The sequence below is a fragment of the Triticum aestivum genome, chromosome 4A (assembly GCF_018294505.1).
Source record: "Triticum aestivum cultivar Chinese Spring chromosome 4A, IWGSC CS RefSeq v2.1, whole genome shotgun sequence".
Taxonomy (NCBI): Eukaryota; Viridiplantae; Streptophyta; class Magnoliopsida; order Poales; family Poaceae; genus Triticum; species Triticum aestivum.
This window is the reverse complement of record NC_057803.1, coordinates 321,080,052-321,152,140: the sequence shown is the minus strand read 5'-3', so window position 1 is coordinate 321,152,140 and position 72,089 is coordinate 321,080,052. Positions and strand designations below refer to the sequence as shown.

The window sequence follows — 72,089 nt, the reverse complement described above, 5'->3', positions numbered from 1 at the left end:
AACTACCGTCGACGTGTACGACTACTTTGTGAATGTGTACCCGACGACCCCGGAGACCTTTGTTGCGCCAAGTACCCCCTCGTTGACCTGAACATCTACAGCAAAACGTGTACCACTACCGTCGACGACCAATAGTACCACTACTTCTACTACCGACTACTTCCTCTACTTCCCTCGATGAACTCGAACCGCCCCAAAAATGCACGATTCGAAGGTAAGACAACGTCGTGGACCGTATGCATGTGTGTTGTATGAGATGCTCGTGTTTGCACCGTGTCCGAGAGGTCCTTGCATGTTCCTCCTTGTTTGCCATGCTGTCGAACTGTGGGTACCCGGTATCCAGAATCACCCCACCATCCTTGCATGACACGCTCCTGTCACATTTCCTTTTGCACCGGTATCTCCATGAGCTACCGGAACCGGTATGTTGCCGTGGCTTCATTTTCGGATTCGTTGCCGTGGCACCCCTTTTGTTTCCACCACGATGACAAATGCTTCATAACATGCTCTTATCAACATTTTCATAAATATTGCATACAACTTGCAAATGTCATCCGCATCATGATAACAACATTAAGAATGTTTAAATTGTTGTTTGCTTCAATTGCTACATGGCATGTGGGGATTTACCGAAATGGTTATTTGTTGTTTCCGGCCTCACTTAAAATTGCCTAAAATGTGTAGTTTACTTTTTCCTCACCTCTTGCCAAGTTTAATAACATTTAATATTGTTGGGTACCTAACCGGGAGTGAACTAAATAATCGAATGTGGTGTTTCTTCAATATGCAGCTCGTTGCATATTGAGCTCCACTTAATTTGTAGTGTTGTTTGTTGCACTTTGCCATGCCATGAATCATTAAACCGAACATGCATCATACTTGGTTGTGCATCATGCCATGTTTATGCTTGTGTGTTTACAATGTTGCTTGCTTCTTTCTGGTTTGCTTCTCTCGTTAGCTTCGGTTTCGTTCCGGAGTTGTGAGGATTCATTCAACTACGTTGGGTCGTCTACTTCTTGGACTCGTTCTTCTTCCTTGCGGGATCTCAGGCAAGATGGCCATACCCTCGAAATCACTTCTATCTTTGCTTGCTAGTTTTCCGTTCTATCGCTATGTCGTGCTACCTACCACTTGTTTATCATGCCTCCCATATAGCCATGTCCAGCCTCTAACCCACATTCCTAGCAAACCGTTGTTTGACTAAGTTACCGCTTTTGATCAGCCCCTCTTATAGCGTTGCTAGTTGCAGGTGAAGTTGAAATTTGTTCCATGTTGGGATATCACAAAATCTCTTATTTTAATTAATGCAACTATATACTTGGTAAATGGTGGAAGGCTCGGCCTTATGCCTGGTGTTTTGTTCCACTCTTGCCGCCCTAGTTTCCATCATATCGGTGTTATGTTCCTTGATTTTGCATTCCTTACGCGGTTGGGGTTATGGGACCCCCTTGACAGTTCGCTTTGAATAAAACTCCTCCAGCAAGGCCCAACCTTGGTTTTAACATTTGCCACCTAAGCCTTTTTCCCTTGGGTTCTGCAGACTCAAGGGTCATCTTCATTTTAACCCCCCCCCCACCCCGGGCCAGTGCTCCTTTGAGTGTTGGTCCAAACTAGAGCCCTTTGCAGCGCCACCTCGGGGAAACTTGAGGGCTGGTTTTAGTTGTATGGATTGCTCATCTGGTGTGCCCTGAGAACGAGATATGTGCAGCTCCTATCGGCATTTGTCAGCATGTTCAGGCGGCTTTGCTGGTCTTCTTTTACCATTGTCGAAATGTCTTGTAACCGAGATTCTGAGACTGGTCGGGTCTTTCCGGGAGAAGGAATATCCTTCGTTGACCGTGGGAGCTTGTGATGGGCTAAGTTGGGACACCCCTGCAGGGTATAAGCTTTCGAGAGTCGTTGCCGTGGTTATGTGGCAGATGGGAATTTGTTAATATCCAGTTGTAGAGAACTTGGCACTTGACTTAATTAAAATGCATCAATGGCGTGTGTTGTCGTGATGGTCTCTTTTCGGCGGAGTACAGGAAGTGAACACGGTTTGGGTTATGTATGAACGTAAGTAGTTTCAGGATGACTTCTTGATCACTTCTAGCTTCTCGACCATTGCATTGCTTCTCTTCTCGCTCTTATTTGCGTATGTTAGCCACCATATTTGCTTAGCTCTTGCTACAACTCCACCTCATTACCACATCCTACCCATAAGCTTAAATAGTCTTGATCTCGCGGGTGTGAGATTGCTGAGTCCTCGTGACTCACAGATACTTCCAAACAGTTGCAGGTGCTGATGATACCAGTGCAGGTGATGCTACCGAACTCAAGTGGTAGTTCGATGAGGACCTTGGTCGTTGCTATGTTTCGTTTCCTATTGATCAGTAGTGGAGCCTAGTTGGGACGACTGGGGATCTAGCATTTGGAGTTGTCTTCTTTCATTTTGGTTCCATAGCCGGACCTTGATTGTACTCTGGATGATGTATGTTTAACTTCTTATTTGTGTGATGTGGCAGTTGTAAGACAACTCGTTATCCCTCTCTTATTTAGTACATGGGATTGTGTGAAGATTACCCCTCTTGCAACAAAACCACCATGCGGTTATGCCTCTAAGTCGTGCCTCGACACGTGGGAGATATAGCCGCATCGTGGGAGTTACAAGTTGGTATCAGAGCCATCCCCGACTTAGGAGCCCCCTGCTTGATCGAATCGCAGACATTGTTGAGTCTGGAACAAAAATGTTTTGAGTCTTAGGATTATATATATCAGAGAGTAGGATTCTTTTTACTCCTCAGTCCCTTCGTCGCTCTGGTGAGGTCTCCTGACGTAGATGTTTTGACTTTCCTCTCCTCAAATTTCATGAAAATATTTTTTAGGATCACGCGGGTATCTTGGAATCGTTCTGATATTGCTGTGATGAGAACATTGTTCTTGGTGCCTCTTGACATTTAGGGCTCGTGGCAGTGTCCCGGGGAGTTGAGCTTCGAGGTGTTGTCGTCACAATTTTATCATTTCAGTTCTGGAATACCTGAGTTCCCCGACATCAAAAATCTCTTTTATACAGTTGTTGGTGACATAACCTCGACGCCACCCAGTATTGGGGCGGGAGTTCAGGAGTATTGCCATAACTCGTATAATGGATGCTTTTTGAAGGTTGGGATACATGATTTCCGAAGGTTTCTTGGTTATGTGTTGAAGGATGGATACAGCTGGATGTTGGGATTGTTAGTTTGGGTGAGATATTATGCTTCCCCTGTATCCCAAACACCTGATTGCATAACCAGAAAGTTTCGGGAGTTTTTAGGTGGGAATTCAAGTATCACGTAGGATATCTTTCCAACAGACACATGATACGATATGGGATCTATCATATGTTTGTTTCCGGCTTATTCTGCAAGCCAATCCTTTGTTTTGTTTTGTTTTGTGGTATTCGAGTTGTTTCAGTGTCAAATGTGGATTCCATGCCTTTTTAAATAGTGTTCTCATATTTCTATGGGAGTGCTAATCCTTTTTGATCGTCGAGTTTGTCTTTTCAATCCTTTTCAAACGGTGTTTTCATTTTCAAGTTATTCCATCCACTTCATCCTTGTAAGATCAACTCTCATGTTCTCAACGTTGTCGTCTCCCAATCCCCATTTATTTTTCTTTCCTGCCCTCCGGCCCTTTTTGTTCACGGAGTCTGAAGTCGCTAATCGAGTATCCTTTTATTCGTGCCGAGTGGTCATGCCAATTCTTTTTCAACCGTCATGCTTCTGTTCAAGTGGATCCGATCATTTTCAACATCCGCAAGATCAACTCTAAGTTTTCTCAACGGTGTTTGTTTCATCCGTCCCAAGTTGCCTTTGTTTTTCCCGCCCTCCCACCCTTTTCCTTCAAGGAATCATATATCTTAATCAAGTATCCATTTTATTCATGTGAACTTTCTTCATTCCTTTCTTCAATGTTCTTAACCTTTGATTTCTCATGGAGATGCTCATGAGCTTCAAGTTCAACATTAGACATTCTCTTTTTTTTTCTTCGGTGGATTCAATGCAATATTTTGGTGTTGATCATATCCCTTTCCTTGTTTCAAATGTTTTCTCACGCCGGTGCACCTCTTAATCATTCACCTCTCACTATTCATTTGTTCTAGAGTACTAAAGATACCTCAGGAGATTCGTGTTATCATTCCTAATCCGTTCAAGATATCTCGAGGTTGTTATCTCTTTTGAGCCATTTAATTCAATCGGTCCAATCTTTCTTTTAAATCGTTCAACGGTGTATCTTTTGAGTGGGCCTTAACCCATAGGTCTTTTCCCAGGATCTTACCCGACTCTTCTAATTTTCCGGAGTTATTTTTGAATTCCTTACAAAGTATGACGTAACTATGAATTGTCATCAGTCATATGTCTTTCTCTAAGATCTCTCAAATTCTTTTCGTCATTGGTTCAACCTTTCCATTCTTCATTCCAGAGTGCCTCAACAATTCATGATGGTGTTTGTCGTCGCCATTATCGGACTTGAAGACTGAAGAAGAGTTTCTCTTCAATCATATCTATTCTCTTGAAGATGCATAGTTCAAGCTTGTTGCCACCCTCTCATAATTGTTTTTGATTGTGAGAATTCTTTTCACCCTTCCGGAGCATTTTAGGAGTTGTTTTCATTTGTTTCTTGATCATCCAAAGGCCATCATTTCAGAAGACTTATTCATTCTCAGCTTTCAACTCTCGTTCTTGAATTCTTCCGGTGCATCACTCAAGTATTCGCTAGTCAGTTCTTGATCTATTCATTCTCATGTATGTAAATTCTCTCAAGTATCTTCCTTCATTTTCCAATTCTTCCTCCTCATGTGTGCTCTTTACTTCATGTGTTTCAAGTTCTTACGGTGGTTCGTTCGAGACTCCTCTTCCTATGTCTCATATTTAATTTATTCACTTCAATCCTACTGGTGGTTCATTGAAGACCTTCCCAAGTTTGTGCTATATCTCTCTTAATCCTTTCTACGAGAATAAGTAGTATGCCAAATCCGTTGCTTGTCATCAATTTAAATTGGTGAAGGATGCGCATAACGTAATTCTTATTATTGTTCATCCAAGTGATCTAGTTTCTTCGTTCCAGAGTTGTTCATCATGTCACATTTCTCGGTTCGAGATGCTTCATCTTTTCTTTTCTGGAGTTCCAAGTTTTCCGCTTTATCTTGTCAGGAAGCTCCATCTAAATCGTTGCAAGGCTTCTTTTTATTCTTTTCAAGCTTCCTTTCTTTGCGACCATCTTTTTATCTTACCGGAGTTCTCCATGGCGGTTCTACTTGGTGGTTCGTCAAGGATTCTTTTCATTCTTCAATTGTTATTCAAGATTTTCTCTCGAAGTTACGATCCGCCAAGCTATACTCTACGATAAACATGGTGTTCAACACATGCTTTATTTTGAGGAGTTCAAGTATTCTTCATCGTGCATTCCAAAGTGTGATTCTTTCTACCTTATCTTTTGAGGTGGTGCTATATCATTTCTTGAAAATTTCCATTCTTGTTTCGCGATTCACATGTTGTCAAGAATGAGGTATTTTAAATCCATCAATCTCTTAATTGGAGTTATCTTGGGTTGTATTTCACCTAAAGTCTTCCCTAAGGAATGTTTCTAGTGTGGTGCATATCAATAATCCATGTTTCCTCCTATTCTCGCGGTGAAGAAACTATTTCCATCTCTTCGTTCCTCTCAGCTAATCAATCTTTTGTAGTGGCTGGTTATAACCCCATAATTTTGAGAGGTTTCCCATAAGCCCACAACAATCTTACTCTTTTCGTATGGATCTTCCAACAACTCCGTTCAATCCTTCTTTTTAAGGATGCTATCTTAAATTCATTTCAGGTAGAACGTGTTGTTTTCTTCTCTGTTCTTTTGATTCCATTCTTACATTCATTCCAGAGGCATTGTGATGTTACTCTCTTCGACCCATCATCTTGTTTTATAATATCATGTTCTTTTCTTTGCTTATCCATTTAGTAGGAATGTTGTGTCCTCTGATTAAGTTCTTTTCAACTTATCAAGTTTTCCTTCTCTTTTCCACCGGAGTGCTCTCAATTTCGTTCAACTCTGTTGTGTTCTTTCTTTCAAGTTTTCATCCTCTCAAGGTTCATTGGTTTCACTCATTTGTCAAATAAGAAACTTTGTCTTACCTGTCCCTCTTCCGTTCCTCCCCGGTGCCATCCTTAGATCTTGGGTCGAGATCTCTTGTAAGTGGAGGAGAGTTGTGACGCCCCAAGACCGACACTCCAGATGCCTTCCATGGATTCCGAGATTCGTTGTGTGTTTTGTTTGGTTCATTGCATTCATCTTTGCATCAGGTGCATGGCATCATGTCATCATGCAACCTTTTTTAATAACTCAACTAAATAAATCGTATGGATCTTCGGTCCATTTAAATCGAGGGACATTCACAATGGTAATTTCTCTTTAGAACATACACTCCCAATTTTATTAGGGAGCTATATAAAATATTCCATTTGTTTGGAATTAACCGGAACACGCTTGCAAAATAAATCCCAATGCCTTTGTTATCACAATTCTTGGTCTCTAACTTTGCCATACATCCTTTCATCTCTTTCGGGAGCTCCATAAAAAATCTCAACATTTTTGGACCTTCCTTTTACCAAGTCATCGTCCAAACCTATTTGAATTAAATTCAAATTAGTTTGAATTTAATTCCTGCAATCTTGCCACTTCTAATTTTCTGTGAACATGCATATTTTTATGAGGCCGGGAAAATTAACCGCTTGCCCAAATTCTTCTTCCAACCTTCTCTTTTCTCCTTTTCCTTTCCTCTAGTTCTCTGTTTTTGAAAAGAGAAGGGAGGGAAGAGAGAAGGCCAGCGGATATCCGGCCCAATAGGCCATCCGCAGCTAGGCCTCCCTAGGCCCAACACCCCCCTAAGGCCCACCTAACCCTCTAACCCTAGACCGCACCCAGCACCCTAACCTCTCCGGATCCAATCTCTTCCCCCGCGTCCATCCTCCAGCGCCGCCAGCGCTCGACCCCGCTCCCCTTCTCGATTCCCCTCGCCCTCCTCCCGATAGAGCCCGCGCCCGATGCCCCTTCACGCGAGCCTCCTCTATGCTGCCATATCGCCATGACGCACCCACGCCACCGGGCTCCTCCTCTCAGACCCTGACCTTGGCCTTCAGCCATGGCGCCGCGCCGACGACCACCAGCAGGATGCCGGCCTGCATGTGCGACCACACCGGCCTCTCCTTCCTCCTGCCCGCATCCCTTTACTGCCCAGATCCTGCCTCGACCTCACCGCTGGCAGCAGTAGCTGTTGCACCCTCACGCCGTGCCCTGCTGCCGCTGCCTTCGCCCGCGCCGGTGACCTCCACCACATCTTTGCCCGTTTCCTCCTTGCGCACGCCCCTGCCATCCTCAACCTCCTCCCAGCGCCGACCTCCCATGCTCTTCCTCCTACTGGCCATCGAGTGCCACCATGCCTCCCCTGCAGCTACTCCGGCGAGCTCCAGCAGCTCCGCCATGTTCCTTTGCCGCCGCCTGACCTCGTCTTCCTTCTGCCTTGCTGCTGCCTTCGAGCACCATCGATGCATCTATGTGTGAAACCTGCCAAGTCCCGCACAGACCTAGATTCGCCAAGTTCGACTACCGATGACCGCCTCTGGATTCGCCAAGTACATCGCCGGCAAGACCAAGGACGCCCGAATGAGTGCTCCCGACCGAGACATTTGTGCTGCTACGTTTTGGACATGCCAAGTCCCTCAGAAACATCGGATGCGTCAAGACCGCCCCGGTTGTTGCCAAGTACCACGACGCCTAGAGCCCTCGAATCCGTCAAGTTCCTCTATGAGATGTGCAACTACCGTCGACCCCGAAGACCTCGGATTCATCAAGTTCCCATGACGACTTAAGTGTACCCCGTCGAATCGCTAAGTTCGGTTACCTTCACAACCATGTACAACTACTTCCACGACGATACAAGAACAAATACCATCGCTGAAGGCCGTTGAGTGAACAACTACCGTCGACGTGTACGACTGCTTTGTGAACGTGTACCCGACGACCCTGGAGACCTTTCTTGCGCCAAGTACCCCCTCGCTGACCCAAACATCTACAGGAAAACGTGTACCACTACCGTCAAGGACCGATAGTACCACTACTTCTACAACCTTCGCGAAACGACTACTTCCTCTACTTCCCTCGACGAACGCGAACCGCCCCGGAAATGCACGCTTCCAAGGTATAACCCTGAGACGACACCATGGACCGTATGCATGTGTGTTGTACGAGATGCTCATGTTTGCACCGTGTCCGAGATGTCCTTGCGTTCCTCCTTGTTTGCCACGCTGTCAATCCGTGGGAACCCGGTATCCGGGATCACCCCACCGTCCTTGCATGACATGCTCTCGTCACATTTCCTTTTGCACTGGTATCTCCATGAGCTACCAGAACCGATATGTTGCCGTGGCATCATTCTCGGATTTGTTGTCGTGGCACCCCTTTCGTTTCTGCCACGATGACAAATGCTTCATAACATGCTCTTATCAAAATTTTCATAAATATTGCATAAAATTTCCAAATGTCATCCGCATCATGATAACAACATCAAGAATGTTTAAATTGTTGTTTGCTTCAATTGCTAAATGACATGTGTGGATTTCCTGGAATGGTTATTTGTTGTTTCCGGCCTCACTTAAAATTTCCTAAAATGTGTAGTTTACTTTTGCCTCACCTCTTGCCATGTTTAATAACATTTAATATTGTTGGGTACATAACCGGGAGTGAACTGAATAATCGAATGTGGTGTTTCCTCAATATGCAGCTCGTTGCATATTGAGCTCCACTTAATTTGTAGTGTTGTTTGTTGCACTTGGCCATGCCATGAATCATTAAACCGTACATGCATCATCCTTGGTTGTGCATCATGCCATGTTTATGCTCGTGTGTTTACCATGTTGCTTGCTTCTTTCCGGTTTGCTTCTCTCGTTAGCTTCGGTTTTGTTCTGGAGTTGTGAGAATTCGTTCGACTATGTTGGGTCGTCTACTTCTTGGACTCGTTCTTCTTCCTTGCGGGATCTCAGGCAAGATGACCATACCCTCGAAATCACTTCTATCTTTGCTTCCTAGTTGTCCATTCTATCGCTATGTCGCGCTACCTACCACTTGTTTATCATGCCTCCCATATTGCCATGTCAAGCCTCTAACCCACATTCCTAGCAAACTGTTTTTTGGCTAAGTTACCGCGTTTGCTCAGCCCCTCTAATAGCGTTACTAGTTGCTGGTGAAGTTGAAATTTGTTCCATGTTGGGACATGGATATGTTGGGATATCACAATATCTCTTATTTTAATTAATGCAACTATATACTTGGTAAAGGGTGTAAGGCTCGTCCTTATGCCTGGTGTTTTGTTCCACTCTTTCTGCCCTAGTTTCCGTCATACCGGTGTTATGTTCCTTGATATTGTGTTCCTTACGCGATTGGGGTTACGGGACCCCCTCGACAGTTCTCTTTGAATAAAACTCCTCCAGCAAGGCCTGACCTTGGTTTTAACATTTGCCACCTAAGCCTTTTTCCCTTGGGTTCTGTAGACTCAAGGGTCATCTTTATTTTAGCCCCCCCCCCGGGGGGGGGGTGCTCCTCTGAGTGTTGGTCCAAACTAGTGCCCTTTGCAGCGCCACCTCTGGGAAACTTGTGGGCTGGTTTTAGTTGTACAGATTGCTCATCCGGTGTACCCTGAGAACGAGATATGTGCAGCTCCTATCGGGATTTGTCGGCAGATTCGGGCGGCTTTGCTGGTCTTGTTTTACCATTGTCGAAATGTCTTGTAACCGGGATTCTGGGACTGATCGGGTCTTTCCGAGAGAAGGAATATCCTTCGTTGACCGTGAGAGCTTGTGATGGGCTAGGTTGGGACACCCCTGCAGGGTATAAACTTTCGAGAGTCGTGCCCGCGGTTATGTGGCAAATGGGAATTTGTTAATATCTGGTTGTAGAGTACTTGACACTTGACTTAATTAAAATGCATCAACCGCGTGTGTAGCCGTGATGGTCTCTTTTTGGCGGAGTCCGGGAAGTGAACACGGTTTGGGTTATGTATGAACGTAAGTTGTTTCAGGATCACTTCTTGATCACTTTTAGCTTCTAGACCGTTGTGTTGCTTCTCTTCTCGCTCTTATTTGCGTATGTTAGCCACCATATTTTCTTAGCGCTTGCTGCAGCTCCACCTCATTGCCACATCCTACCCATAAGCTTAAATAGTCTTGATCTCGCGGGTGTGAGATTGCTGAGTCCTCGTGACTCACGAATACTTCCAAACAGTTGCAGGTGCCGATGATACTAGTGCAGGTGATGCTGCCGAACTCAAGTGGGAGTTTGATGAGGACCTTGGTCATTGCTATGTTTTGTTTCCTGTTGATCGGTAGTGGAGATCAGTTGGGACGATCGGGGATCTAGCATTTGGGGTTCTCTTCTTTTATTTTGGTTCCACAGCTGGACCTTGATTATACTCTGGATGATGTATGTTTAACTTGTTATTTGTGTGAAGTGGGGATTGTAAGCTAACTCTTTATCCCTCTCTTATTCAGTACATGGGATTGTGTGAAGATTACCCCTCTTGCGACAAAACCTCCATGCGGTTATGCGTCTAAGTTGTGCCTCGACACGTGGGAGATATAGCCGCATCATGGGAGTTACACATACGCACGAGGTAAATTGGGCTCATGCACATGGGGTAAGTTGGTCCCGTGTGCATGGGGGTCCCATGCACACGGTACACGCCCGTGCGCATGGGGTGCTACAGCCCTAACTCCCTGTGTAGCCCGTGGACACAGGGTCTTGGGCGATCGTCCGCACGGGGTCGCCTGGGACCTTATGTCTAGATTCTTGTGGACTCCTTCTTCCTCCTTGACGACTAGGGGCACTTCTCCTTGGACTTTGTGATGCTCCTTAGCTGCTTGGAACTGTTCCTCTTCGTACGTAAGTACACACAAACATTTTGATGAGGTAGCACCCAAGTCTTGTTTGTGTTCATAGGCATGTCAAGTAGGAAAGAGTTCACCTTGGTTTCTATTGCGTGTGCTCTAGCGCTTGGCATGGGTCCACGAGGTGCTTGATGTGTTGGTGTAGAATCAATGGGTGTGATGGAAGGATGCTCCACATCAGTACTTCCTGGGCCCATCAGGTGTCTTCTGGTCCAGAAAAAATCTCCAAAAAGTTTCGCTGCCTTTGGACTCCGTTTGGTATTGATTTTCTAGGAAGTAAAAAAACAAGCAAAAAACAACAACTAACATTGGGAACTATGTCAATAGGTTAGTCCCAAAAAATGATATAAACTTGCTATAAAATGATTGTAGAACATCCAAGAATGATTATATAAAAGCATGGAACAATAAAAAATTATAGATACGTTGGAGATGTATCAAGGCATCATGTCCGAAACAAGTAGAATGACTCCTGTCTGCATCTACTACTATTATTCCACACATTGATGACCCACAAGTATAGGGGATCTATCGTAGTCCTTTCAACAAGTAAGAGTGTCGAACCCAACGAGGAGCAGAAGGAAATGATAAGCGGTTTCCAGCAAGGTATTCTCTACAAGTACTGAAATAAGTGGCAACAGATAGTTTTGTGATAGGATAATTTGTAACGAGCAACAAGTAACAAAAGTAAATAAAGTGCAGCAAGATGGCCCAATACTTTTTGTAGCAAAGGACAAGCCTGGACAAACTCTTATATAGAGAAAAGTGCTCCCGAGGACACATGGGAATATCGTCAAGCTAGTTTTCATCACGTTCGTATGATTCGCGTTCGGTACTTTGATAATTCGGTATGTGGGTGGACCGGTGCTTGGGTACTGTCCTTACATGGACAAGCAACCCACTTATGATTAACCTCTATTGCAAGCATCCGCAACTACAACAAAAGTATTAAGGTAGACCTAACCATAGCATGAAACATATGGATCCAAATCAGCCCCTTACGAAGCAACGCATAAACTAGGGTTTAAGCTTCTGTCACTCTAGCAGCCCATCATCTACTTATTACTTCCCAATGCCTTCCTCTAGGCCCAAATAATGGTGAAGTGTCATGTAGTCGACGTTCACATAACACCACTAGAGGAGAGACAACATACATCTCATCAAAATATTGAACTAATACCAAATTCACATGACTACTAATAGCAAGACTTCTCCCATGTCCTCAGGAACAAACGAAACTACTCACAAAGCATATTCATGTTCATAATCAGAGGGGTATTAATATGCATATAGGATCTGAACATATGATCTTCCACGAAATAAACCAACTAGCATCAACTACAAGGAATAATTAACACTACTAGCAACCTACTAGCACCAATCCCGGACTTGAAGACAAGAATTGGGTACAAGAGATGAACTAGGGTTTTGAGAGGAGATGGTGTTGATGAAGATGTTGATGGAGATTGCTCTCTCCCGATGAGAGGAGCATTGGTGATGACGATGGCGATGATTTCCCCCTCCCGGAGGGAAGTTTCCCCGGCAGAACAGCTCCGCCAGAGCCCTAGATTGGTTCCGCCAAGGTTCCGCCTCGTGGTGGCGGAGTTTCGTTCGAGAAGATGGCTTATGGTTTTTTTTCTCATCGAAAGACTTCATATAGCAGAAGATGGCCACCGAAGGGCCACCAGGGGGCCCATGAGGTAGGGGGCGCACCCAGGGGGTAGGGCAAGCCCCCCACCCGCGTGGGCAGGGTGTGGCCCCGCGGTGAACTTCTTCCGCTGAGTATTTTTTATATATTCTGAAAACGTCTTCCTTGAAGTTTCAGGACTTTTGGAGCTGTGCAGAATAGGTCTCTAATATTTGCTCCTTTTCTAGCCCAGAATCCCAGCTGCCGGCATTCTCCCTCTTTATGCAAACCTTGTAAAATAAGAGAGAATAGACATAAGTATTGTGACATAATTGTGTAATAACATCCCATAATGCAAATAATATCAATATAAAAGCATGATGCAAAATGGACGTATCAACTCCCCCAAGCTTAGACCTCTCTTGTCCTCAAGTGAAAGCCGAAATCGAAAAATATGTCCACATGTTTAGAGATAGAGGTGTCAATAAAAATAAAATACAGATATGAGGGCATCATGATCATTCTTAGACCAGCAACTTACTTAATTCTTGTCATATGATTTCTTATGCTAGAGTAATAATTCAATCACAATTTCAAGTATGAATCGTAAACTACATTGAAAACTAACAAACTATAATCTCAGTCATTGGAGCAATTGCAATTTATCATAACATAGGAAAGAGTCAATATATAAGAGCTTTTCAACAAGTCCACATACTCAACTATCATATAGTCTTTCATAATTGCTGACACTCACGCAATACTTATGGGTATGGAGTTTCAGTCGGACACAGAGAAAGATAGGGGCTTATAGTTTTGCCTCCCAACGTTTTACCTCGAGGGTAATGTCAACAATAATAGTTCATGAAAACTCACATCCAATTAGACATATATACCAGGATCTTTCCAACATACTGTGCTTGCCAAAGGATAAAGTGTAAAAAGGAAGGGTGAAGATCACCATGACTCTTATGCAATGTAGGAGATAGAAGTAAAAGATAGGCCCTTCGCAGAGGGAAGCAGAGGTTGTCATGTGCTTTTATAGTTGGATGCACAAAATCTTAATGTGAAAGAATGTCACTTTATATTGCCACTTGTGATATGGACCTTTATTATGCAGTCTATCGCTTTTATTTCATCCATATCACACGATCGTATAAAGCTTATTTTCACCCACACTAATAAGTCATACATATTTAGAGAGCAATTTTTATTGCTTGCACCGATGACAACTTACTTGGAGGATCTTACTCAATCCATAGGTAGGTATGGTGGACTGTCATGGCAAAACTGGTTTAAGGGTATTTGGAAGCACAAGTAGTATCTCTACTTGGTGCGATGAATTTGGCTAGCATGAGGGGGAAAGGCAAGCTCAACCATGTTGGATGATCCATGACAATATAATTTATCTCAGATGTAAGAAAACATAACCCATTACGTTGTCTTCCTTGTCCAACGTCAACTCTTTAGCATGTCATATTTTAATGAGTGCTCAAAATCATAAAAGATGTCCAAGATAGTATATTTATATGTGAAGACCTCTCTTTTTTTATTACTTCCTATTAATTGCAACAATGACCAAAACTATGCTTGTCAACTCTCAACAACTTTTATTCATCATGCTTTTTCTATGTGGGCTCATTACTCTCGATAAGATTCACATGATCTCTTTGTTTCTTTTTATTTATTTCTCTTTTCTTTTATTCCCTTAGGATCATGGCAAAATAATCAAGCCCTTGACTCAACACTAATCTTTATTATATAGCTCACGGACTCGATTACATAGAGGAATTATAAAGCAAAACTCACAACTAGATCATACTAAGAACTTTTATTCTAATAGATCAAGATATTACCAAAAGGATCGAATTAAGAAAAACGGTAAAGATAAAAGTGATGGTGATACGATATCGGGGCACTCCCCCAAGCTTGGCAGTTGCCAAGGGGAGTGCCCATACCCATGTTATTATGTCTCCTTTGTTGGTGAAGAAGGTGGAGTTGTTGATGATGGGTAGTCGCACATCGAGCGTAGGAGGTCTTCTAACTTGCGGATAATGCCTTTGAGTGCGATGATATGCTCCTTCAACAAAATATTTTCACATGTGAGATACTTATTTTGTATACAAGCTAACTCGATCATCGTGAAAGCTTCGATCTCAGTTGGGGTAAGGAGATTGTGATCAAGTTGAAGGATGTCTTCTATTGCCGGAACTTGGTCCTCCGTGGCCTTCTTGATCCCTTCATCTTTGTTGGTCTCCATGGGTTCCTCTCTTCAACTCTATCTTCATTAGCCAAGCATTGTTGCCCTCATTGTTGGAGGAGGAGGAAGACGACATGATGCTTAGCTTCGACAACCCTGGCAGAAAACAGCTCGAAACACAAACAGAGGATAATTGCATGATACGGGAGTCAAAACCCCCGGGAGATTATATAATGAATTTTTACCGACCAAAATATGTGTCGTGTACGAAAACGGAGTCCGGAGAGCGCACGAGGTGCCCACGAGGTAGGGGGTGCGCCCAGGGGGGTAGGGCGCGCCCTCCACCCTCGTGGAGCCCTTGTGTCCTTCCCGGACTGCTTCTTATTTTTCTATTTTTCTAAATATTCCAAAATGGAGAAATATTGCCTTAAAACTGCTTTGGAGTCGGTTTACTTACCGTACCACATGCATATTCCTTTTCGGAGTCTGAAACGTTCCGGAAAGTGTCCCTTATGTATTCCTCTGGGGTTACGGTTTCAATAACATTGGCTTCAATATTTATGGGATTACCTGAGATATAATGTTTGATTCTTTGACCGTTCACCACCTTCGGATTTGTGCCTTCAAAGTTATTGATTTTTATGGCACCAGAACGATAGACCTCCTCGATAACGTAAGGACCTTCCCATTTAGAGAGAAGTTTTCCTGCAAAAAATCTTAAACGAGAGTTGTATAGCAATACATAATCACCTACATTAAACTCACTCTTTTGTATCCTTTTATCATGCCATCTTTTAACTTTTTCTTTAAACAACCTGGCATTTTCGTAGGCTTGGGTTCTCCATTCATCGAGTGAGCTAATATCAAATAACCTCTTCTCACCGGCAAGTTTAAAATCATAGTTGAGCTATTTAATAGCCCAATATGCCTTGTGTTCTAGTTCAAGAGGTAAGTGACATGCTTTTCCATAAACCATTTATACGGAGACATACCCATAGGATTTTATATGCAGTTCTATAGGCGCATAATGCATCATCAAGTTTCTTGGACCAATTCTTTCTAGATCTATTAACAGTCTTTTGCAAAATTAATTTTAGCTCTCTATTACTCAATTATACTTGACCACTAGACTGAGGGTGATAAGGGGATGCAATTCTATGATTAACATCATACTTAGCAAGCATTTTACGGAAAGCACCATGAATAAAATGTGAACCACCATCAGTCATTTAATATCTCTCCAAATCTTGGAAAAATAACTTCTTTAAGCATTTTAACAGAAGTGTTATGATCAGCACTACTAGTTGGAATAGCTTCTACCCACTTAGTAACGTAATCAACAGCAACTAAAATATGTGTATATCCATTAGAGGAAGGAAAAGGTCCCATATAGTCAAAGCCCCAAACATCAAATGGTTCAATAACAAGTGAATAATTCATAGGCATTTCTTGACATCTACTAATATTACCAATTCTTTGACATTCATCACAAGATAAGACAAACTTACGGGCATCCTTGAAGAGAGTAGGCCAATAAATACCATATTGCAATACCTTATGTGCAGTCCTATCTCCAACATGGTGTCCTCCATAAGCTTCGGAGTGACACTTGTATAGGATCTGTTCCTGTTCATGCTCAGGTACACAACATCTAATAACACCATCTACTCCTTCTTTATAAAGATGTGGGTCATCCCAAAAGTAATACCTCAAATCATAGAAGAACTTTTTCTTTTGCTGGTATGTGAAACTAGGTGGTATACACTTAGCAACAATGTAATTAGCATAATCAGCATACCATGGAGCATTATGAGAAGCATTTATGACATTTAATTGCCCATCAAGAAAGCTATCATCAATAGGTAGTGGGTCATCAAGCACATTTTCTAACCTAGACAAGTTGTCTGAAACGGGGTTCTCAGCTCCCTTTCTATCAACAATATGTAAGTCAAATTCTTGTAGCAAGAGAACCCATCTAATAAGTCTAGGTTTAGCATCTTTCTTTTCCATGAGGTATTTAATAGCAGCATGATCAGCGTGAATAGTTACTATAGAATCAACAATATAAGGTCTGAACTTATCACAAGCAAATACAACTGCTAAGAATTCTTTTTCAGTAGTAGCATAATTTCTTTGAGCATTGTCTAGGGTTTGTCATATATTCCATATATCACATTAGATAGATATCATATTCATGGAATACGATTCACTTTCAAGATGCCTTGATGGTGAAATGGTAGACACGCGAGACTCAAAATCTCATGCTGAAGAGCGTGGAGGTTCGAGTCCTCTTCAGGGCATAATATGGAGAATGCTCATTCAATGAGCATTCCCCATAGAAGTATTCCGGAAATTTGGGCCTGACGTTGTACTCTATCTTCTGAGGTCCTTAACCATCTCCCTGAGAAAAGTAGACAGTAAAAGCCAAAATAGACTAAATATATATAGCTTGAACGATCCTAAAAATCCCTCGAAGGAGATAATAAAGAACCCAAAGCAGATGGTATCCTACTGCAAGGGTGGTCTTAAGAATCCAAAAGAAGTTGCTCAGAAGAGATAGATGTATCCCAACCTCTATTGCTCTCGCGTAAAGACTTTTTTTACGCGACAGGAAAAGGTGCTACGAATTCCCCTTCTTGTTTGTGAATCTCTGTTTGTATCCTTTGAGCGCACACCCATTAAGTAGCGATCAAATCAAGGAAATCGATCAAACAATCCCCGTGCCAGCCCAAATCATGATCTTCACCAACTTGGATTTGGTTCTCTCGCGAAAATCGCGAGTTGCAGAGATGAGAACCATGAAAAGCAAGATCCCGAATAAGAAAACAGAAATCGAGTAAGAGGAAACCACAAGAGTGAAGACTAGTAGAGTCTCGTCTTTTCTCATTCTTTGCTCCTACTTCACTCAATGATTCCTTCGAATTTGTCGACCAAAAATTCTATATGTCTATTATATCTATGATATTTCTATATATATATAGAATATGATATCTAATATGACATCCGATTTGTCAAAGGGATTGGATTGGTGACTTACCCATTCAGTGACTTTGGCACTGGACGTTCCTAAAACGGGTACTATCGAATCGGGTGAATTAGAGAATAGACAGAGGTCCGTTGGCATTTCAGCCTTTCTTCTCCTTTAAGGGCCTATCCGAAAGATAATCCAGTACCTCTTAGTCCTAAATATCAGAATAGAACGAACGAACCGGCCTCCGCGGATATCTTTGCTTCGGAACAAAACCCTGCAATCAAATAGATTGTCCCAAGAGCGCCATATTCTAGGAACCCAAGTTATAATATTGAAAATTCGTTCCTCTAGCAGTTCCGGTTTGAGCATTTCGTTCCCTTTTCAAACTCCACTTATTTTCATATAGCAATCCCTGATCAAAGAGAGAACAATATCCATTTCAAAACATTTCTAACATATTCCTTAGTTCGGACCGATGAAGTAATGTCACTTGACTATTATTAACCTGACTACAATCTTTTTCTGTCGATAAGGATTGCACCAGAGCACCTTCTACTTCTAATAGGCCATGAACTATAGATAGAGAAGAATCATTCTGAGCGAGTACATAAGAAGCGATCCACTTTTTTCATCGGTTCCAGGGGAAGACCAAAGATCTTGCATGGCAGGTCCGCCAGAAAAACTCAAAAGAGAAAGAAGTTGTGACACCCCCGATTTGATTGTACACTAATCATGCACGCAAATGTGTACGATCAAGATTAGGGACTCACGGGAAGATATCACAACACAACTCTAGACACAAATTAAAATAATACAAGCTTTATATTACAAGAAGGGGCCTCGAGGGCTCAAATACATCAGCTCGAAAACAAACGAGTCAGCGGAAGCAACAATATCTGAGTACAGACATAAGTTAAACAAGTTTGCCTTAAGAAGGCTAGCAGAAAAGTAGCAACGATCTAAAAGGCAAGGCCTCCTACCTGGGATCCTCCTAAACTACTCCTGGTCGTCGTCAGCGGCCTGCACGTAGTAGTAGGCACCTCCAGTGTAGTAGGAGTCGTCGTCAGCGGTGGCGTATGGCTCCTGGGCTCCATCGTCTAGTCGCAGCAATCGGGTATAGGAAGGGGGGAAAGGGGGAGCAAAGCAACCATGAGTACTCATCCAAAGTACTCGCAAGCAAGGAGCTACACTCCATATGTATGCATTGGTATCAAATGAAATAAGGGTATCATATGTGGACTGAACTGCAGAATGCCGGAATAAGAGGGGGATAGCTAGTCCTATCGAAGACTACCCTTCTGACCACCTCCATCTTGCAGCATGTACAAGAAAGTAGAAGGTGAGTTCACCAAGTATCATCGCATAGCATAATCCTACCCGGCGATCCTCTCCTCATCCCCTGTTAGAGAGCGATCACCGGATTTGTATCTGGCACTTGGAAGGGTGTGTTTTATTTAGTAACCGGTTCTAGTTGTCATAAGGTCAAGGTACAACTCTGGGTCGTCCTTTTACCGAGGGACACGGCTATTCGAATAGATAAACTTCCCTGCAGGGGTGCACCACATTTCCCAACACGCTCGATCCCCTTTGGCCAGACACACTTTCCTGGGTCATGCCCGGCCTCGAATGATCAACACGTCATAGCCCTACCTAGGCACAACAGAGAGGTCAGCATGCCGGTCTAAATCCTATGTCGCAGGGGTCTCGGCCCATCGCCCATTGCACACCTGCACGTTGCAAACGTGGCCGGTAAGTAGACCTAGCCTCCCTAATACAAGAGCAGGCGTTCCAGTCCAATCCGGCGTGCGCCGCTTAGTCGCTGACGTCAAGAAGGCTTCGGCTGATACCACGACGTCGAGTGCCCATAACTGTTCCCGCGTAGTTGGTTAGTGCGTATAGGTCAGTGGCTAGACTCGGATCAAATACTAAGATCTCGTTAAGCGTGTTATTTTGATGTAACCGCGAACACCGACCAGGGCCAGGCCCACCTCTCTCCTAGGTGGTCTCAACCTGCCCTGTCGCTCTGCCACAAAGATCCACCCAGAGGGTCGTCGGGACAAAGGTCCTTTCAGCCCCCAATCCGTGAATCACTCACGGGAACTCTATGAGCCGACCCGTCTTTAGTCATCACATGTATCATGTATAAGATATATAATATATACCCGTGATCACCTCCCTAGTGATCATGACCCGATAGTATAACATGGCAGACGAACAAGAATGTAGGGTCACTTATGATAAACTAGCATCCTATACTAAGCATTTAGGATTGCAGGTAAGGTATCAATAACATTAGCAACTATGAAAGGCTATGCATCAGGATAGGATTAACGGAAAACAGTAACATGCTACACTACTCTAATGCAAGCAGTAGAGAGAAGAATAGGCGATATCTGGTGATCAAGGGGGAGGGCTTGCCTGGTTGTTCTGGCAAGAAGGGTTCATCATCGATGTAGTCGATCACAGGGGTACCGACAGTGGTCTCGGGGTCTATTGGAAAGAAGTAACGGAGGGGAACACAATAAATAACAGAGCAATCAAAGCATCACAAAGCATAACATGGCAATACGCGGTGCTAGAGGTGACCTAATGCAGTACTAGGTGATACCGGCAAAGTGGGGGAAACTTCCGGGAAAGTATTCCCAGTGTTTCGCATTTTCGGACAAATGAACCGGAGAGGGAAAGTTGTGTGTTTGCTATGCTAGGGATGTGGGGCAGACGAACGGACCGCGTATTCGGATCCGTCTCGTCGTTCTGAGCAACTTTCATGTACAAAGTTTTTTCATCGGAGTTACGAATTATTTTATATGACATTTCAAAGATTTAGACATTTTTTGAAATTATTTAATTCGAATTATAAACAGTGACTTTTTTGTCACCTAGCGCTATTCTAGCCACAGTGTATGACAGTGGGGCCAGTGGGGCTGGGTTGACCCAGTCAACATTTGGTCGGTCTACACATGAATAGTGGAAGTGGATCCCACATGTCATAGGCTATACCTAATCAAATAAATAAATACTAACCTAATTAATGGGGTCCACATGTCATCTGCTAGTAGCAATCCTAACTAACTAATTAACCATAAACTAATAGAACGGGGGTAGCCTCACACACCCAGAACACACACGCACGCACACCACACAACACACACATGCACTATGCATCACGCACCAGCACACACATGCACATGGCAATGAACATGGTATGGCCAGGATGCGGCAAGCGTGGCGCAGGTGGTACGACCCGCGGGTACATGCCGTGACGAGCAATGCTGCTAGCAGGCAGCGGCGGCGGCATCGACGACCAAGCGCGGCAGCACCTAGCGACAGCAGCAACCACGCATCGGCATCAGCTTATAAGGAGTAGCAGCAGCCGCAAGCAGCAACAGCTTTAAGCAGCAACATCAACAGCAAAGCAAGGAGCAGCAGCTGCAACAGCACGTACGCGTACGCGGAAGTGGAGCTCCAGCCATGGTGGCGTTCGACACGTAGGGGAACGGATCGAGGGGGGAAGTAGGGGATTCGGCAGAGAAGCTCACGGGGCGGCTCGTGGACATGGTCAAGGCCACCGGGGTGGCCCGTTGGGGTGGCAAACGACGGCGTGATGCGGCGGCCGTGGGCGAAGACGAGGACGATGGCGAGGCTACGGGGCATCCTAGCTCGAGCTCTTCGGCGTGGTGATGGATCCGACCACGACGGAGCCCCCGGACATCTTCGAGCGACGAGGGGAGGCCAGTGGCCGCAGGATCGACAGTGGCGCGTCGGCGACCGTGCTCTGGCGAACGAGACAGAGAGGAAGAGGGGCGAACGAGGGGAGTGGGAGGCGACTAGGGTTTGGAGAGGGGTTACGGGCCGCTTGTAGGTCGCCGTGGATTGACGGATGCTCAGCACGTGGAGATTCCCCACCATGGACGCGCGGGCATCGTCCACGGCGCCTCTGTGAACAGAGGTAGGAGAAAAAGGTGAAGTTGGGCTGGCTGCGATGCAATTTTGCCGGATGGGCCAAGTGCCTAGTAGTTTAGTTTCTTTTATTTTACACTTATGTTTACTGTTTTTCTTTTATAGCTATTGTTTTGTATTTAGTTTAGATATTAAATTATTTTAGTTAAAGTTGAAACTTCCCAAATAATTACCTGCTAATATTTTGGTGTTGTCCAAAAAGTTTGAGTTTATTTGGAAATGTTTGAAAATAGGTTTATATTTAAATGGGCATAATAAGTGTTGCTTGTGCACTTAAATTATGCCTAGGGCAATTTCAAAATCCATTTAATGTTGGTTCCTACATGTTAAATACTTGGTGAATATTTGCAAATCCTTGAACATTTTTATTTGACAGTTTGAAGAAATAAGAATTTGACTTGTTATTTGAAATTTGAATTTGACTCGGATTTTCATCAAGTGGCAAATTGGCTTAATAAAACCTGATGACATTGCACATTTGGGTGAGGTTACTGTACCTTGATTATTGGGGTGTTACGGAAGTCTCATTAATCTCTTCATGCTCGTTCCAAGTTCCAAGTACCTTTTGGCCAAAGAAAAACTTGATTCCTGACACGATTGCCTCTTTATGTTTATATAGATAGATTCTATGGGGTTTTTACTTAGTAAGTCTATTTTGTACAAGAGCCCCTCCTATCTGATAGAAAAGGGTCCCATGATCCCGAGCTGATCTTACCTTGGCTCGCAAACCCCAAGTTTGTCTATGAAGGGCTAATCTAATTGTATTTTTTTCTAGAATGGATTTCTTATGTGGAATACTAATGGATAGGGCTCCATTGCTAAGTGCTACAAGATCTAGTGCACTGGAACTCGTGGTTATGGAACCGAATTCTTTAGTATGGAACATTGTCTTTTCCAAGTAAAAACCCCTAGCATATGAAAGAATGAAAAGGTACTTTCGTTCTTGTGGAATAAGAAGCCCTCGTACCTTAATGAAAGGAAAATCGTAATTTTCGTTAGGTATTTGACCAAATAGGATCGTCCAGTTCCTACAAAACCTATCACTAAAATACCCGATAGGGCTAAGCGGAACGAAAAGGGTTTTCCATGAGAAGGTAAATGAAAACGATTAGTCCCACACGAGGTTTGGGAATAAGTGATTTTCTAATAATGAGCAAGGAATATACGTCTTTCTGCTAAAGAGGATCTATTAAACTCATAATTCATTAGATCCTTGTTGTCAATGCCAACTAGGTATCATAAGGAAATGGATCCCGGTTGTTCAATCCTTTGATAACCAAGGTCATTCTTTGCTAAAGAGAAATGATCACTATGAGTCAGACTCAATAGAATTGGATCCATTCCAAATAGCGAGAATTAGGATTCTTGATCCCTTTCAATCTCTCTTTCAATTCGGGGATCCAGAGAGGTGTTTTCATAGTCATCTCCGAATATTTGCCATCTTGGAATATTTTCGATTTCATTTTTCTATGGTATGTCTTTCTATATGAAAATTGGTTACTTACGATGTACGATGATCCCTGTTAAGCATCCATGGCTGAATGGTTAAAGCGCCCAACTCATAATTGGTAAATTTGCAGGTTCAATTCCTGCTGGATGCACACGAACGGGAACATTCCATAAGTCTATTGGAACTGGCTCTCTATCCATGGAATCTCATCCATCATCCATACATAACGAATTGGTATGGTGTATTCATACCATAACATAAGAACAATAAGAACTCGAATTCTTATCGATACTAGAACTCAAAGAATAGGAGGGAAAGTCGATTTATGGATGGAATCAAATACGCAGTATTTACAGAAAAAAGTCCTCGTTTATTGGGCAAGAATCAATATACTTTTAATGTTGAATCGGGATTCACTAAGACAGAAATAAAGCATTGGGTCGAACTCTTCTTTGGTGTTAAGGTGGTAGCTGTGAATAGCCATCGACTACCTGGAAAAGGTAGAAGAATAGGACCTATTCTGGGCCATACAATGCATTACAAACGTATGATCATTACCCTTCAACCGGGTTATTCTATTCCACTTCTAGATAGAGAAAAAAACTAAAAGAGAATACTTAATAATACGGTGAAACATATATACAAAACACCTATCCCGAGCACACGCAAGGGAACCGTAGACAGGCAAGTGAAATCCAATCCACGAAATAATTTGATCCATGGATGGTACCGTTGTGGTAAAGGTTGTAATTCTAGAGGAATCATTACCGCAAGGCATAGAGTCGGAGGTCATAAGCGCCTATACCGTAAAATAGATTTTCGACGGAATCAAAAAGACATATCTGGTAGAATCATAACCATAGAATACGACCCTAATTGAAATGCATACATTTGTCCCATACACTATGGGGATGGTGAGAACAGATATATTTTACATCCTAGAGGGCTATAATTGGAGATACTATTGTTTCTGGTACAAAAGTTCCTATATCAATGGGAAATGCCCTACCTTTGACTGCGGTTTGAACTATTGATTTACGTAATTGGAAGTAACCAATTAGGTTTATGACAAAACCTAGAAATCGATCACTAATCCAATTTGACTACCTCCATGGGATAGACCTCAACAGAAAACTATTGAGTAACGACAGCAAGTGATTGAGTTCAGTAGTTCCTCATAGAAAATTATTGGCTCTAGAGATATGGTAATAAGGAGAAGACAAAGTTGTTTGAAGCACGCAGAGAACCGGAAGCGCCCCTTGTTTCATAGAGAGGAGGATGGGTTATTCACATTTAATTTGATGGTCAGAGGCAAATTGAAAGATAAGTAGTGGTAATTAAGACCCCCAGGGGAAAATAGGGATGTCTCCTACGTTACCCATAATATGTGGAAGTATCGACGTAATTTCATAGAGTCATTCGATCTGAATGCTACATGTAGAACATAAGCCACATGACGGAACGCAGAAACCTAGGATGTAGAAGATCGTAACATGAGCGATTTGGCAGATTTGGATTCCTTTCCCATATATCCACTCATGTGGTACTTCATCATATGATTCATATAAGATCCATCTGTCTAGAGATCATCATATACATCTAGAAAGCTGTATGCTTTGGAAGAAGCTTGTACAGTTTGGGAAGGGGGTTTTTGAGAGAAAAGAAGAATCTACTTCAACCGATATGCCCTCAGGCACGGCCATGCATAACATAGAAATCACACGTGGAAGAGGTGGGCAATTAGCTAGAGCAGCAGGTGCTATAGCGAAACTCATTGCAAAAGAGGGTAAATCGGCCACTTTAAGATTACTATCTGGGGAGGTCCGTTTAGTATCCCAAAACTGCTTAACAACAGTTGGACAAGTGGGTAATGTTGGGGTGAACCAAAAAAGTTTGGGTAGAGCCGGATCTAAGTGCTGGCTAGGTAAACGCCCCGTAGTAAGAGGGGTAGTTATGAACCCTATGGACCACCCCCATGGGGGCGGTGAAGGGAAAGCTCCCATTGGTAGAAAAAAACCCACAACCCCTTGGGGTTATCCTGCGCTTGGAAGAAGAACTAGGAAAAGGAAAAAAAATATAGCAATAGTTTTATTCTTCGTTGCCGTAAGTAAATATGTAACTAGGAATATGGAAAATTGCATTTTTTGAATTTGCAATAATGCGATGGGCGAACGACGGGAATTGAACCCGCGCATGGTGGATTCACAATCCACTGCCTTGATCCACTTGGCTACGTCCGCCCCTTATCCAGCTAAAGGATTTTTTTTCTTTTTTCCATTGATCATTATTCTATTTATTCTGACCTCCGTACTTTGATCGAGATATTGGACATAGAATGCCACTCTTTAAAAAGGAAAAAAAGAGTAATCAGCTGTGACATGAAAAAAAATGAATCCTTTTGTAGCTCATCATTTATTGGCAAAGATAGAAAAGGTCAATATGAAGAAGGATAAAGAAACAATAGTAACGTGGTCCCAGGCATCTAGCATTCTACCCACAATGGTTGGCCATACAATCGCGATTCATAATGGAAAGGAACATATACCTAGTTACATAACAAATCCTATGGTACGTCGCAAATTGGGGGAATTCGTGCCTACTCGGCATTTCACGGGTTATGAAAATGCAAGAAAGGATACTAAATCTCGTCGTTAACTGAATTCTGAATAGAAAGATTAAGAAGAAAAAAAGATTCAAAATAAAGACAGAAATACCCAATATCTTGCTAGAACAAGATATTGGGTATTTCTGTCTTTTCTTTCTTTAAAAATTCTTATATGTTAGCGGAAAAACCTTATCCATTAATAGATGAACTTCAACAGCAGCTAAGTCTAGAGGGAAGTTGTGAGCATTACGTTCGTGCATTACTTCCATACCAAGGTTAGCACGGTTGATGATATCATCCCAAGTATTAATAACGTGACCTTGACTATCAACTACGTATTGGTTGTGGTTGAAATTGAAACCATTTAGGTTGAAAGCCATAGTACTAATACCTAAAGCAGTGAACCAGATTCCTACCACAGGCCAAGCAGCCAAGAAGAAGTGTAAAGAACAAGAGTTGTTGAAACTAGCATATTGGAAGATTAATCGGCCAAAATAACCATGAGCAGCCACAATATTATAAGTTTCTTCCTCTTGACCAAATTTGTAACCCTCATTAGCAGATTCATTTTCAGTAGTTTCCCTGATTAAACTAGAGGTTACTAAGGAACCATGCATAGCACTGAATAGGGAACCGCCGAATACACTAGCTACACCTAACATGTGGAATGGGTGCATAAGGATGTTGTGCTCTGTCTGGAATACAATCATAAAGTTGAAAGTACCAGAGATTCCTAAAGGCATACCATCAAAAAAGCTTCCTTGACCAATAGGGTAAATCAAGAAAATAGCAGTAGCAGCTGCAACAGGAGCTGAATATGCAACCGCAATCCAAGGACGCATACCCAGACGGAAACTACGTTCCCACTCACGACACATGTAACAAGCTACACCAAGTAAGAAGTGTAGAACAATTAGCTCATAAGGACCACCATTGTATAACCACTCATCAACAGATGCAGCTTCCCAAATTGGATAAAAGTGCAATCCGATCGCCGTAGAAGTAGGGATAATAGCACCAGAGATAATATTGTTTCCATAAAGTAAAGAACCAGAAACAGGCTCACGAATACCATCAATATCTACTGGAGGGGCAGCGATGAAGGCAATAATGAATACAGAAGTTGCGGTCAATAAGGTAGGGATCATCAAAACACTGAACCATCCGATGTAAAGACGACTTTCAGTGCTAGTTATCCAGTTGCAGAAGCGACCCCACAGGCTTATACTTTCGCGTCTATCTAAAATTGCAGTCATGGTAAGATCTTGGTTTATTCAAATTGCAAGGACTCCCAAGCACACGTATTAACTAGAATATAGATAATAGAAGGCTTGTTATTTACCAGTATAGCATAGACTATATACCAATGTCAACCAAGTCAGCCCAAAGATTAGCTATCCATATAACTAAATTAACCAAACCAATAATTTTGTATTTGTAAATGAAGTGAGTCAAAGTTAAAAACTTTGATGGGTCTTTTCTATATGGGTTGCCCGGAACTCGAACCCGGAACTAGTCGGATGGAGTAGATAATTCTTCCTTGTTACAATAGAGAAAAATCCCTCCCCAAATCGTGCTTGCATTTTTCATTGCACACAACTTTCCCTATGTAGCAATAGCCAATTTCTATTCCAAAGAGGAAGTTCTACTAAATTTTTTAATTAGTAAGCTAATTCACCTACTCTTTATTATAATAAAAAGAACATTTCAGAATGAAAAATAGAAAAAAAAAATTCTTGATCATTTATCAACCCTTTCCTGTTTCTTAATTTCGTCTAATGATTAATTAAGAGGGTTGACCAGGTCATTGATACGTATAATACCCAAATACCAAATACGCTCAGTGTGTGATCCAAAGAAATAAAAAGAGTTGTTTTGGTGAAAATCACAGAAAAACTTGCTCTTCTTCCATAAAAAATTCTTCTAAAAATGCCGAACCCAATCTTTGCATAAATGTTCGTACCGTGCTTTTATGTTTACGAGCTAAAGTTCTAGCGCATGAAAGTCGAAGTATATACTTTAGTCGATACAAAGTCCGTTTTTTCGAAGATTCACTATGATAATGAAAAAGATTTCTACATATCCGACCAAATCGATCAAGAATATCCCAATCTAATAAATATGTCCAAATGGGTTTATTAATAGGATGCCCTGATCCAGTACAAAATTGAGCTTTTGATAAGTATCCTATGAGGAGAGTGGCGGGGACTATGGTATCGAATTTTTTCATTCGAGTATCTATTAGAAATGAATTATCCAGCATTTGATTCCTTACTAACAAAGAACTTTTTGGTACACTTGAAAGGTACCCCATAAAATCGAAGCAAGAGTTTGCTAATTGGTTTATATGGATTCTTCACGGCTGAGTCCAAAAACAGAAATAATATTGCCAGAAATTGATAAGGTAGCATTTCCATTTCTTCTTCAAAAAAAAGTGCCTTTTGATGCAAGAATTGCCTTTTCCTTGATATCGAACATAATGCATAAGAGGATCCATAAAGAACCATAGGGTTTTCCAAGAAAAACCAGGGTACATTATCCCAAAATGTTCCATCTTCCTAGAAAAGTGGATCCGTTCCAGAAAAGTTCCAGAAGATTCTAATGGTAAGCAAGAAGATTGTTTACAAAGAAACAACAAAAAAAATTCATATTCCGATACATAAGAGTTATATAGGAATCGAAATAGTCTTTTATTTTCTTTTTGAAAAAAAATGGATTTCATTGAAGTAATAAAACTATTCAAATTTAAATAATAGTTGAGAAAGAATCGCAATAAATGCAAAGATGGAACATCTTGGATACGGTATTGAAGGAGTTGAACCAGGATTTCCAAATGGATAGGATAGGGTATTTCTATATGTGATAGATAATCCAAATGCAAAAATTTGTCTTCTAAAAAGGGAAATATTGAATGAATAGAACGTAAATTCTGAAACTTTGGTATTTCTTTTTCTTTCAGACAAAATAATTCTCGTAGCGAGAATGGGATTTCCACAACGATCGCAAACCCTTCAGATAGAATCTGAGAATAAAACTCAGAATAAAAATAATTTTTGTAATCCAATAATCGATCTTGGTTAGGATGATTAACCGAGTTATCCAAAAAATTCTGCTGATAAATTCGAATAATTAAACGTTTCACAAGTAGTGAACTAAATTTCTTGTTATTACAACTAACAACTATTTCCACAGGTTCAGGACCATTTAATCCATAATGGTGGGCAAATGCATAAATATATTCCTGGAAGAGAAGTGGGTAGACAAAGTATTATTGACGAGATTTATGTTTTTTCTGAATACCCTTCTAATTTTTCCATTTGTATTTCTACTTGAATTAGGGAGAAGAAGCATTTCTTGGTTTATCGAATGATGATACATAGTGCAATATGGTCAGAATAGGGTGTTGCATTTTTCATACAAACCCTGGAAAGAAAGGGACTCTAATCCATAGATCTTTTTCTGCTCCTTTTCTACCCAATTAGTTTATGTTTGTTCTAATTAAAAAAGAACAGAACAAGTTTCTTTATTTTTGCAGGCCAATCGCTCTTTTGACTTTGGAATACAGCCTCTTTATCAATATACTGCTTCTTTTACACATTCAATCCATAACATCCCTTATTCAATCCATAATCGAGAATAATAAGGATTTCTAAAAAAATAAAGGGTTCACTCATAGGAAAACCCAACCTTTCCCCGCATCCGGCACTAATCTATTTTTAACGTCTAATTAGAGTGGGGAATCATTCCAATTAGGAAGTTCAGCTCGTTGCTTTTTATTTTACCAGAATTGGAGCCAAGCTCTATCCATTTATTCATTAGACCCAGAAAATCGTAATTTTGGATTCCATTCAAATAAGATTGATTTTATTACGACATGCTATTTTTTCCATTCATTACCATTGAGGATCAGTCGTGGTCTTCTAGACTCTACCAAGAGTCTGGACGAATTTGTTGTTTCATCCAAATGTGTAAAAGATCATAGTCGCACTTAAAAGCCGAGTACTCTACCATTGAGTTAGCAACCCAGATAAAAAAAGGATCTTAGATACGATCAAAATCCAAAAATCAATGGAATTACACCGTGCGCTTCTGTCAAAACATTGAACTAGCAAGACATCAAAAGATTTTTTTTATCGACCATGAAAAACACTCAAATGCCAAAACGAACATGTCCGGTTAAATTCCACTAAACTAAAGTTAAAAAAAGAGCGACCCTAATCACGATGGCCAAATTCTCCTTATTTTTAGCGATTTTTATTAAAAATATATATTGTATTGTATTGTATGAGAATACATGCAAGAGGAACACCCTTATCATTTGACCGAAGTGTAGGTGGAAAAATTGAATATGGAGTGAGGATAAAGAGACCCATCTATCTACAAATACTATTTGTTCAATAGACCTTTGTCAATGGAAATACAATGGTAAGAAAACAAATTAGATAGAAAAAGTAAATAAAATAGGGGCTTATGTTGGATTGGCATGATATAATATAAATCCAAATAGGATTAAAAAAGAGGTAAATTGTGTCTCAATAATTAGACAACTAGGAATACTAATAATCTTCTCATGTCCTACTTTTTGATTCATTTAGTTCTTCGATTAACTCAAAGTTCTTTCTTTTTCTTTAAAGAATTTCGACTTCCTTAAAATATCATAAACAGTTCTTGTTGGTTGAGCACCCTTTTCAAGGAAATAGAGAATAGCTGGAACATTTAAACAAGTTTGATTCTTTATCGGGTCATAAAAACCTACCTTTTGAAGATCTCTTCCTTCTCTTCGAGATCAAACATCAATTACAACGATTCGATAGACAGCTTATTGGGATAGATGTAGATAAACAACGCCCCCCTAGAAACGTATAGGAGGTTTCTCCTCATACGGCTCGAGAAAATGATTCGAATTTCTGTCGATAATAATAGAAATTAGACTATGACGTGCATTAATTTCCTTACAGAAAAAACAAATTTCATTTATATCATGACTCAAGTGGGCTAATTTTTCGTGACAAACTTCGAAGGCAAAATCCTTCCAAAATTTCGGAGTCATCTTTAAACTCTTTTCTTTGTCTCATTTTGAACGAATTGACTTTTATTCCTTATTCTGATCCAACTCTGTTGTTGAGACAATTGAAAATTGTGTTTACTTATTCTAGAATCATTTATCTTTGATTTGTGAAATCCTTGGGTTTAGACATTACTTCGGGAATACCTATTTTTTTTCTTTCAAAAGAGTAGCAACATACCCTTTTTTCTTATTTCCTTCAATAAAGCATTTATCTCTTCTATAGAAATCTAATAAGAGGGATTGATTCAGATATACTTTTATTGGACTTTCTTCTTATTTTAACCTTTCGATTTATTTCTATATTAAGGATAGACTGACAAAGTTGGCCTAATTTATCACTAACCCTAGATTCTTTCCCTTGATAAAAAAATTCTGTCCTCTCGAGCTCCATCGTGTACTATGTTACTTAAACCCAGCGCAAATTTGGTTCGGAACGAATAGAACATGCTATGTCGAGCCAAGAGCATTTTCATTACTATGGAAAATGGTGGATAGAAAAATCCACAATCGATCGTGTCCTTCAAGTCGCACATTGCTTTCTTCCACATTGTTTTAAACGAAGTTTTACCATAACAAACATTCCTCTTTTCATTGCAAAGTGGTATAGAGAATTGAGCCAATATGGATGGAATCATGAATAGTCATTGGTTTAGTTTTTCTATACTAATTAAAACTTGCTATCTATGGAGCAATATGGATAAAAGAAAGTAAGTATTTATCCGGGAAGCCTCCGCCAAGATCCAATTTATTTAAACCCATAGTAAAATTCTATTATATGAATGAAACATAGTTTGAAAAAGACGACTAAAGAAGTTTGCTTAAAACTTATTTATTCTTAAATTTCCACCCTCAACGGATGGCTCGAGATGATCAATCTTGAAGTGAGAAAAGAAGGATTGACTCTTCCTCAATAAATAAACTATCAACCTCCAAAAAAATTTAATTAAATTAATTACTAGAAATTAGAATTCTAGTAGTAATATATTTTTTCAGTACCAAAAACAATTAACTATAATAACTAAATAAACTATTCCAATGAAAAGATTGAAAGTTTTTGGTAGTTATAGAATTCTCATACTTTTTCAACTCGAATACCAAAAGGAAGAAAAAATATGACTAAGTGATTTTATAGTAGAGGCATATCCTGAATGTGCTTGATAGATCCCATTTTTTCATGAAAATAAAGATAGTCAATTTGACTGGACTTAAGACTTTATTATGTTTTCTGAGAAAGAATAAGATATCATTAGTCTTTTTAATAAACTTTTTCTCGTATGGAATACTATATGATTTCACCATTTGTTTCATCAGAAACAATCTGGGATGGAAGGATTCGAACATCCGAGTAACGGGACCAAAACCCGCTGCCTTACCACTTGGCCACGCCCCATTTTGGGTTTTATGCGACACTAATAAACACTAGTATGTTTATTTATTATTCGTCAATACCATTTCAATTACATAAAAAAGGAGGGATATTCTCTTGCTAGTATTCTACACATGCGGATAATATAGAGTCAAAAATGCATTGATCATTACATGGAATTTTATTAAGAGATTATATAGAAGTCAAATTTATTCCACTCTCATTTGAGAGTGCGAATACAACGAGGTATTTTGTGTTTGGGAAAGTACAAAGAAAAAAGATTTTGAATCTGCCTTTTCCTTCTTTCCCTTAAAAAATAACTGAAGAAAAATCCAATTATTTACTCTACAAGAATGAAATGCTTGTTATGCCTAATATACTTAGTTTAACATGTATCTGTTTTAATTCTGTTCTTTATCCTACTACTTTTTTCTTTGCCAAATTACCCGAAGCTTATGCTATTTTCAATCCAATCGTGGATATTATGCCTGTTATACCTCTATTCTTTTTTCTATAAGCCTTTGTTTGGCAGTTTTCCATGAAATCTTTAGTACTCTGTATGCTAAATTGAATGATGTGTTCATTCCAAAAAAATTTAAAAATGGGTAAAAGCTGAGAAGTTTTATATTTTTATATTATGAACCTTTGATTCTAAAATTTAATTTTTTCTGCATTGAATGGGTAGCTACAGCAATAAATTTGGATCGGCCTTTCTACTCCCCTGCACCTAGGTTGAGCAGGTACCTAAAGGTACCTACACAATACCTAACCACCTAACCCTATTTTTGCTATTGATAAGAGTGCTTATTATAAAAGAATTCTTGCAATTTTTTTCAAGAATTATTTTTTGCATTTTTAGGTATAAAAAACCAGCCTAGTGGATCCGTGTGGTAAGGAAAAACTGGTAATCTATTCCTTAAAAAATCTTGCAGATTATGTAATGCTTACTCTCAAACTTTTTGTTTATACAATAGTGATATTCTTTGTTTCACTCTTTATATTTGGATTCTTATCTAATGACCCAGGACGGAATCCTGGACGCGAGGAGTAAAAATTTAGTTTTTTTCTTATTGGATTTGTTTCGTACATTTTTCTATGAGAAAATCCGGGGGTCAGAATTCTTTCTAATTCAAAAGTCCAAAATGATCCAAGGGAGCGGAATGAGAGGGATTCGAACCCTCGGTACAAAAAAATGTACAATGGATTAGCAATCCGCCGCTTTAGTCCACTCAGCCATCTCTCCACATTCCAAACCAAAAGGTTTCCGTGATATGATATAGGCAAGAAATAAGAAATAACGGTTGCAAAAAACCCCCCTTTTTTTCTTTCAAAATTCTATAAAAACTATATTGCCAATTCCATTTTAATTATATTCTTTTTTCTTAATGTTAATAAAAAAGAAGAAAATTCTTGTTTTTTCTTTCTAAAAATCGATATTGGCCGAGAGACAATCAAATAGATTTTCTCTTTAGCGGGCATTTCCATATAGGACTTGTTATAATTATAAGAAAACAAGGAGGTTATATAAAAAAGCTTTTTTGTCGATTATTTATCAAGAAAGCAAAAAGGGTTCTTATCAAATCAACCATAAAATTGGAAAGAAGCATAAAGTAAGTAGACCTGACTCCTTTAATGATGCCTCTATCCGCTATTCTGATATATAAATTCGATGTAGATGAAATTGTATAAGCGATTTTTTTATTTCCTTAGACTTAGACCGCGCAAGACAAGAATTTTTCGCTATTTACGGTTTCATATTCTTGTTACTAGATGTTCTATAGGAATAAGAAGAAATCTCAACTCCTTTACGCTACACATAAAATTGGATTTCGAAGGTCCATTTTTCTTTCTGAATCCTCTATATTAGTTCTTCCACCCATGCAACACAGAGGGAATGGGAAAAGAAGGGTTACTTTTATTTTCATTTTCCCCTTAAAAGATAGACTTTGAAATAGGAGTCTTGGAATAATGCTGAATTTAAAGGTTTATTTCTTTCTATAGTATAAGAAAAACAATTTATTTCTATTTCTGTAGTATAAGAAAAACAAATCGAATCAAATTCATGGATTTACCACGACCTCGGTTGTGACTGTGACTCCATAGATAAAAATGGGAAATTTCTGTCTTTGAGACCATTGAAAAAGGGCATTGAACGACAAAGAAATCGTCCACAGATAATAAAACTGTCATATGCCTTGGAAAGTGATATGAGGTGCTCGGAAATGGTTGAAGTAATTGAATAGGAGGATCACTATGACTATAGCCCTTGGTAGAATTCCTAAAGAAGAAAATGATCTGTTTGATACTATGGATGACTAGTTACGAAGGGACCGTTTCGTTTTTCTAGGATGGTCTAGCCTATTGCTCTTTCCTTGTGCTTATTTCGCTTTAGGGGGTTGGTTTACAGGGACAACTTTTGTAACTTCTTGGTATACCCATGGATTGGCTAGTTCCTATTTGGAAGGTTGTAATTCCTTAACCGCAGCAGTTTCTACCCCTGTCAATAGTTTAGCACACTCTTTGTTGCTACTATGGGGGCCCGAAGCACAAGGATATTTTACTCGTTGGTGTCAATTAGGCGGTCTATGGACTTTTGTAGCTCTCCAGGGGGCTTTTGCACTAATAGGTTTCATGTTACGCCAATTTGAACTTGCTCGGTCTGTTCAATTGCGGCCTTATAATGCAATCTCATTCTCTGGTCCAATTGCTGTTTTTGTTTCTATATTCCTTATTTATCCACTAGGGCAATCCGGTTGGTTCTTTGCACCGAGTTTTGGCATAGCAGCGATATTTCGATTCATCCTTTTCTTCCAAGGATTTCATAATTGGACGTTGAACCCATTTCATATGATGGGAGTTGTCGTAGTATTAGGTGCGGCTCTGCTATGCGCTATTCATGGAGCGACCATAGAAATCACTCTATTTGAGGATGGTGATGGTGCAAATACCTTTCGTGCTTTTAACCCAACTCAAGCTGAAGAAACTTATTCCATGGTCACTGCTAACCGCTTTTGGTCCCAAATCTTTGGTGTTGCTTTTTCCAATAATCTCTGGTCCATTTCTTTATGCTATTTGTACCCGTCACCGGTTTATGGATGAGTGCTATTGGCGTAGTTGGCTTGGCTCTGAACTCACGTGCCTATGACTTTGTTTCCTAGGAAATTCGTGTAGTGGAAGATCCTGAATTTGAGACTTTCTACACCAAAATATTCTTTTAAACGAGGGTATTCGTGCGTGGATGGCAGCTTAGGATCAGCCTCATGAAAATTGTTGGGGATATTACTACCAGTATGACCCGCCCAAGAGGGGCCGGGTCAGCCCTAATGGCGGGTTACATAAGAACCCTGATAAACATTCAAGATGATAGTTTACTAAACGTATAGAAGGCCCAAAGGCCTGGGGGCCGGTTTAAAGCCTGATACTGTAAACCGCCGTATGTAAGGAAAGCCTTGTAAATAAAGGCATGTAAAGGAAGTCACCGAGCCGGACACGATTATGAGCCGGCCGGGACTCTGTAGGCCACCAGGCGTCAACCCGTGTATATAAGGGGACGACCCGGTGGCGGTTTAGGACAAGAAACAACCAAGTCGATAACAAAGCCGGCGAGTTAAGCCTCTTGGAGATCGAAACTTCAGCAATACCAATCCCAACTAGACGTAGGCTTTTACCTTCATTGTAAGGGGCCGAACTAGTATAAAAACTCTCTCGTGTGTCCTTTGTCCCGATTAACCCCTTTAAGCATCCTAGTGTGATGGCCCTACGACTAATTCCTTGCTCTAGGACATCTGCCGTGTCAACTCCACGACAGTTGGCGCCCACCATGGGGCCGGCGCACGGTGGATTTGAGTTCTTGAAGGGCAACTTCGAAGGGCTCAAGGGATACGCTGTGGGCCGGATGACCAAGAGTCGTCGTGGCAAACTCTACATCGACGATGAAGGCTGGGGCCCCGAGGCCGGCTCGATCGAGTACGGGTACCGGGTCCCCTTCGGCGGAATTCACGTCTTCATCGGCCAGATCGGCGAGTCAGGCCCTGAGCCGGACGTCCACACCAACCTCATCGAAATGGCTCAGCATGCCGGGTCCACCCGTGTTCAATCTATCGTGAAACATGCCTTCGTGGGCTGCGTCCATGGCGATGAATACTCCGAAGGATCAATGGAAGGCGAGGAGACGGCCATCTGCTCTGATACTGCATCATCAACAGGTGAGACGGACTCGTTGTACCAGCTGCAAGACGGCATGCTCGGGGGCTGTTCCAATGGCAGCAGTATTCCGGACCCCCTTGAGCCGCCAAATTGGGCCGAAGTCTTCATGGAGGGGACGCAACCTGGGCAGAACTCCACCACAGCAGCAGGAGCAGCAGCTACCGGGTCGGTAGCAGCCGGGTTAGGAGACCCCGCGCGCCCCCCGGCTTAGGTTCTAATGGACCTCATGGATAGGCTGACAACTCTGTTAACCGCTACGGTAGAACCGGCGGATAAAGCCTAGCATGACACAGAAGTGGCACGCGTGCAGGAGGAGATGGTGCAAGCTAAGTAAAATCTAGCCGCGAGGAAACCCGAATGGTAGCGTAACAAGCAGCTCTGGATGCTCGTGCTCAGCAACTTCAAGCAGAAACTTTCCGGCTCTCGGTGGATCTTAATGCATCGAACAAGGTCATGAGGAGCAGGCATCAGAAAACTCAATCACGACTGCCTCTAACGCTGGATCCGAGGAACCTGTTCCATACACCCGGGGCTGGGGGGAGCAACCCGCCGGAGGCGAACCGGGTCACGACACCCGGTGCACCAGATCAGCCACGCGCCATGGAGCCACCCCGCCTGAATACAGCTCCTCCTCGTTATGTATCAACACCTCCGCGTCACTTCTCTAACCCTATGGAAAATCTCATCGCAGCGTCGGCTCGTTTGGCAGCTCCCCAATGGAAGGCGACTCGCCAGCAGCAATTGAAACCCGGAGGGTAAGAGAACTACTTCAGACAGCTTTGGCCCAGCAGGATGCATACTCCTACAGTCGAGACAGGATTCATTCAACTCCTCGCCCAAGCCAGAGCCTGAGTTACAGTAGGCACATGGAGTCCGCAGAGATGTCAAGTAATGCTCAACGCCACAACCAGTCATATAGGCATGAGCCGGTACGGGCTGGAGCCCTTAACTTGGCGGATCAGGAAAGGATTCGTCATGAGGCGGAACGGGCGGCTCAGATAGCGGCAGAGCAGGCAGCTCACCAAACCTTTCCGGTTTATCCAGCAACCTCGGTTGAGGTAGGAGTGGCCACAAGAACCGGAGGCGTGCCTTTCCTGGTCCCAGCCAAACGCAATGAACGGTTGCCCAAGGATTTCAAGGGGCCTCGTAAGGTGCCTAATTACACGGCTGACCTACAGTCGGGGGCTTGGATTGAGAGTTATGAGATGGCTATGGAGCTGTTGGAGGTTAGCGATACTGCGATGGCCAAGTATTTTACCATGATGTTGGATGGAACGGCTCGGACCTGGTTGAAGGGATTGCCACCCAATTCTATCGGCTCATGGGCAGAGTTGAAAGCATGGTTCATCCAGAACTTTAAGGACACATGTAAGCAGCCAATGCCGATTGTGGACCTGACCAATTGCAAGTAAGAGGATGGTGAATCTACAACCCATTGGGTGCGCCGGGTCAAGGAGATAATACATTCATCTGATAAGATGGATGCCGGCTCAGCAGTTTTGATGTTGGAGAAAAATTGTCACTTTGAACCTCTGAAGCAGAAGTTGGGGCGGCTTAAACGTGATTGTAATGACATGGGAACGTTGATGGCAGCTCTTGTCAAGTATGCCGATTCTGATACCGCCAAGGACCCGGTGTCTGACGAAGAAAAGGCAACAAAGGGAAATAAGAACGGCAATGGCAAGGGTCACCAGCATAACCTGGCGAATCAGGGAGGTAATAAACATAAGGCTGATGAGTTTGTTGCCAATACTAATGCGCAGGGTGGTAATCAGCGGCGCAAGGGCAGACAACCCCCTCGATCGGGCGGGTCAGGCCCCACCCTTGAGCAGTTGTTGAATGAACCTTGTCCAAAACACGGCACCCGGGAGAAACCAGCCACCCACTTGTGGAAGGATTGCACGATCATGAAGGCATTCAAAAATTCAAACGCATTTGATGGGGGTCACGGCCCAGGTGGTGGCTCAGGTGGAGGCGGCTTTCAGGCCCCGGGCGTCGGTTCAAGCGGAGGAGGTTTTCACGGTCAGGGTTATCCTGGTCACCAAGGAGGATATAATCAGCAACACGGCCAAGGGAATCAGCAGCAGCAGAAATCCGGCTATCAGAGCAACCCAAAGTAGTTGAGTAGTAGACAGTATCATGTCTTTACTACCAGTTTATGTAAGAGGGACCAGAAACTCCACAAGAGGGCCGTCAATGCCGTTGAGCCGGCAATTCCACGTTATCTACGTTGTTCGGAGTAGCCTATTGTGTGGAGCAGAGAGGATCACCCGCCCCGGGTTGATATTCCGGGTCACTTGGCTTTGGTAGTGGCACCTCAGGTTGGTGGGTACAAGTTTACTAACGTACTCATGGATGGAGGCAGCAGCATCAACATCCTCTACTATGAGACGTTCCGCCGGATGGGATTGACGTATAAAAATCTTAAACAATCCAACACTATTTTTCACGGTGTGGTACCTGGTAAATCGGCATACCCAGTTGGGAAGATTGAGCTGTAAGTAGCCTTTGGGGATGAATATGACTCCAGAGCAGAAAAATTAACCTTTGAAGTGGTTAAGATCAAAAGCCCATATCATGCTCTGTTTGGGCGGCCGGCTTATGCCAAATTCATGGCTCGGCCGTGTTACATATATTTGCAGCTCAAGATGTCGGGTCATAAGGGCACCATTACAGTACATGGGAGCCGGAAGATAGCGTTGGAATATGAAGAGGGTGATGCCGCCTATGCTGAATCTGTTTGTGCAACAGAGGAGTTAAAATTCTACAAGGATCATGTTGACCCGGCGGACATGACGTCATTAAAGAAAACAACAATAGAGCATGAGCCAGAGTTGAAATTCAAATCAGCTGATGACACTAAGATGGTTGACTTTGTACCTGGCGACTCATCCAAACAGTTCATCATCAGCGCAAACTTGGATCCGAAATAGGAAAGCGCGCTCATCGAGTTCATCCGTGAGAACCGGGACATCTTTGCATGGAAACCTTCAGACATGCCGGGTGTCCCGAGGGAACTCGCTGAGCACACTCTTAATATCGATCCAAAGTTCAAACCTGTCAGACAGTTTCTCCGACGGTTCAATGAAGAAAGGCGCAAGGCCATCGGAGAAGAGGTGGCCCGGCTCTTGGCAGCCGGGTTCATTGTGGAGGTCTTTCACCCAGAATGGTTAGCTAACCCGGTGCTTGTACTAAAAAAGAATGGCACCTGGCGTATGTGTGTGGATTACACAGATTTGAACAAGGCTTGTTCGGCTGATCATTTTTCTCTCCCCCTTATTGATCAGATCATTGATGCTAGGGCGGGTTGCGCACATTTGAGTTTCTTAGATGCTTATTCCGGTTATCATCAGATTAAGATGGCAGTCAAGGATCAAGAGAAGACAGCTTTTATAACTCCTTTTGGAGCTTTCTGCTATGTGTCTATGCCTTTTGGTCTTAAGAGTGCCCAGGCGACTTACCAGCGGTGTGTGCAGAATTGTCTTCATGATCAAATTGGGCGCAATGTTCATGCTTATGTGGATGATATAGTGGTGAAATCTAGGGAAGAGGAAACCTTGGTCACAAACCTGAAAGAGACTTTTGATAATCTTCGGGTTTACAAGATGATGCTTAACCCAGCCAAGTGTGTTTTTGGAGTGCTAGCCGGTAAGCTTTTGGGTTTCTTAGTGTCTAACCGAGGTATTGAAGCTAACCCAGAGAAAATCAAGGCAATCACATCTCTAGCCAAACCAACCTGCGTCAATGATGTTCATCGACTCGCGGGTCATGTGGCTGCTTTGAGCCGGTTCATAAGCCGGTTAGGGGAAAAGGCTATGCCTCTGTATCAGTTGATGAAGAAAACGGATGTTTTTGTTTGGAGCGATGCTGCGAATGCTGCTTTTGAGGATCTAAAGGCACAGCTGGCTGAGCCGCCGGTCCTGGCTGCTCCAATTGAGAAAGAGCCGCTATTGTTATACGTAGCTGCCAACTCACGGGCTGTTAGTGTGGCTATTGTGGTAGAGCGCGAGGAGGCTGGCAAAGAGCACCCGGTTCAGCGGCCGGTGTATTATGTCAGTGAAGTGCTAATTGAGTCTAAACAACGATATCCACATTGGCAGAAGCTTGTTTACGGGGTGTTCTTGGCGAGCCGGAAGCTTAAGCATTACTTTCAGGGACATCCAATCACTGTGGTTAGCTCTGCTCCTTTGGGAGACATTATTCAAAACAGAGAAGCCACGGGGCAAGTCGCCAAGTGGGCAATTGAGCTTGGGTCTCATGGGTTGAAGTATGTTCCACGTACTGCAATTAAGTCTCAAGCCCTGGTTGACTTCATCAATGACTGGACAGAGATGCAGATGCCGGAAGAGAAGCCGGACAACACATATTGGACTATTCATTTTGATGGATCCAGGCAATTGGAAGGCTCGGGGGCTGGAGTTGTGTTAACTTCGCCACGAGGTGATAAATTTTGTTATGTGTTACGGTTGATGTTTCCATGCACTAACAACGCAGCAGAGTATCAAGCCTTGCTCCATGGTCTTCGAGTGGCAAAGGAGATGAGCTTGAGCCGGGTCAGATGTCTTGGTGATTCAGATCTAGTGGCTCAACAGGTATCTGGCAAGTGGGATTCCAAAGACCCTCTCATGGCGGCTTATTGCCGAGAGGTCGATGCTGTTGCAGGATATTTTAAAGGTTATCAGGTGGAACACATTGACTGTCGAAAGAACGAAGCGGCTGATGCTTTAAGCCGGCTAGGGTCTCAGCGTAAGCCAGTGCCACCCAACACCTTTTTGGATGTTTTGCATAACCCCTCTGTCAAGTTGCCCACAGAAGAAGATTTAGCTGTTCCTGACCCAGAGGCGCGGTTGGTAGCGGCTCTTCATGTCATCCAAGATTGGACGATACCATTCTTGGCTTACATGACCCGGGGAGAGTTGCCAGCGGATGAGACCCTGGCTCAGCAGATAACCCGGTGATCTAAGTCCATGACGATTTCGGATGGAGAGTTGTTTCATCGCAGTGTTTCCGGAGCGTTTCAATGGTGTGTTTCCCCCGAAGAAGGTCAAGAAATCCTTCTGAGATCCATGAAGGCGATTGCGGTCATTACGCCGGGTCAAAATCTTTTGTGGCCAAAGCATTTCATCATAGTTTTTACTGGTTGACGGCTCATGCTGATGCAGAAGATCTGGTCAGTAGATGTGATGGATCTCAAAAATTTGCACGACGAGCGCATGTGCCGGCTCAAGAGCTCCGGATGATTCCAATCACTTGGCCATTTGCGGTCTGGGGGCTTGACATGGTGGGACCTTTCAAAAGGTCTAAGGATAAAAAGACACATCTCTTGGTGCCAGTTGAGAAGTTCACCAAATGGGTTGAGGCGGAGCCTGTGAGTAAGTGTGATGCAGCCACGGCGGTTCAGTTCATCAAAAAAGTAATCTTCCATTTCGGTTTTCCACACAGTATTATCACAGATAATGGCACTAATCTGTCCCAAGGGGCTATGGAAGAGTTTTGTCAGTGACAGCACATCCGGCTTGATGTTTCTTATGTAGCTCATCCTCAATCCAATGGTCAAGCGAAGAGAGCCAATTAGGAAATTCTGAAAGGGCTAAAACCCCAGCTTATGGTTCCTTTACAGCGAATGCCGGGTTGTTGAGTAGAGGAATTACCCTCAGTGTTATGGAGCATCAATACTACACCCAACAGGTCTACGGGTTACACACCCTTCTTCATGGTTTACGGAGCAGAAGCAGTGTTGCCTAGTGACATCTGTCATGACTCGCCCCGTGTAGAAGGTTATGTTGAAGCTAACAATGAAAAAGCTAGATAGGATGCACTTGACTTGCTGGATGAAGAAAGGGACTTAGCAGTGACACGGTCAGCAATTTATCAACAGGACCTGCGTCGTTATCACAGCCGCTGGGTTAAGTCCAGGACTTTTCAGGAAGGCGACTTGGTGCTTCGGCTCATCCAGGATCTTTCAGATGCACACAAGTTATCCCCACCTTGGGAGGGACCCTTTGTGGTCAGTAAAAATTTAAACAATGGGTCATACTACCTCATTGACGTTCGAGAGCATGCAGAGTCACGTAAGTCGGAAGAGGGGACCCGCCGGCCATGGAACATTGCTCAACTTCGGCCATATTACACCTGAGCCACCGGCTCTCAACATGTACATACGTTCACGTTGTATATACTATGATAAGCAATAAAGTAAGACCATCGGTCTCTTTTCACAGACTATACATCTTTATTATTTCTTACTTACAAATGACTATTAAGGAGCTGATCATATCTGAATCAAGTTTAACCTTTTTGGTCCGGCTTATGATCGTATCCGAATCTAGCTGCAAATCTCAAGGTCACTTGGGGCCTTCCTGTTCAAACATAGGTCGTATTCGAACCAAAGAGAACATAGCTATCGTAACCCTCTTGATCGGCTCAAGGCCAAACTCACTTGGGGGCTTCTTGATCGTATCTGAATCACAGCTTAACCCCTTTTGAGTTCGACTTGGATCGTATTCGAATCAGGGTCGTTAAAAACCTCTCAAGGTCATTTGGGGGCTTCCTGTTCAAACATAGGTCGTATTCGAACCAAAGAGAACATAGTTGTCAGTACCCTCTTAATCGGCGCAACGCCAAAGCCACTGGGGGCTATATGGTCGTATTCGAACCTTAGCTTAACCCCTTTGGTCCGGTTTACTGGTCGTATTTGAATCAGAAACCCCAGCCTTTTGAATACAGAGTTAAAATTATGTTTATTATCCGTTGCTTGCCTTTTAGCTTTTGTTGTTTCAATATTACAAATAAGATAGCCTAGTTTTCTTCACCGGCTCAATTATTGAACAACACAGCCGCCCGGGTTATTCAAGCCGGTGGCTCAAGGATCCAAAGGTACAAGCTACTAAGATATGATGATCATTGAGTATTCAAGAAGTATTAACGTTACATACATATTGAATTATCAAGTTCACCACCCGGATTATTAAAACTGGTGATCTAAGGATCAACAAGGACAAGGTATGGTTCTTACTTATACGCGCTTACCCGCTGCGTTAACTCAAGAATTGGTTTTAACCCTTATCCTTTCTTTATATTTGTCTCTGTTTGTTTATTGAGGTAAATATATTGGCTGTAAATTAGGGTGTTTAAACCCGTTTGGTTCTAAACCGCCTTGCAAGTCTTTTTCTTGTATTCACAGGAACAGAGTTCAAATATCGCAGAGACAAACATTAAACGATGCATAGATTGACATCTGGAAGCAGATTCACATAGAAGTATTTTATGCACAACGGCATAAGAAAACATGCGGTGTTTTAGCAACTAAGTTATTACAAGGCTTTATAAGCCTATGAAGATGATCATCGTCCCTCCCTCGCCGGTTCACCACCTTCTGTTTGCTAGAAGTTGGATTTTGACCAATCAAAGCCGTTCATGGCGACAAATTCGGCTTCGTCGTCAATCAGGCCGACTGGGTCAATTTCCAGGGCAAAGGTATCTTCTCTCACTGGTGGGATTAGACTGCTACTTTGTATGAAGGACTGGCCATCTTCTTATTTTCACTATCAAAACCCGGTTGGTACTTGTCAACATTGGTGTCATCTCCAAGACTAGTCGCCTGAGGCCGGACTTCGTGTACACACGCTATGAAATCATCCTGATCAAACGGAGACCCGTCCTCCTTCACAGTAGGGTAACCTCTTGCTACGTCCGCCGGGTCTAAGTCTGGCACCCAAGCCTTGGAGCGGCTTAGGGCAATCAAAGCTCCGGCTCGCGCGCAGGAGCGTTTTACTTCTTGGAATCTAACAGGAAGGATGGACAGCTTCTTCAGGACATCGCTAAGCCGGTTGGGTCCTTGATTTGCAGGAGAGATAGCGGCCAGAGCCCGTTGTGCACCAATATACAATTGTTCAACCAAGGTGTATACTGCCTTCAGTTTAATCAACGGGTCTTTGCTTAGATTTTTACTTCGTGGACCTGCATATATTTTTAACAGAGTAAGTTGGCGGATTATACTCCGGTTTGGCAAAAATTATGCGAAAGGTCAAATCAGGCAGCTTACCAAAGATAGCAGCGACCATCTGAGACACCTGGCCCTTTAAACCGTTCAGCTCTGTTGAAATTTCTTTCAGAGCTGTTTCGGCCGTCTCAGCTCGTCGGGTCAGAAGTGTTTTCTCATTTTCCCAAACCTTCTCCTTGGCAGCAAAGCTGGTCTTCAAATTTTCCAGTGCAGAAAGGCTCATTTGCAGTTTGGAAGTGGAAGATTTGATTTCGGACTCCTGACTTGCTAGTCGGGTCTTTGCGTCCGACAATTGAGAGTTCAATTCAGACAAGGCATTCTGTGAAACGTTCAGATAAGTCAAGACTTGGTTTCAAATTCAAATACTCAAATTCAAGATTCAAGTCTCAAATTACTTTACGAGTAACCACTTGACACTTGGGGGCTAATGTATGCCAAATCAATTTTTTATGACTCTGCTAACATATTTAAAGTCCCAAGTCCCTTATAAAGTAACATCACTTGGCACTTGGGGGCTAATGTACGCAGTTCAGCAAAGTTATCAAGGTTAAACCGGAGGATTAAGTATTTTGAAGACGGTTTTAAATTATAAAGTACCAATTCATTGATGGTCAAAATAAACCGGTCCTTGGGGACTATAGGTGAAGTCTTTGTTTCTATCAATATTAGGCAAAGATTCAGAGGTAAAAGTCTTGGACTGTACTTTAAGCCTACAGGTTATTCTGTTTCTCTCATAATCTAAAGACTTGAGGGCTGAAGGAATATTAGTAAACCAGAAACAACGTACCTCGTACTTCAACTGAAGCTGCTTGACCATCTCGATCTCAGACTCACGACTAGAGTGTACATGACTAAGATAGCCGGATAAGATATCACTGGCATTGAGACGGTCATAATTGGCAACATCAAAGTGAACCTTATGCCTTTCCAATGCTTCTTGCTTTGCTGTGCACCGAGCCAACACCGTTGGGTTCCCCGGCTCAAAAAAGCGACTCCCAGTAATCTGAACATCTTGAACACGTGGAGACGGCGGGTCGGTTGAGCTTGATGGTCCAGCTCTAGAAGGATTCATAGTGGCTTTGTCAAGGGACGGCTCTGGAGGATTTGCTTCATTGACAATAGGCGGGTCTTTTGGGGCGTCAGTTAATGGAGAAGGCGGCCTAGCCAGGTCAGATGCTAGTACCGGCGGGTCTTCCGCCGGTTTTGTTGCCTTCGCCTTCTTGGATTTAGCCTTGTCGCTAAGGAAAAAACATTGCAGGGTAGTCAGCATCAAGATACAATTGATCAACCCGGAAGAAAAGAGGATTTCTTATTACCCAGGAGCAGTCTTGAAAGCCGGAAATTGTGTTTGTGATGAGTCGCCTAAGGAATGAGACACCTCCTGAAAAGGTAAAAGAAAGGAGTTAAAAGAAATACAAGGAGCAGGATTCATTAAAACAAGTTAAGGACAGTAATAAGTAAACCTCGTTCGGGCGTTTCCGAGGGGTCTGTTGAAGGACGACAGCCGGTTCATCTTCAATCTCAACTTCACGGCGGCTTTCATGTTGCTGCTTTTTCAAATGAAAGTTGGGATCCAAGTGAGCTAAGGGGTTAGAAAACCTTACTTTACGGATCACTCGTCGAACTTTGTGTCTTGGTAAGGGCTTTGAGTTGGAGGAAATGATAGTTACCTCTGCTTCCCCGGCCTGACTGGCCCTAGTGTCATCCTGGTAAGGATCAGTGTCAATAAGATTGTTAAAAAGTTGGCCAAGGGAATCAAGGGCTACCTCCGAGTCAGACGTGTCATCAAGTTTCATTAAATCTTCAACAGTGGCTTTCTTCTTCTTCTTAGTTCTCCGGGTCGTCTTCTTGGTGTTCATGGCGGCGGCTTTCGCCTTCTTGGCAGCCTCGTGTCATATTTCACCTTCCAAAAGCCAGAATTGGCCTGCAAAGACAAGAAGAAAGATTAGTGCTAAAGTAGTATAGCTGAGCAAAACACAAAGGAAAAGAGATCAGAATATACTTACTTCTGGTACCGGGTTAAGCTTGCAGAAGGGATTTAACCCAACAATGTTGCAGTCCTCATATTTCCCATTCACCAAAAGGTTTGACATTGAAACAATGTCTTCTTCGGTGAGTTCAACTGGGCTGTGACGAAGAGAGTCGTCCGGGCCTCCACCGTATTCATACATCAGTTTTGATCGATGGCTTAATGGAATAACCCACCATGAGATCCAACAGCGGGTCAGATCTACTCTGGTTAAACCGTTCCCCAACAAAGCGTTGATTCTTCTGATGGATGGAAGCAGCCTCTTGCGTTCAGCAATGGTGAGTTTATCCGGAAGGGTGAACTTGGAGTCAAGACGACCGGGGCGGTAACCCTGCATCAGCTTCTCGTTTGCTGGAGAGATATCCTGACAGTAAAACCAAGTTTGGTTCCAGTCCTTTGGGTGACTTGGTAAAACTGTGAGAGGGAAGACAGCACCCTGACGACGCTGAATTGAGATGCCTCCAAGTTCTAAGCTGGGACCGTTGGTGCATTCGTTCTGCCGATTCAGATAAAAGTACTCTCTAAACAGCTCTATGGTCGGCTCTTGCTGAAGATACACCTCACAAAGCACTTGGAAATTACAAATATTAGATATGGAATTGGATCCAAGGTCCTGAGGATGGAGTTTGAAAAAAATGAAGGACCTCTCTGAAGAATTTTGAACCGGGCGGTGAAAAGCCACGGTTAATGTGGTCAGTGAAGACAATCACTTCTCCGTCTTTTAGATTGGGGTGTTCTTCCTCCGGGTTAGGAGCACGATAAGACATGATAGTTTTTGAAGGCAGAAACCCAATGATGAAGAACTCTTTTAACCGTTCCTCGGTTATGGATGAGGGGACCCAGTTACAGACGGTGGGTGTCTTTGACGGCATGGCGTGTAAGGGACTAAAAAAGGAAAAACAACATGCCGGTTCAATTTACAGCTAAAGGTTGAGGTTGTAAAACAAGTAACAGCGGCTTAAACTAAGGGCTAATGACATATAAGGAAAAGAAAGCCAGAGTGGTAAGCCGCCATGACTACAGATTTTCTCAGAAAACAGATTCAGCTAAGTCTTGGCATAAACAAGTTTCACCAAGCTCTCATTACTATTTTGGATCAAATGGCTGTCCCAAAAAGAAAATATTCTAGACCTAAAACTCCAGTACAGATGAGTTTATTAGCTAACAAAGCATCTATACAGGAGAAAGAGATCTACTGCTATCTAAAATGAATGCCAAACAGATACCGCAGAAGTTCTACACTATCGGACGATCAGGAAAGGGCATCGGAGGTGAAATCTACCAAGAGTCTGTGACGAACTCCGACGAACACCGACAAACTCGAGAAGCCGTAATGCAGATCTAAGGCAGAGAAGGAAATGGACTTACAGATGCAGGGCTACTGCGGAGGTTCGTCGCGTTTCTCTGGTCAAATCAGGTCGATGCAGCGGCCTGAGGTGAAGAAGACGAGGAGATCTGCGGTGGCGGTGGCAGAGCTCGAGCGGCAGTGAAACAGCGAGAGGAGGAAGACGACCGAAGGAGGAGAATGAACAAGACCTAAGTCGTACCTATTTATAAGGGAGTGCGCGAACAGGTGGGCGCGAAAATCAAGGAGACCCGAATAATGATTATCCAAATAAACGGACGCCTCGATTCTCGGAAAGCATTAAAAAATGAAAGATCCGTTGGAAGATGACGTCATGAAAGTTTTTTGTGTTTTCAAAAGATGACGTCACGGCGGGTTACAAAAGTTTTCAGACAGGGGATGGATTCCACCTAAGTATTAAAGATTGACAGAGAACAAAGTTCAAAGTCAACCTGGGGCCTAATGTTGGGGATACTACTACCAGTATGACCCGCCCAGGAGGGGCCGGGTCAGCCCTAATGGCGGGTTACATAAGAAGCCCGACAAACATTCAAGATGATAGTTTACTAAATGTATAGAAGGCCCAAAGGCCTGGGGCCGGTTTAAAGCCTGATACTGTAAACCGCCGTATGTAAGGAAAGACTTGTAAAGAAAGGCATGTAAAGGAAGTCACCGAGCCGGACATGATTATGAGCCGGCCGGGACTCTGTAGGCCACCAGGCGTCAACCCGTGTATATAAGGGGACGACCCGGTGGCGGTTTAGGACAAGAAACAACCAAGTCAATAACCAAGCCGGCGAGTTAAGCCTCCTGGAGACCGAAACTTCAACAATACCAATCCCAACTAGACGTAGGCTTTTACCTTCATCGTAAGGGGCCGAACTAGTATAAAAACTCTCTCGTGTGTCCTTTGTCCTGATTAACCCCTTTAAGCTTCCTAGTGTGATGTCCCTACAACTAAGTCCTTGCTCTAGGACATCTGCCGTGTCAACTCCACGACAAAAATCATATATTCCCTGAGGAGGTTCTACCATGTGGAAATGCTCTTTAATGGAACTTTCGTTTTAGCTGGTCGTGACCAAGAAACCACTGGCTTTGCTTGGTGGGCTGGGAATGCCAGACTTATCAATTTGTTTGGTAAACTACTTGGAGCTCATGTAGCCCATGTTGGATTAATCGTATTCTGGGCCGGAGCAATGAACCTATTTGAAGTGGCCCATTTCGTACCAGAAAAGCCCATGTATGAACAAGGATTTATTTTACTTCCACACTTAGCTACTCTAGGTTGGGGAGTAGGGCTAGGGGGAAGTTCTAAATACTTTTCCGTACTTTGTATCTGGCATACTTCACCTAATTTCCTCCGCAGTCTTAGGCTTCGGTGGCATTTATCACACGCTTCTGGGACCCGGGACTCTTGAGGAATCTTTTCCATTCTTTGGTTATGTCTGGAAAGATAGAAATAAAATGACTACAATTTTGGGTATTCACTTAATTTTGCTAGGTCTAGGTGCTTTTCTTCTAGTACTCAAGGCTCTTTATTTTGGAGGTGTATATGATACCTTGGCCCCTAGGGGAGATGTAAGAAAAATTACCAATTTGACCCTTAGTCCCAGTGTTATATTTGGTTATTTTACTAAAATCTCCTTTTGGTGGAGAAGGGTGGACTGTTAGTGTAGATGATTTAGAAGATATAATTGGTGGGCATGTATGGTTGGGTTTTGTTTGTGTATTTAGCAGAATTTGGCATATTTTAACCAAACCCTTCGCATGGGCTCGCCGTGCATTTGTATGGTCTGGAGAAGGTTACTTGTCTTATAGTTTAGCTGCTTTATCTGTCTTTGGTTTTATCGCTTGTTGTTTTGTATGGTTCAATAATACAGCTTATCCGAATGAGTTTTATGGACCCACCGGGCCAGAAGCTTCTCAAGCTCAAACATTTACTTTTCTAGTTAGAGACCAGCGTCTTGGAGCTAATGTGGGATCCGCTCAAGGACCCACATGTTTAGGTAAATATCTAAGGCATTCCCCAACTGGGGAGGTTATCTTTGAAGGGGAAACTATGCGTTTTTGGGACCTTCGTGCTCCATGGTTAGAACCTCTAAGGGGCCCCAATAGTTTGGACTTGCGTAGGTTGAAAAAAGACATACAACCTTGGCAAGAATGAAGCTCGGCAGAATATATGACCCACGCTCCTTTAGGCTCTTTAAATTCCGTGGGTGGCATAGCTACCGAGATCAATGCAGTTAATTATGTCTCTCCTAGAAGTTGGTTATCAACTTCTCATTTTGTTCTAGGATTCTTCTTTTTTGTGGGCCATTTATGGCATGCAGGAAGAGCCCGAGCTGCTATAGCAGGTTTTGAAAAGGGAATCGATCATTATTTGGAACATATTCTTTACATGAACCCTCTTAACTAAGATTTTCTTATCTATACATGTTCTACTTTTTTATGTTCTGGCTCAGTTATTCCATCTAGCCGAGCCATTCATTCCTTTTTATGAAAGAAAGATAAGGGACAAAAAAAATAAAAGAAACAAACGTATTCAATAAGCAAAAGGAGAGAGAGGGATTCGAACCCTCGATAGTTCCTACAACTATACCGGTTTTCAAGACCGGAGCTATCAACCACTCATCCATCTCTCCACAGCCTAATCCTTTTTTTACTCCTACAAATAGAACATAGCCATATAAAAAATAAAAAGATTTATTAGCCTCTAGAAAGATATCAGATACAAGTTCCTTTTTGATATATCTCTGTATACTGTATACACGGATACAGGATCTGCTATACCCGCTTGTGAAATAAAGAGTAAATAATCTCTTCTCACCCCCATATCCAAATAAAAAAGCGGTTTAAGTAATAAATTTGAATTAAAGAGAAGATTCAATGGATTCATGATTAAACCCCTCCTACTTCTTGTATTTTTTTACAATTTTAGTTTAAGTGAGGGATCAAATATGTAGTCAACTTTATTTGACGGTAGCTTGGAGGATTAGAAATATGACTATTGCTTTCTAATTAGCTATTTTTGCATTAATTGTGACTTCCTCAGTCTTAGTAATTAGTGTACCCCTTGTATTTGCTTCTCCCTATGGTTGGTCAAATAATTAAAATGGTGTATTTTCCGGTACATCATTATGGATTGGACTAGTCTTTCTCGTAGCTATTCCGAATTCTCTCATTTCTTAAATTAAATTTGGTTAATATTTATTAACCCCATAAAAAAGAAATAATAAAGGCCATTTCTTCTAAAAAAATTAGAATAGTGAGACGTATTAAAACGCAATTTGCGTTTTGAATTGCTAGCTCTTCTCTTTCAGTATTATGAAATTCCATTCCCATTAGAATATTCATTGACAGATAATAAAAAAAGGAAAACTCTAATATAATAGAAAATGAAATGAAACGGTTGACCCAGGCGGATATACGCTATAAAATATATACCATAGCGAGCATAGCTAAATGGTAAAATATCTCCTTGCCAAGGAGAAGATACGGGTTCGATTCCCGCCGCTCGCCCGCTTAATTTATCGAAGTACAATGATAAAAAGTTTAGTCTAGTTAACTGTTTAACTACTTATATTAAATTAAGTATTAATCAGGTGTTAGTCTAGTGTCGTATCCCTTACTATCTTACCCATCCTTTGCATCCCACTCAAAAAAGAGGGCGCTCCGGAGGCAGAAATAGAACTCGCCAACAGAGCTCCAAAAATTGGGTATTAACTAAGGCAAACAACAGGCAAACTCTTTTTAAAGGGAAGGGAGAGGTAGACTATCCCTTTCGTTTCATTTTTATTTTCTGCAGGATAGGGAGAAACATTGCGCCTTCTTTTTTTAAAGGCAAGTGACTTTGCAAACTGCTCAATTTTGCCCTCTAGGGCCGAGAACTAATGAATAAAAAAGGTTTGGATACGCCCCTCTACCATATCTAGAGAAATAGAATAGTCCTTCTATATAGACTGCTAAGTGCGGAGACGAGAATCGAACCCGTGACCTCAAGGTTATGAGCCTCGTGAGCTACCAAACTACTCTACTCCACTCTGGAGTACCAGAAACTGGTGGACAAAAAAGGCTTGAACACAAGCCTCTAACATGTCTAGACAAATAGAATACTCCTTTATACAGAATGGAGCGGGTAGCGGGAATCGAACCCGCATCGTTAGCTTGGAAGGCTAGGGGTTATAGTCGATGGTGGTTGATTATTTTTAATCTCTCTAATTCAAAACCGAACATGAAATTTTGATTTCATTCGGCTCCTTTATGGATATTCTCACCACTTAACATCTATGTCAGCTTTTCTATTTGAATGGAACCAAAGCTCTCCGCTTTCTAGATGATCCTTATAGAGTAGGAGATAGAAATTCTATCTAAATCCATCTAATCTACTTACTTCGTTACCTAATTTCATTCAAGAGATCCTGAGGAACAGAATTGGGTTTCCACCAAGCTGAAACAATATGCGGATGGTTCTAGTAAACCAAAACTATCGTTTTTTAGCTATTTGGCTTCCTTATTCCTTATTTTAAGAAGATTTAGTTACGATTGGAAATCAACATTTTTGTATCTTCATCCATAGATCCTTTACTCATATTTTAAAAATTGGAATAGTTAATCCAATGCAAAATGATGCTTCGCAACTCTGTACTCATAATCCTATTTTTATTTTGGATGCAATTTAAATTAGTCTTTGGATACAAATCGCCAGAATGTATATTCTTCCTCAATATGCTATTGAGAGGAAAATAATTTAATCCTTTATAAGAACTAAAGTTTTCATCGGAATATAAAAATAAAAAACTTAAGGATGCCTTAAGTATATCATTTCAAATTCAATTATTAATACAACGAATCACACTTTTACCACTAAACTATACCCGCTACATTGTAGATTATGGTATAAATGATACCCTTTGTCAAGGATAGCCATTTGACAAGAAGGCTAATTCCCCCTTATTTAATCAGATGGAGAAGGTTCATGACATTGAGCCGTTGGTACTTCTACTTCGATCGCTCGCCTTTACTTTAGGATTTAGATGGCCCCTCTGGTCTGTAAAAAAAATCTTTTCTTACCATGCTAATAGCGCCTGAACCAAATGTATTTATTTTGATTAGGATCCTATTCTACGGTTACGACTACAATAATAATTATTTACTTTGCAAGGATGTAAGTGTGTCCGACTGCTAATTTTTTTTATTATTCCTACAATATAAACTAGGGGATATAGTGGGTAACGCTGTCCCTATAAATTCCTTTTTTCCTTTTCTTTTTTGTCCAGAATTGAACAAAAAAGAAATTATGGAAGATTTTTTCTTCCCCCATTAAGTCTGAGCCATAGAGTAAGAGTGACATGAGTTTTCCAAATTCATCATAGACTTTCCCTATGGCTAGATAGAAGTAAGCAGAAAAGAGTTGTAACTTAAAGAAAAAACGGAAAGGGCCGACAGATTTACCTTATGTAAAGAAGATCCTAAAAGTCTCTGATTAGTCGACTCTCTGCATTTAACACTTTCCTCTCTCTCCTTTTTTCCACTGACTCAATTTTAGTTTATTAGATTCTTGTTCAAAAGAATGAAAAAAGTTCAATAGAACTAAGAACACATAAAAAATAGCATAGAGGATCAAGGTCATTACCAAAAGTTCCTCCCAAGGATCATATATCCTATTGGGTATCTGTTCCCCGCCTTTTCCCGCTAGGATCGAAAATCTTATATTTTCCATATCCATATACCATTGAATCCTTGGGGATCCAGAATCCGCCTATTTTACTAGTCTTCGGAAACGGAAAACCCTGAACGAAGAAGAGTTGGATATGTTATGTAGGGTATGTTTTTTATTAATTTTATTTTGTGCTCTCAAGATATCGATATATACATATACAATCTCTACATAATGTCTCTCTCTATCTCTATATTATATATATATAATATGTACATTATGCAGTAGACCCATAATGGGAAATCCAAGTGGCTAATTTTTGAATTAAATAAAAAGCCCTTTTAACTTAGTGGTAGAGTAATGCCATGGTAAGGCATAAGTCACCGGTTCAAATTCGATAAAGAGCTTTTTAAATTAGTGGTAGAGTAATCTCGTGCTAAGACGTAAGTCGTTGGTTCGAATCTGATAGAGTACTTTTCTACTAAATTGATTCACTTTTTTTCTTTGTTTTTGAAACTTTCTCTATATTTATAGAGAATTTTATGACTTAGTGCGGGATGGATGCATTTTTGGTCTGAATACTAAATGAAGCACGGAGAATTAATCTATAACGATCAACTAAAAAATCCTAGATGAAAACATAACAGAAAATTTGGAAAAAACTCTTTGCTTTGGATCTATTTATACTTTTCGAGTATATTGACAATTCCAAAAAACTGCTCATACTATGATTATAGTATAATCACGAGCGGTTGTATATGGCCCTATCGTCTAGTGATGCCCCTATTGTCGAGTGGTTCAGGACATCTCTCTTTCAAGGAGGCATCGGGGATTCGACTTCCCCTAGGGGTAGGGAGTATTATGAAAGGAGGTTAATCATAGATTAGCAAAAACCCTGGAATAAATTCTTCCTGGGTCGATGCCCGAGTGGTTAATGGGGACGGACTGTAAATTCGTTGACAATGTCTACGCTGGTTCAAATCCAGCTCGGCCCAAACCAAAAATCTAGGGCTTCGTGAGTATGAACTAATTCTTCCATAAAATAAAATGTCTGATCTATAGAAATAAAAGATAAAGAAAAAAGGATTTTTTTTCTAATCCATATCTCTCTCATTCCTTCCTTACAAACAAAAGAGTTTTTCTTATTGAAGGCTGGATTATTATCCAATTTTAGTGATAAAAAATCACGACATACTAGTTATGTCACTCTCACTATACCCACATATAATATAATATGTGGGTATGTAGTATATGATTCGTCTATTTCTTAGAGTATGAAAGACGAATCGAATCTTCGTACAGTTCTGTTTAAGAACGGGTATGCCATACACCCCACGAGGATTGTAGTTCAATTGGTTAGAGCACCGCCCTGTCAAGGCGGAAGCTGCGGGTTCGAGCCCCGTCAGGCCCAAACTAGGGTTTAATGAATGGAGAAATTGATATTTCCTTTTACCATCCTCATCTTAATTTCCTATTCCACTCTTATGGAATAGAGTATCGGTATTTTACCGGAATCCATACATAAATCGTATTCCCTTTTTATTTCAGACCTCTTTTCCCCATCTCACTTCTACTGCTTATTTGGATGTCTATGTGACCCATAGAAAGTTGGTCATATAATACATACATAATTGTATGTGTAACTATAAGAAAAAAGAAGGGAAATTGTATAAGATTAAGAAAGTATAAGATTAAGAAAGCTCGTGGGTTAGAGATATAGAAAAGAAAAAGTAGAAAAGGATTAAAAAAGAGGGAATTCCTAATCCAATCAGAAAACCCATTTTGGTCTTAGTGTGGATAGAGGATCTTCCTATGTTATACTATATAACTCTCATCCATGAAATATAACTCTCATCCATGAATTGATTTGATAGATCCGATATTCATAATATTGAATTGATTCAGTATTATCAGAATGCAAGCCCTACCCTTGAATTTACAAGATACCACTTTTCCCTCTCCATGGGATTACATCCTGAGTTATTGTGAAAATAAAAAATAAAGAGGTTATGGAAGTCAATATTCTCGCATTTATTGCTAGTACACTATTCATTCTAGTTCCTGCTTCTTTTTTACTTATTATTTATGTAAAAACAGTCAACCAAAATAATTAATTGGAATTCCAATTAATAATTGAAGAAATTAAAAATGGATTAAATAAAAAATCCAAGTCTTAAATGAAAGGATCTGGTTGGAATCTTAAAGTGTGGTAGAAAGAACTACATATAGTTTTTTCTACGACACTTTAGATTCTTTCTATTATATTATCTTTGAATCTACATAGAATAGATTAGTAGATTGAAATAGTTAAGTAGTCTAATTCAATTTCTTTTTTCATTGCATCCACTTAATTTCAATCAGGTCAAAATAAAAAAAAATCTAAGACAATTCTTGACCAAAGAATCCATGGAAGGAAAGAAAAATAATATTAAAAATAGACTATAGTAAATAGTAAAAGGAAATGGAAAATGTGTGATATGCCGTGAATAGTTTCGTGGAAGAAAGTCTAATTTTCTTATGTATGGAACTTTTTTTAACCATTCGTCATTTCTAGTAGAAATTCTGAATTGGTATAATGGCTCTTTCTTACATTGCAACTTACAATACAAGAGTTTCTTACAGGAGTGAAAAAAAACTAAAGAAAAAGATTAAAGAATAACATTTGACAAAATGATTAACGCAAAATGATCCATTAAAGAAAAGAATTGATACAACAATTTGATTACTTAATCAATTAGTAGTATCCCTAGAGTCCACTCCTTCCCCATACTACTAGTGAAATAGAAAATGTAAAGACTACCATTAAAGCAGCCCAAGCGAGACTTACTATATCCATCTAAATTATGTCTCCTATTTCTATGAAGGGATTATTCTACTATTGATCAATAATCATAGTGGAATCAAGGGTACAGAGTCAAAAAGGGATTCTGCCCTAAGGCCATGGATCAATCAGTTCAAGGAATTTACTCCTAACAAATTCTTATAGGAATTCTGGTAGAATTAGAGAGCATTAAAAATAGGATACTATAGCCCTTTTTTCCTTAAAAAAGAAAGAGTACGGGAATGATGTCCTGAATAGAAGAAGCGAGAATATGAAGATTTTTTATTCCTTTTGTTACTCTTTTTTTAAGCAAAGGACGCCCGAATATACCATAAAATTATCAATAGATAAGTATTTATTGGATACCTACGTTACCTAATGTTTATTTTTGACCTAAACCCTGCAGCCTTGCTTTGTACCATTCTATGAAAGAATGAAGAGATTTTATCCATAACACAACTCCTAAATTGATTTTTGATCGACCTATTTAATTTGATTCTCGTTAGAATTAAGTAGTCCTTACTTTAGTGTATGTAGGTAACATAAGATGTACGAGAAAAAAATGTATAATAATTAGTAAGTCTAGATATTCTTTCGTGGAGTCCCTTCTTGAATCTTAGATTGAAAAAAAAAGAATACCCCTTAGAGACCTTTCTTTGGATACCAAGATTTCTGACATCTTATCCTCGTATTTTAAAATTATCAAATCAAATCTCAATTAATAACCAATTCAAATTCATATAATAAAAGAATAAGGAAACACTACCTTGCCCCTATTGATAACCATTTTGGCCACTACCGTCAAAACAAACCCTAACCCTAGTTTGAGGATAGAACTATGGTATGGTTTCTCTAAACCCAATATCGGCAGGCCCAGTTACTCTCTTGCCCGAACTTATGCAAAGTAAAAATTTATCGAATTCGATCAGCACTATAAAAAAACCCTAAGTATTTTATTGATCAGGCGGCACCCAGATTTGAACTGGGGATAAAGGATTTGGAGTCCCCTGCCTTGCCGCTTGGCCATGCCGCCAAAAAATCCGATCAAAAATCTAGAAAACAACAAATATTCTTCCACATTTTCTTACGAAAAGCCCCTTTTATTTTGAATATAATTCTACTTACTTTTTTCGAATCTTTTTCAAAAAATCTATTCCTGCATTTTTTGATCTAGTTTCTATTATTCTCCTCGATAGATTCTATCTTAAAAAATACATTGTTAACACAATAAAACTTCCCATTTCTTTCTATTGAGATGAAAAAGAAGAAAAAGTGGATTTCTATTCACAGGCTGCAAAATTCAGAATAAATTGGAACCGTTAACTAGAATTCTCTTTTTTTATTGCAGTAGTGAACTACTCTTAAATCGGTATTATCTCCCCCCCTTCAATGGCATAATGAAATATTATGGCTTTATGCTTAGTCTGTGTATAGGTAAACTTTAGGTCCGAACAACATTATTATCCAAAGATCCCCTTTATGTACATATCTCTATGGGGAATCATGCTTTAATTTTTCAAAGTATTAAATTAAATATCTTGAATAAAAAAGGGAATTTGCTCTGATATAGAGTATAACCTGACTATCTTGGCCTACCCAAATGAAATTACGATAAAAGAAAAGCATGGATATGGGGAGAGGTGGATAACTAGATTGGCATGTACTTAAAAAAGGGACTTACTTTATTTTAGAATTCCACATTGAAATACTGAATTTTCTAGTAATTATACTACTCCGATCCGAAATAAAAAAGAACCCTCAAATTATTTTGAGAAATTAAAGTAAGCACGCTATTCTAAATCGAAGTAAAGTCAAACTTTCTAGTATATTATATTACAACTTTATTACATTCATAGAAAGGAGATAAAATGAGAAATCTTTGCCATCCAATCTGATTAGAATATCATAACATAAAGTATAAGTGGCAGAATTTTTTTAGGAATGTTTTATCAATTCATTTTCATTTCATTTGTACCCCTGGCAAACTCAAACTTTTGTCCAAATGGTCTCTATTCATATGTATGAAATACATATATGAAATACGTATGTGGAGTTCCCTAGAATTTCATGTGATTCAGTGAACAGAATATAGATTGCATGATTGCTAGATCGATCCAGAGGGATTGATGAAGAGTGAGTTGATAATAGAATTTTTCTTTGATAAACAGGAAACTTAAGATTAAGATGCTCCGGAATGGAAACGAGGGAATGTCCACAATACCCGGATTTAGTCAGATCTAGTTCGAGGGATTTTGTAGGTTCATTAATCAAGCCTTGGCAGAAGAACTTGACAAGTTTCCAACAATTAAAGATCCAGATCATGAAATTGGATTTCAATTATTTGCGAAAGGATATCAATTGCTAGAACCCTCGATAAAAGAAAGAGATGTTGTGTATGAATCACTCACCTATTCTTCCGAATTATATGTATCTGCGAGATTAATTTTTGGTTTCGATGTGCAAAAGCAAACCATTTCTATCGGAAACATTCCTATAATGAATTCCTTAGGAACCTTTATTATAAATGGAATATACCGAATTGTGATCAATCAAATATTGCTAAGTCCTGGTATTTACTACCGCTCGGAATTAGATCATAAGGGAATTTCTATCTACACTGGCACTATAATATCAGATTGGGGGGAGAGATCGGAATTAGCAATTGATAAAAAAGAAAGGATATGGGCTCACGTGAGTAGAAAACAAAAGATATCTATTCTAGTTTTATCATCAGCTATGGGTTCGAATCTAAGAGAAATTCTAGATAATGTTTCCTACCCTGAAATTTTCTTGTCTTTCCCGAATGCTAAGGAGAAGAAGAGGATTGAGTCAAAATAAAAAGCTATTTTGGAGTTTTATCAACAATTTGCTTGTGTAGGTGGGGACCTGCTATTTTCGGAGTCCTTATGCAAGGAATTACAAAAGAAGTTTTTTCAACAAAAATGTGAATTAGGAAGGATTGGTCGACGAAATATGAATCGGAGACTTAATCTTGATATACCTCAGAACAATACATTCTTGTTACCACGAGATGTATTGGCCGCTACGGATCATTCGATTGGAATGAAATTTGGAACAGGTATACTTGACGATGACGATATGAATCACTTGAAAAATAAACGTATTCGTTCGGTTGTGGATCTGTTACAAGATCAATTTGGATTGGCTCTTCGTCGTATACAACATGCAGTTCAAAATACTATTCGTAGAGTATTCATACGTCAATCGAAACTGACTCCCCAAACTTTGGTAACTCCAACTTCAACTTCAATTTTATTAATAACTACTTATGAGACCTTTTTTGGCACATACCCGTTATCTCAAGTTTTTGATCAAACGAATCCATTGACACAAACTGTTCATGGGCTAAAAGTGAGTTGTTTAGATCCTAGAGGGTTGACAGGGGGAACCGCAAGTTTTCAAAGCCGACATATTCATCCGAGTCACTATGGGCGTATTTGTCCAATTGACACGTCTGAAGGAATCATTGTTGGACTTACTGGATCCTTAGAAATTCATGCGAGAATTGATCACTTGTGGGGATCCATATAGAGTACGTTTTATGAAATATCTGCTGAGAAAGAAAAAGAAAAAAAAGAGAGACAGGTGGTTTATCTATCACCAAATAGAGATGAATATTATATGATAGCAGCAGGAAATTCTTTGTCTCGAGTCAAGGTATTCAGGAAGAACATGTTGTTCCGGCTAGATACCGTTAGGAATTCTTGACTATTGCATGGGAACAGATTCATGTTAGATGTATTTTTCCTTTCGAATATTTTTCTACTGGGGGTTCTCTCATTCCTTTTATTGAGCACAATGATGCGAATAGGGCTTTAATGAGTTCTAATATGCAGCGCCAAGCAATTCTGCTTTCTCGGTCCGAGAAATGCATTGTTGGAACTGGATTGCAACGCCAAACAGCTCTAGATTCGAGGGTTTCCATTATAGCTGAACGCGAGGGAAAGATCATTTCTACTGATAGTCATAAGATACTCCGCTGAAAAAATCACTAAAGAAATACCACATCTAGAAGAACATTTACTCCGCAATTTGGACAGAAATGGAGTTGTTAGGTTGGGATTCTGGGTAGAAACTGGTGATATTTTAGTAGGTAAATTAACGCCTCAGATAGCGAGCGAATCATCTTATATCACAGAAGCTGGATTATTACGGGCCATATTTGGCCTTGAGGTTTCCACTTCAAAAGAAACTTCTCTGAAATTACCTATAGGTGGAAGAGGGTGCGTTATCGATGTGAAATGGATCCAAAGGGACCCAATCGACATAATGGTTCGTGTATATATTTTATAGAAACGTGAAATCAAAGTTGGGGATAAAGTAGCCGGAAGACATGGGAATAAAGGGATCATTTCCAAAATTTTGCCTAGGCAAGATATGCCCTATTTGCAAGATGGAAAACCCGTTGATATGGTCTTCAATCCCTTAGGAGTACCCTCCCGAATGAATGTGGGACAAATATTTGAAAGCTCGCTCGGATTAGCGGGGATCTGCTAAAGAAACGTTATAGAATAGCACCCTTTGATGAGAGATATGAGCAAGAGGCTTCAAGAAAACTTGTGTTTTCAGAATTATATGAAGCCAGTAAAGAAACAAAAAATCCATGGATATTTGAACCCGAGTACCCGGGAAAAAGCAGAATATTTGATGGAAGAACAGGCGACCCCTTTGAGCAACCTGTTCTAATAGGGAAGTCCTATATCGTAAAATTAATTCATCAAGCTGATGAGAAAATTCATGGGTGTTCTACTGGTTCCTACTCACTTGTTACACCACAACCGGTTAGAGGAAGAGCCAAGCAAGGGGGACAACGAGTAGGAGAAATGGAAGTTTGGGCTTTAAAAGGATTTGGTGTTACTCATATTTTACAAGAGATACTTACTTACAAATCTGACCATCTTATAGCTCGCCAAGAAATACTTAATGCTACGATCCGGGGAAAAAGAATACCTAATCATGAGGATCCTCCAGAATCTTTTCGAGTGCTCGTTCGAGAACTACGATCTTTGGCTCTAGAACTAAATCATTTCCTTGTATCTGAAAAGAACTTCCAGGTTAATAGGGAGGAAGTTTGATCGGAATAAATATAAATTCTTTTCTTATTTCTATTTTATGATTGACCAATATAAACATCAGCAACTTCAAATTGGACTCATTTCCCCTCAACAAATAAAGGCTCGGGCTAACAAAAACCTACCTAATGGAGAAGTCGTTGGCAAAGTCACAAGGCCCTCTACTTTTCATTATAAAACCGATAAACCAGAAAAAGATGTATTGTTTTGCGAAAGAATCTTTGGACCCATAAAAAGCAGGATTTGTGCTTGTGGCAATTCTCGAGCGAGCGGAGATGAAAACAAAGATGAAAGATTTTACCAAAAATGCGGGGTAGAATTTGTGGATTCTTGGATACGAAGATATCAAATGGGATACATCAAACTCGCATGTCCCGTGACTCATGTGTGGTATTTGAAAGGTCTTCCTAGTTATATCGCGAATCTTTTAGATAAACCTCTTAAGAAGTTGGAGGGCCTAGTATACGGCGATTTCTCTTTTGCTAGGCCCAACACTAAAAAACCCACTTTTTTACGATTACGAGGTTTATTCCAAGAGGAAATTGCATCCTGTAACCACAACATTTCTCCCTTTTTTTTCTACCCCAGGCTTTGCAACATTTCGAAATCGGGAAATTGCAACAGGGGCAGGTGCTATTAGAGAACAATTAGCAGATTTGGATTTGTGAATTACTAGTACAAATGCCCGTGCGTTGCAACGGGAAAAAATAGAACACTACGACATGACGGGCATATTCGCGACGGCATAGACATGGGTATATCATCCATGACATAATCATCACATAAGCAGACATCACTGGTATCTTTTCCAAAAATAATAGCGCACACCCTTACCCTAATAAGCATGGCTCAAGGACCCTCTCCACTCAATTTCAACATGCTGCTTATCCCCAAACGATGGCTATCAAATGTTAAAAAACAACTATGATAAAATTATTTATAGACCTGTATTTACAACCCATCTCACATCAAAATGATATAGGAAGATGTAAAAAACATCCTTCGGAAAATATTTTCTAGATTATTATGTTGTTTAATTATTATTAAAGAGTTTATAAAAATAAGTAAAATTGAATTAGTAAGTTGGATGGAAATTGTACACTGTAATTTCATGTCCAATAGTCTAACTTAGACGGCTCCATCAAATATATATGTAGTGTCCAAACAAATCATACACTGTAATTTGAAGTACAGATTAGACTGATGCATCAAATATAATGTACATCTAAAGTCTGAACTGTTCTCCTTTTAAGATATCCATGAACATTTAATAGACATTTTAGTTCATTGCCCACGACCAATTGCCAATCATGACCCCTAAGAAACGGGATCAAGGAGTCAATATTGAACGTCAAAATCGACAGATGAAACAATTCGGTACATACATGTAGTTCTGGGGACCTGTACCTCTCCGTAGTGCACTGCAGCGTCACATGAAGCCACACAGCAGCCAACAAACTAGATTGATCTATCAAAAGTAGATTCCAGACGAATCAGCATCACCTGTAAATCAAACAGGGGTTTCTTCCACAGAGTGTATATGTCACAGCACCGCAACAGTACACACTCCCCAATGTTTGTAGCAGAATCCCATGCATTCGTATTTTGCGGAGGCTAGTCGTCGATGGCATCCAGTGCATGGCCACGTCCACGGCAAGTCGTTCCGACGACCGCGCGACAGCAACATCCTTTTCTCCTTCCATCACTTATCTTGGGCACCATCATCGGTGGACGGTGAGAAGGACCAACACATTCACAGCCTAGCTGCAGAACTTGAGGTCATGGCCGAAAGAGCTTGCAGGGAACCGACAGAGCACACATATTATAGACATGGGAACACAAAATCCATAACTTAGTTCTTATAGCATGTAAAATATCTTTGCTTGGTTGTAGATTTGACCAAATCACCAGAAGAATGGGCACCAGATTGCAGCGTGAGTGCAAATTAGCATTTATTTTAAGTGCCATTATGTTGGCCTCTAAAGGTATGGTTTGTTCGGATTTCATTGTGAGAATTCGACAAAAAAAACATTGTAATGAAAATCTATATAAGAAAAGCTATGCATCTAGGAACATGCAGCGTCCCTTCTGAATACTCATTAGATCACTAAACTGTTAACAGAAGGATGCAAGTGCACAGAGAGGACATGATCAGCAATGGAAAAAAAAAGCAAATTTGCAGATAGTAAATAATCTTCTATAGTTAGACTATATACACTAAGAGAATCTAGAACAAAACGATTCGCAAAATGTACAAAAACTTAACTCTACAGCCTCCAGTGCAGGCTATACAAAACTTAAAATCCCTATGTTCTCTTCGTGAAGATGCCTGTGCGTTGTAGTAGTCTGTGAAGGAAAAGAATATGTTCTGCACTCTGTCAGCTTCCGGCAGAAGTACGAGGAAGAGTTGGGCAATGCGATGGAAAAGATGAGTTCAGAGAAGGGAAAGGAACAACTGACCCCGTCCTTTACCACATAAATACCTCTTTCACTGCCACCCATACAGTAGTCCACCGCCCGAACAGGGCTCGGCGTAGTTGAACACCGACGCAAGTTTTTAGCAGATCAGTGGCTGGGATGGGCGGGGGCTGTAGCCAGGGATTACAGAGGCTAAGTTTATCTGTCGACATACTATCAGTTACCATTTTCCAATAGTGTGGAGGAAGCTGAAGGCCCGGGCAACCCTGGTTCGGCTGCATGCTCTGGCAAAAGTTTTCAGAGGACCCGTGGAGCTTGAGATGGATTGCAAAACGGTGACTGAATATCTAAACTCGGATGTGCCCACTCTTGCTCCCTGCTATGGAGTGATCCAAGATATAAAGGCGGCCCTGTCTTGCTTTCCTTCGTTCAAAGTTGTATTTACAGGAAGGAGGAGTCTTGTTAGCTTTAACACCAAACTTGGGAAAGATCTGAAGGATTATGTCATTCAAATAGCAGGTGAGGGAAACACATCAATAATATATAGCAGAAACATATAGATGAACTATAGCTCTATATAGAAACCATTGCTTTCCGACATACAAAATGGTACGTACAGAATGAGATGAGCAAGAAAGCTTGGTACAAATACACAAATGCAGTTTTTGAACTTACTGTAATAATGAACATACAGACTAATAATTAAGTAGGAGGATAGTTGTGTGGTTCGTTTCTGTTCTGAGGGCTAATGCTCATTTCCGGAGGAAAATAAACTCAGATTTCTAACTGAACTATAATCCCATGTAGGTATGGTTGCAGAACAAAGAATATATTACACATCGATGTAATCCCTTCTTCTTCCTCACAGAACTAAATAAAAGAACACACAGGAGTAAAATTAGAATAACTGAATAAAAGAACACACAGGACTAATTTAAATTATGAATTGGGCTGAAACTTTTTCATGGTTGCCTAGCAAATGAAAATAGCATCTTATCATATATTGGGTATTCAACAGAATCAAATACATGGTCAGAGTGTTCCTGAGATTGATGGTTTTTGAACTCTGTTCCTTGACAACATGGCCTCTGCTTGCTTACTGATGGATTAGATAGACAATTCTGAATTATAGTTTCCTGAAACTGACATGTTTCTGTGAACATCTCAAACCTGGTGGATTTGCTGCCTAAGATATTTTCAACACGAATTGGTTCATTTTCTTTTATAAATTCAGGTTCAAAACTATCGCTTCTTGAGAGCATGTTCTGTGCTTGTTCACTGTCAAATTATTCAGTATATTGTCAACTAAAAATAGGCTGAACATGTGATTGCTACCTGTAGTCAGTTTTCCTTAAGAAAGAAGAAATGATATGGAATTTTGGTCTATTGAGCTTTCTTCTTAATGAAAATGAGGCATCTTTGAGAAAAAAATAGCAGTAGCATTTATCATCTAGTAGGGATGAATGACACGGGTACCTTTAATATTCTTACTTGCGAAATTTCTATGCTGATTTCAGTACAATTTCAGACTTTAGAAAGTATGAACAAGACAAAACTTTAAATATTTAATGTATATGACTTTTTTGTTTGACGAAACCAGTGGAAAATATATTCTATATAAGTGGGAATAGGTCCAGAAGGAGGCCCGTAAGAAACTATTTCAGCCAAGCAACCAACCAGACTATGACAGAATTAGAAGAGTCTAAGCAATCACACATGTAACTCCAGGAATCAGAAAGAATAGTTCATTCAGATTCCCTGCCCAATATCATTGAATAACTAATATAACAAGAAAATAATAAGCTCCTACATTCAGCAATATAAAGCTAGCATAGTTGGCACCCCAAATTGAAGAATCATTCTGCATCCTGGAAAGGATAATATCAGCAAGTGTTGTGCAGGTCAAATTACCAACCAACAGAACCATGATATGCATCATGTGACAATAGCATCGTTTAAGGGAAAATGCTCTACCAGGAGCTTGAGAGCATACATGCTGATGACCACATCGCTTCGACAGGTATCCATTGGAATCTCAGGTGCATCGTATAGTGTTGTATTATTGAGTTCCACCATGTGGCAGCTGTAAGCTTGCTGATGAAAGCAACCTGGGAGTTTTGAAGTGCTGCTGTAGATTCCTCACAGAGGTCAAACCAAGTTACCAAAAGGATCAAAGTAATTCAAGACATGTGAACTAAACCAAGAGGCGGCAGGGAAGAACATGTATGTGTGTACCTGCGGATGATCGTCAATATTAGGTCGGACGAAGGGTGTCCTCACACAATACGGCCCCGTTCGGTATGGAGGGAAAGAAAACGACGGGAATCATTGAAGGCATAGGATTGTTGGGGTAAAACCAAGGAGTAGAAAATGAAGGATAGAAACGAAAAGACGGTGTTCGGTTCAAAGGGGCAAGAACCATAGGAAACTGATAGTTGGGCCGATTAAAAAAATAGAACAAATGTGTGGTGTCGTACATGCCACATGCAAGGAAACATTGTTTATTAACTGAGCTTCACTCTTGCTCAAGTCTACGCCAGAAAAATGAGATTGAGGCAGATGTTTCTATTCCTCTGGAACCGTGTGGATGGGCCCACCTTTCCCTAAATTTACTGTTCCCATTTCCTGTGTTCCGAACGCATCGAAGGGGAGAAAAACTACAGGATCTTGATTCCTTTGCTTTTCCCTGTAAACCGAACGGAGCCTACATGTTTGACGAGACACCGGCATCCTCATACATCTCTCTTGTTTAAGTTTTCTCTCCTTGTTTGTTGGTTTCTTTGCTAAAACAATATGACAGGAAGTCATCAGGCAGAAATAAAATCACCATTGGTATTAATAAAGAGATTTTGAGAAAGTAAAAATACGTCAAATAGGAGAAGCTTACATGCCATCTTGAAATTCCTAGAAACCGAGTGACATCCGATGCATGACCAACATACACTGGAAACAATACAAACCTGCATGTTCTGTACACTCTCCTGAGTTGAATCCTGAATTAAGTCTGATAATGGGACAACTCAAGATATATCAACCTTCAAATCCATTACCCTGATCAGACGGCAGCAACGATCGTAGGCGGTGGGAGTCAACCAAGCAGAGGATGTGTACAGCGTTGGAGCAGGCAGAGGATGCGCAGCTCCTCGAGGAGGACCCTTTCCGGTTGTGGGGATGTGGATCCAGGCGGCAGAGCATGGCAGGGGTGGGGTGGCGGCGCTAGGAGGTGCAACAGACGGGGAAGGCGAGGGTCAGCCGGATCCGCAGGTGCTGGCGACGAACGACGGCCGGGTCGGGCGCTCGGGGACCGAGATGGGAGGCGGGTAGGCGGTGGCGGCGCTCGGCGGAGGGGGTGGCCGACGGCGCGCCGTGAGGCGGGGCGGGCAGGAGGCGGCGGCGCGCTGCAGGATTGCAGGCAGGTCGTGCTGCTGGATGGGCTATTTTTATTTTCTTTTCTCTCGCCCGTATACCGGTTCGGGAGGACCATGGGTTGAATACAAATAAGGAAACTAGGCAAATTAGCGGCCGGCGCGTGTTCGGTTGGAGCCGGGTAGGCGGCGGCCCATGGCCCATAGCAAATTTTTTGGCCCATGTAATACGAAGCTGTGAAAACAAAATTGAACGGACGAAATTTAGTACCACCTTACGTATATGTTTTAAATGCGAATTGAAAGCGTAAATTCACAAGAGAAAGCGTATTGTGACGGTGAAACCACGGAGTCAATCCATGCTTTATTATTATTATTATTACTAGCAAAAGAGCCCGTGCATTGCACCGGGCGAAAAAAGGAGCACCACCTACTTCATGTGTCATTGTGCATCATTTTTTATATCCAATTTTAATAAATATCGATGAAAAGTTGAATGTGAAAATTCCCTAATTTTTAATAAAAGTTGACACTTAAATAAAAATTGGAGCACTTTTTCAAGAACAGTTAATGTTTTTTATGAAATTGGAACATTTCTCTGAAAAAGAACATTTTTAATAGATGTTTTGCTTAAAAGAACGTTCTTCAGGAATAGGAATGTTTTGTTTTTTGAGGGGTAAGAACATTTCTCTCAAAAATATATATTTCAGAATGTTTTGTTTTTTGAAAAAATAAATTTTATTTTCAATTTTTCTTTGCACTATTTGGGCTTGGCCCAAACATAAGGACTTGGCCTACACAAACAAGAAGACACCATCGTTGCTAGACGAACTGCACGCACTATCTCTATGCACGTTCCCCATTTCACTATCCCTAGTAAATGTTGCGCCGGCCGGCGTATCACGCGCTGCTCTCCACTGGCATAGATCGCCGATTTCTTCTGTGGCGAATCCCCGGCGACGCCTTGCCATGTTGCCTCGTCGTTCTAGATCGACTCCGTCTGTTCGGGTCTCTGGTTTGGCGTCGACCTGGATGAGGTTCTGCCTCTTTGTGTGATGCAATGCTCGGCCTGGATTGAGCAAAAAAATACTTGTGCGTTGCAACGATTAAACAAATCCTTACACACATTTAGCACTATATTGTGCTATCACTTCTCTTTTTCATCATCGGGGGCCATTTTGTCCACCTATTCACAATAAACGTGATCAAGCTCAACCGTCCATGTCGTCTAGAGTCGAAACAATGGTCCATCTTCAACTGCGACACCACGCACACACGTCATCCAACACAGTACGGCGTAGCCGAACTGGAGCAAGTCCACACCCACCCACATGCATCGCCAGAGAAGTACATCGCCTTGGGCATGGTGGTCATCGAGGCATTCTTGCCATCCGAGCACACTGGCCCTGATCAATTCTGTCGGCGAGAATTCTACTAAAATCAATAGAAAGGATAGCTGGATGAATTGTTTTGTTGGAAATCAAACACGCTCCAACCAGAAAAGATAGGTCAGCTAATAGCTAGCTTTGTGGTACATTGCAACTTGCAAAGCTATCGTACTGAAAAAATAAATATATTCTGAAATCTGCATCCACGGGGGAGATAAAACTTGCTAACCAGCACAACACATCATTTTTTATGACTAAAGGGCCAGCAACCGAGGAGGAACAATCTTGTTTGTGCTTAATGATGGTTCCTGAACTTCATGGAGCAAATTGACGAGGTGTTGATTGCTGGATTTGGTCTAAAGAGGCATGCCGTGGGAGATATCCCTGGTGTCCAGGTTCAAGGTTGTCATGGTATCTGGTGTCAGGTTCAGGCAACCATCATTAGGCACAAACAAGATTGTTCCTCCTCAGTTGTTTGCTTTCTCTTAACAGTTGTCAGCAATCTTTGCCATGTGGTTGGGGTTGTAGTACATGCCTAGACGCAGGGTGTGAAGCACCTCCCTGTTTGGATGCTCCTGGTCAGAATGAATGGTAAACATAGTTTACGCTGTAAATAAGACTGAACAAGGATCAAACAATATTTTCTCATTTTGATGAAGTGCTAAGGGATATAAATTCTGGGCACCATAATTTCTTTCCTTATTTGATTTACCATTCATCTTTAAACATGATAAATTTGACGTTATAGTAAAAATAAAGCATAGTATAAATTGCAAACTTGTAATGGGAAGAAAAATAAAAAAGTTTCTTCAGTTTTTGGACAACTTTCTCACATTTCCTCTGGACCTTGCTATCTAATATTTTATTTCAAGTACAAATCAGACACATGAAACATCATGCAGTTCATTCACAAATTTTACTTCAGAAATTACTTGAAAATAAATTTTGCCTCTCGGCTGATGCAAAAAGTGAAATGTCTGAAAATATAACTTCATAGATTATAGTGTCAATATAAAAATTACATCCCAATAACTTTTTGAAACACATAACAGTACCAGAAAAATCAGATTCTTCTAGGAAGGTGATATTCGTGCCCTTCTTGTGCCCCAGCTTCACATCGACCGTCGAGATCTCCTCCACCGTGATCGTGTTTCTACACATAGCCGCCATGAGCAAGTAGCGTTTAGTGTTTAATTTAGCTACCAAAATAAGTTTCTTATTTTATTAAAGACATGCATCAAAATTGACAGTAAATAATCCAGAGACCGAGCAGGCTAAAATAAGAACCGTCCAAATCAATAAGACACGGCTGAACTATTTGATTGAAGTAACAAAGAATTGCAGTGCAAATAATCTAGCTTTAGGATAGATCATGAACAATGGTGACTGCCGCTGCAGTCTACTAAAGAAATCAAACAGACCCAACCGGTCAACTACAAATTTCTCAGGATTAATCTTTGAAACACATGTACCTCATACTGAGGTTAAATAATTCAGAATGATTGAGTGAGCTAAAATCTGAAGACGGCTTAAGATTGCTGAAAACTGCTCAAATCAATAATACAACTAAATTGTCAGATGGAACCAAAAGGAAATTGTATTTGTCAAGTTTAATCTGGACCAACTAAGACAGTCTTCAATATTCAAGAAAGTAACGGATCTTGATTCTTAATCAGCGATAACAAATGACCACATGCATACAACAGAGGGAAGGAGAAGATACTCACATGTGTACCCACTTGAATTTCCTATAAGTAAGAAAGGGTAGGGAACATAATTATAGTAGAAGGCTAAGAAGCACGGACACGGGGACGGAAAGACAGGGATACGCATACGGGGATACGGGATACGGCATTTTCCCAAAACAGCCATTCGGGGATACGGCGAGTATATATATAATAAAATAAAAATATGGCATTGTCACATCCCTAGCTGCTGGTAGTGCTCTAGGCTAGCTTCATGTGTGCATCATGTCTATATTTTCGAAACTTGAACTGAGGAATTTTTGGAAGCCTCAAAAACTTAAATAAAAGAGGGGCAAAAACCCTAGAAATCTCATTCTCTGCTCCAAAATGCTCTTCTTAAATGTTTGATAATTTTTGGTAAGGGTTCTGGACCCAACCAAAATATTGAACATTTTTAAGGAATTATTTTTGGGAATTTGGATTTAATTCATTAGCTATTTGAATTTGAATTATATTCATATAATTAGAATATAATTTCAAATACCCCTGAAATATTTTATAAGCTTTTGGAAAAGTCCATCTAGCAATATAAAATATTCAGAGGAGTTTTTGGCATTGTCTGAATTATTTTTAAATTCAAAACAGTGGCAAAACAGATTAAATAAAAGAAAACAGAACTGAAATAGAAATAAAAGACAGAGGAGAGAAACCTTACCTGGACTTACCTCTGCAGCCCACCAGGCCCACCTGGCCAGCCCAGCCCATCTCCACTTTCCCCCCCTGTCGCCTTCCTCCTCGCGCCAGTAGGCGCAGGCGCGTGGCCGGAGCGTGCGGGCACACGCCCAGGCCACCTCCTGCCTCTCTGCCTGTCTCCCCGTCGCCTGAGGATGCCACGCACCCCCCTGGACCGTTCTCACTCTCCCCGTTCCTTCTTCTCTCTTCTCTGGCTCTCTCACTCGCGCGACCGAGAACCACCATCGCCGCCGCTCGTCGCAGTCGTAGCCACCACCGTCGTTCCACCCCACCAGAGTGACCAAAGGCTCCGCCTCGACGCCCCCGACCTCTCCATGGAGCTACGCAACGCCGGGAGCCCTGCATCGCCGCCCACGCCGTCTTCCCCATCTCCGGCCGCCCGAGATCGCCGGCGCCCGCTCGCCACCTCCGACGTCTCCCCCGAGCCGCTGGGCCCTCCAATCGACCCCCTGTAAGCCCCGCCTTCGTTTCCCCCTAACCCCATGTCCGATTTCGAGCTCCAGCCGCTCCCTCCACCGGAGCCGAGACGCTCCGCCGCACGGGCTCGTCGCCGGTGAAGCCCCGGTGACCTTTTGGTCCCACGCATGCGTCCGTTGCACTCGTTACGTCCCGTAGAGTAAAACTAGCGCGACAACCGTCTCGTTTGCACACCGCAGCGCCGTCCTCACTGACGCCGAACCCCGGCCGCCGCTAAAGCTCGTTGCCGACCACTCTCCGGCCACTCCCCGGCCGCGCCACCACCCTGGTTGGATGCGGACGAGCGTCCGCATCCCGTAGTCGTGCTCCGCGCGCCAAACGGCGCTCTGTAGGCCATTTCCGCAGGGCACCACCGCGTCGGGACTCGCCGGCGGCTAAACGCCGGCGACCGTTGACCCTTGACCGGCGTGGGTTGACCCACTGCCCGGTTTGACCCTCCCCTCTCTCTCACTGACGTGTGGGCCCCAGGCCATTAACTAAACCTAATTAGCCACTAACACTGACCAGTGGGCCCCGACCCCCCCCCCTAATCCTTTAATTAAGCAGATAACCCCCTGTTAACTAACTGTGACGCTGACATATGGGTCCCACAGGTCAGTTTGACCTGGACGGTGCCCGTTGACCTGCTGAGGTCAGCATGAGGTCATGCTGACGCAAT

The 72,089-nt window shown here is 41.4% G+C and overlaps 1 protein-coding gene, 2 long non-coding RNA genes, 2 other non-coding genes and 2 pseudogenes across 10 annotated transcripts; 2 read left to right on the top strand and 5 right to left on the bottom strand.

The window, feature by feature from the left end:
- Positions 1-6,129: 6,129 nt before the first annotated feature.
- On the bottom strand, positions 6,130-27,303 carry LOC123086034 (photosystem II protein D1-like). 3 transcript variants are annotated; one of them, XM_044507729.1, is made up of 3 exons: positions 26,145-27,299; positions 18,745-18,746; positions 6,130-6,160 (listed from the first exon to the last, which is right to left on the bottom strand). In XM_044507729.1, the coding sequence occupies exons 1-3, from the start codon at positions 27,013-27,015 to the stop codon at positions 6,140-6,142; spliced, it is 894 nt and encodes a 297-aa protein (XP_044363664.1). In that variant the 5' UTR covers positions 27,016-27,299; the 3' UTR covers positions 6,130-6,139. The 3 variants fall into 3 exon arrangements, 2 of the variants coding, with proteins under 2 accessions (XP_044363664.1, XP_044363665.1); XR_006440301.1 differs by having other exon boundaries at positions 6,150-6,160; positions 26,688-26,821; XM_044507730.1 differs by lacking the exon at positions 18,745-18,746 and adding an exon at positions 24,259-24,261 and having other exon boundaries at positions 6,150-6,160; positions 26,165-27,303.
- A 193-nt stretch (positions 27,304-27,496) lies between these two features.
- Positions 27,497-29,076, bottom strand: LOC123086033 (maturase K-like; annotated as a pseudogene).
- Positions 29,077-34,335: 5,259 nt separating this feature from the next.
- On the bottom strand, positions 34,336-46,547 carry LOC123086036 (uncharacterized). The gene is made up of 3 exons (XR_006440302.1): positions 46,536-46,547; positions 44,216-44,219; positions 34,336-34,792 (listed from the first exon to the last, which is right to left on the bottom strand). It is a non-coding gene; the product is annotated as an uncharacterized lncRNA (long non-coding RNA).
- Positions 46,548-48,788: 2,241 nt separating this feature from the next.
- LOC123083805 (photosystem II CP43 reaction center protein-like) lies at positions 48,789-50,191 on the top strand (annotated as a pseudogene).
- Positions 50,192-54,344: 4,153 nt separating this feature from the next.
- Positions 54,345-54,426, top strand: TRNAY-GUA (transfer RNA tyrosine (anticodon GUA)). Its single transcript has one exon. It is a non-coding gene; the product is annotated as a tRNA-Tyr (tRNA).
- Positions 54,427-57,214: 2,788 nt separating this feature from the next.
- Positions 57,215-57,285, bottom strand: TRNAW-CCA (transfer RNA tryptophan (anticodon CCA)). The gene has a single exon. It is a non-coding gene; the product is annotated as a tRNA-Trp (tRNA).
- Positions 57,286-62,295: 5,010 nt separating this feature from the next.
- LOC123086032 (uncharacterized) lies at positions 62,296-67,218 on the bottom strand. 4 transcript variants are annotated; one of them, XR_006440299.1, is made up of 3 exons: positions 66,651-67,218; positions 62,753-66,546; positions 62,296-62,662 (listed from the first exon to the last, which is right to left on the bottom strand). It is a non-coding gene; the product is annotated as an uncharacterized lncRNA (long non-coding RNA). The 4 variants fall into 4 exon arrangements; XR_006440300.1 differs by having other exon boundaries at positions 62,296-65,891; positions 65,999-66,546; XR_006440297.1 differs by having other exon boundaries at positions 62,296-66,546; positions 66,651-66,732; positions 66,814-67,218.
- Positions 67,219-72,089: the final 4,871 nt, after the last annotated feature.

Coding starts and splice junctions, on each gene's coding strand:
- LOC123086034 (XM_044507729.1), bottom strand. CDS start 27,015: ATGACTGCAATTTTAGATAGACGCGAAAGTATAAGCCTGTGGGGTCGC.